At 40.1% G+C, this 52,832-nt stretch overlaps 1 protein-coding gene across 1 annotated transcript; it reads left to right on the top strand.

The window, feature by feature from the left end:
• The first annotated feature begins 1,396 nt into the window (after positions 1-1,396).
• Positions 1,397-38,148, top strand: DERL1 (derlin 1). The gene is made up of 8 exons (XM_020964957.2): positions 1,397-1,784; positions 18,374-18,485; positions 22,551-22,615; positions 23,792-23,818; positions 24,942-25,037; positions 26,121-26,173; positions 30,028-30,138; positions 36,001-38,148. Exons 1-8 carry the CDS (start codon positions 1,632-1,634, stop codon positions 36,140-36,142), a joined length of 759 nt encoding a protein of 252 aa, XP_020820616.1. The 5' UTR covers positions 1,397-1,631; the 3' UTR covers positions 36,143-38,148.
• Positions 38,149-52,832: the final 14,684 nt, after the last annotated feature.

Below are 52,832 nucleotides of genomic sequence, written 5' to 3'. Positions count from 1 at the left end.
TTCTTTTCTCTACATATCTTTTCTTTTCTCTCTGACTCTTCTTCCTGACCAGTGGCCGTCAAGTGAATGGATAGGGAAACCATTCCTGAGATCCTGTATTTTATATTATTTAGAGAGGCCTTAGATAATAATTGCTCACAATTATATAGTACTTTTAATGCTTGCAACTAGCTTTATACATAGACAAAGCTATATATTGTTACATATACATATATAGTAATATATGTTTACAACTAGCTTTATATTTAGTTATTTATAACTATGTATATGTACATATAGGTAAATTGTATAGTTTTACATGTTTGGAACTAGTTTCATATATAGAGCTACATAGTTATATGTACATATATTTATATATGTTTACAACTAGCTTTATATATAGTTACTTATAACTATATATATGAATTACAGTTTTAGATATAATGTTTTCAACTAGCTTTATATATATATATCTATATATATGTAGTTTTACATATATAATTATATATTGTTGTTCAGTCTACTCTTCATGATGCCACTTGGTATTTTCTTGGCAAAGATACTGGAGTAGTTTGTCATTTCCTTCTCCAGCTCATTTTATAGATGAAGAAATGAGGCAAACTGGGTTAAGTGACTTGCCCCAGGGTCACATAGCTAGTGTCTGAGGCTGGATTTGAAAGGTCTTCTTGACCGCAGGCCCAGACCTCTATCCACTGCACTACCTACCTGCCCTATAACTATACATATAGTTACACATATAGCTACATAGAGTTACATATGTATTTAAATACAAGTTATAATTATATATGTGTGTATGCATAATCTCATTTGATCCTCACAGAGGACACTGGGTGGTGTTATTACATCATCATTTACAGATGAGCAAACCGAGGCTGAGAGAGGTTAAGTGACTTGCCCAGGGTCACACATTTTGCAAGTGTCTGGTGAAGCATCTGAACTCAGGTCTCCCGGACTTTAAGAAGAACATTTTAACCAACACACCACTTAGCAGGACTGGAGACCATTTAGTCCAATTTCTTCTTTTTACAGACGAAGAAACTGAGGCACAGAAAGAGTAAATGTTTTTCTCGGGGTCACAATGCAAGGATCTGAAGTCTCAATCCGGATGTTTTCCCACCACAGCACATTTTCACAACCGACTCTAGGCCAGGTTAACCTTTCACAAGCCGTCCGTCCAGGAGATTGGGAGAAGGGGGAGGGGAGGAGAGAAGGGAGAGAAGCCGGCCCTGCCATTGGCTGACACATCTGCCGTTGTTGCTCCGGACAACCTCTGTTCCCCGCCCCTTCTCCCTCTCCACTCCACCCCCAGTCGCCCAGCAAGCCTTAAGGTTGCGCTTCTCCTTTAAGAGGTTGGACTTCCGGTCACGTTGCCCCTGGAGTTGAAAGGGGAAGTTTCCTTTCCGGAACACCCCGCCCGCCGCTCTCTAGAACCGAATTCGGCCACGCCACGTCTTGGGGGCTGCTCCCACTGGTCTCCGCCTCCTGTGCCTGTCTCCGCCGCCTGTCGCGGCTTCCCCCTCCACATCCTCGCGGAGCCGGAGCCGAAGCCGGGGCCGGCCGCGTATCACGGGGGCGGGCGGGAGGGCGGGGAATCGGCGACGCTGCTGGTTCAGCGAGCCGGAGCTGCGAAAATGTCGGATCTGGGGGACTGGTTTAGGAGTATCCCGGTCATCACGCGGTACTGGTTCGCCGGCGCCATCGTAGTGCCCTTCGTCGGCAAACTTGGCCTCATCAATGCAAGCTACTTCTTACTCTGGCCTGATGCTTTCCTGTACCACTTCCAGGTATCGGCCCACCACGGGGCTGGGGAAGGGAGAAGACGAGGGGGTGGGGAAGCGCGAACTACAAGTCCCAGGTAACTTTGCGGCGGTTGGCACCCAGGCGGCCTTGGGTCTGGGCGCACTTTGAATCACGGGTTTTGTAGTCCCATGTGTGCGAATGTAGGCTTCGGAGCATAGGGTGGGGTCAAGTCCAAGGGAATAGGGTGGAGAGGTCAAAGGCTGGTCTGATTTCGTATTTCTTGAGGATTTTCGTTCTTTATTTAACTCGTTTCATTTTCCTCTGTTCAGTAAAATAACGCCTAAGTAGTCAAAATGGATCAGAGTCTAGAGAGTTGGCGTGGTGTAAAGTCCTGGGATTTACTACAGGAACAACTGGGTTTGAATCTGGGGACCTTGGACAATCGTAATTAATGTTGGGCCTCAGTTTCATCATCAGTGAGATGAGGAGGTTGGATTGGATAGACCCTTACAGCTCTGAATCGTGTCTATGTGATGACTAATCAGATCTTCCAAACACAGAAGCAACTCTTTGCGGTCATCTGCCCAGTAGTCTAGGACGTTGCTGAATTGGATTATATTCACGGGATTCAGAGTAAGGCATTACTGAAGACTGGGTGATTTTATGAACTATGGTGATCTCCCCCTTCTTCCTTTCCTCCCTCTGTCCTTCCAGCCCCAGAGACACAAAAGAGGAAATTAAGAGATGGTGACAATTCCCAAGGGATTAGTTCCCGGATGCTTAAAGTGTCATAGTTGTCAGATGGAAGGAAGAGAGGAGGTGTGGGCTTATTTGGGAGCCTGTGTCCTCACTTGGGTGACTGTGTGGCTGGCACTTTTGTCATTTTACCTTTTCTTGTGAATGAAGTTTCTTTGGATTCGACTTAAGGTTCTACTGGAAGAAGTCTTTGATGAGTGCCACTAATTTTCAAAGGGGATATGATTACATCATGAAGGAAGCACAGACGAAGTCAGATTCTGATGTGGATATCAGCATTATTGAAGAAATTCACCTACTTTAAGGTGTTAAGGCATTTATATACTAATATGATAGCATTGTTCATGCTATTGGGGTTTTCTTGGCAGATACTGGAGCGGTTTGCTATTATTTCCTTCCCCAGCTTATTTTACAGATGAGGAAACTGAGTCAAACATGGTTAAGTGACTTGCCCAGCGTCACACAGCTAGAAAGGGTCTAAAGCTGAATTTGAACTCAGGAAAATGAGTCTTCCTGACTCCAGGTCAGGTACACTCTTATCTTCTGTGCCACCTAGCTGCCTAGTAGACTTTTTTATTCTATTGGGTCAAATTTACTCCTGGTCAAATCACATCCTCTGAAATAGCATAATGATAACTCACATGATGTGGCACATTGCTCACAATTGTTAGATTTCATACTACAAATGTTATCCCCATTTTCTACATGAGGAATGGGGCTCAGAGGTTAAGTAACTTGCTCATAGTCACACAGCTGGTTAGTGGCGGAACTGGGATTTGAACCTAAGGCCTCTTACTCTAGTGGTGTTGCACTCAAAAAGAAAAGGATCCCTGCCAGCAGCATGTCCACGCAAAAAACAACAGTTAACAATATCTATTTTGTAATATATTTGTATTTTGTTAAACATTTACCAATTACGTTTTATTCTGGTTCAGGTCACACTGGGGAGTTTTGCAGGTCATGAATTAGATATCCCTGAAATTATACCATGATACTTCTCAACAGTAAAAATCGAATATAACGTATACTGTATACAATTCAGTCTGTTTTCTCACTCTCAGTGTTATAAAGGCATTCCTATCATTTTACTTAGTGTTATCTTTGTCATTGTCAACAAATGACCAAATTTGTTTCTCTTCTGTTTTTTGCTTTATGAATCAACAAATAGTGAATAGCCACTATATATTTCTTCACAAAACCTATCTTGATCCCCTAGGGCCTAGGAAGCTGATGTACTGTCTCCCAAAACTATCTTGTATTTATTTTGTTTTGTGTATGTTTAACATATATACATGGGTATAGTAATGTTGCCTTCCCCATTGGAATATAAACAGGGAGTATTTCACATTTGTCTTTTTATCTCCAGATCATAGTACAGTGCCTGGCACTTATAAGTGCTTATTAGTCTGTTTATAGTTACTAAATGGCCCTTAGATTTGTAAGTTGTAGAGAGGGAGTTGAGAACTTAGGTCTTATGGACCTCTGGCTCTGCCGCTGTTTGCCTGCCCCCCGCCCCCCCAACTTAAACCTGATTGATTTGATGACCTAGTCTTCCTCATTTTTGTGCTTTTAGAGGAAAAAGTGGTAATATGGACTCTTAAGTAGGGAATGGGGTTGGGAATGAGGTGGAGAGGAGACTGGTGTATCAGATGTAAACACCTCTGATGGTTCCTTTGACTCATCTCTCCTCCCTGTAGTCTTCCTTATCAAATGTTTGGTTCAGAATTGAGTTAGCACAACCAAAGTTCATTTTTTATATAATCCAGTGTACACTACAGCATGCCAGTCACTTTCAGATGTATGACTCCTACTACACAGTACCCCACCTTGGTTCTTTTCTCCATTTACTGGTTGTGTCCTTCACTCAGAAATTCTTGAAGCATGGATCAATCCATACAGAATACATAGAAGGCCCTGGCGATTCCAGGTCTGTCTATATATTCTGACCCCTACTTAAAGAAAAGGTCAGTCAGGAAGTGGAGTGATCATTTATTATGGGCCTACTATATAGCAGACTGTGCTAAGCACTAGGTTTACAAAGAATGACAAAAAATGGTCCCTGTTCTCAAGAACCCCACAGTCTGACGACAGAGACAGCATGCAAACAACTATGCGCAGACTTGATATAGACAGGACAAATTGGGGTAATCTCAGAGGGAAGGCATTAGGATTAAGGAGGACTGGGAAAGGCTTCTTGTAGAAAGTGGGGCTTTAGCTGAGACTTCAAGGAAATCAGGGAAGCCAAGAGGTGGAGATGAGGAGGGAGGGTGTTCAAACCATGGAGAACAGCCAGTGAAGATGCTTGTAGAAGGTGATGGAGTGTAGTATTTGAGGAACAGCCAGAGGCCAGGGTCACTGGATCAGAGAGCACATGCAGGGGAGTAAGGTAAAGTAGGAGGGGGCCAGATTATGAAGAACTTTGAATGCCAAGGAGAAACTAGAGGAATGCTCCCTAGCTTATATGGTGGACCACCTGTAGAGAATATAATATGTATGTTTGTGTGTATAGAGAGATATATTCAGATTTTCAAATCCCATCAAGGCACAAAGCATGTCTTGAACAGACTGTTGAGAACAAAACTCAAATATGTGTATTTATACACACACACACACACACACACACACACACACACACACACACGACTTTAGAAAGATTTTATTGAGTCTACTCATTTGACAGATGAGGAAAACTTAGGCCCCAGAAAGTCGTCATGGCTCCTCAGTTAGTTGCAGTTTCCTGTCTGTCACTATGTCTACTTTATCATGTTTTGTATTCTTCTCCACCCTGTTACTGTTTTAGAGGTGGAAGACATCTCAAATATCCTCTAGGCAACTGGTGTAAGACTCAAATAGAAACAGAGACCAAGTACATAAGAATCTCTGCTGGCAGCATGTTGACTAGGAAAGCTACATATTACCATTATTTGTATTCTATTCTATTTGTATTTGTTCTGTTAAATTTTTGCTATTACATTAATCTGGTTGTAGCTACACTGAGGAGTGGTGTGGGCTGTGTGTTTGACAACTACCTCATTACCATTTGTAACTTAAAATCAGTTGCTTAGCTTTTTAATTATAGGTCTCTTCTCTGTAGCTTATTGGTTTGAAACAGTAGGTAAAAGTAAATTATTTTTACTTTTGTGCAGCATAAATGTGTTTGTCGCAGGTGCCAGAGTCTGGACCAATATCTCTCATTACTTTTTGTAACTTGCTCTGTGTTCTCAGGCTTGCAGTGTATGATGTCTGGAATTTCTTTTTTATCCTGCACTGTCCTCATGTTTATGGCTTTTCATTTCTCCCAGTCATCATTAACATGGCTCATAATGGTGATGAAATCCCATTTTCTTTCTGAAGACTTCACTGGAAGAAAAGTTAACAATCTCATTTGACTTTGTATGCCTCACTTTTTTCACAGGCATGCCCTGAAAACTTTGCTGTCAGCTTGGGCAAGGGGAGGATATAGAATTATTATTATTGCTGTTGATAAGCCTTTTTTTATTTAGCCCTTTAAGAATTACAAATGGAGAGTAAACAGAGTATATAGTCTTGTCTCTGACACAATACTAACTTTGTGGTCGTTGGCAAATCACTTCCCTTGCCTCTGACAGTTACTAGAATTGTGGGCACGGGCAAGTCAAACTTAACTTCTTTGATACTAGACTTTTCTCATCTCACCTCAGATGGGCCTTAAATGAAATAATGTGTCTCAAGTACTTTGAAGTGCATATGAATGTCAGTTGCTATTAAATGATAATACTACCATTTTACAGATGAAGAAACTGAGGCACAGAAAGATTAAGTTGCTCATCAGGGATCACACTTCCGGTAAATTAGAACTGGAAAATTTATTTTGGCTGGAGCTAGACAAATGCCCTTTCTTCTGTTCCATAATTGTTAACATAATATGGGGTAGTAATAAAAAAATACATGTAAATTTGTCCCTAGATTGAACTTGTAGCAAATTTACCTATCATTTCCTAAAATGTTCTGGAACTTTTTGCTTTCCACCTGTTTTCTCAACCTACAGAAATAGAAACTGAAATTACAGTTTTGACCTTAGCAGAAAAAATGATTCAGCTTCTAGGTTTAGCCTGTGATAAAGTAGCAATTTCAGATTTTCGTTTTCATTATTGCCTCTTTAACTCTGATTATTTTAACAAGGATTTTCTAATTGCTCTATTTTTCAAAATTAGCTTTCATATTTTACATTCCTAAGAATAAAGTAACATAATTTCTCATGAACTTCAGAATCTTGTTTGTGGGGAAGATTTTCCTGCGAAGTTGATTCTAATTAGCTAAGATGTTACAAACTGTTTTATTTTATTTTATTTTCTAATATGCTTTCATTTATTTTGCTAAATATTTCCCAATCACATTAAAAAATTTTTAACAATCATTTAAAAAAATTTTGAATTCCAAATTTTCTTCCTTCCTCCCTCCCACCCGAGCCCCCTCTCTGAGAAGGCAAGCAATTTGATATTGATTGTACGTGTGAAATCATGCAAAACATTTCTGTGTTATCCATGGTTACAAACTAGTTTAACTTCCTATTGTGAGGTTACTTATAAAAAAATTGTTTTTATTTTGAGTTTATGAAAAATGAACACTTCCATATTCAAAGTAGAATGTAAAAAAGGAATCATTGTGAAACTATGAATCTATTATGTACAACTTGCTTTGAAAAAAAGTATATAATACATTCAACATATTACTTTCAAAGCAGTCCAGCTCGCCTCTGTTTCCTTCTGAATTTCCTTCTGTTCTCTTCTTTGCCTTTTAAAAAATACTTCAGTGAACATGGGGTTACTTTCAAAGTGTGTTGAATCTGGCCTTGAATTACTTCTGACTGTCATTGAAGATTTGTATTAAGGAATCAGAACTTCTGGTTTCTAAAGCTTTAGGTTAATAAAATAGTGAACAACGGCATTTGCTATTTGAAAATGTGTGTATTTCTTCCATGATCTCAGCTCTTATTAGTGCTGATTGTCTTATTTCATTCCTTTGTATGATACCTAGCAAATTATGTAGCTGGTGTTTAGTAAAGGTATTTTGTTGATAATCTCCATGACAAATTAATTTTCTCTTTTCATACTTATACTTACTACATTCACACCATAATTAAATACAGTTCTAGTGGTAGTTGTTGTTGAAATGGTTTTGAGTGGTGCTTTCTTGTTTTTTGTTTTCTTTTGAAAAAAATACTTCACACAAAAGTGGGAGAGAATTGATCTTCAAATTAGTTTTTTTCATATGTCCTGAAATAAGTCTAACCACTCAATCCAAGGCTGTAGGGAGACCCAGTGTCCTTGGTTGTTTTTCAGGGTTTTAGTTCTGATTTTCTTCTATCATGAAATTCTTTCCCTTGGTGATTTAATTTATTCCCTTGGCTTCAACTCTCACTTCTCTACAGATGACTATCATGTCAGTCGTCAGTCAGTAAATATTTAGTAAGTGCCTACTCTGTGGCAAGGCCGGTGCTAAGTGCTGAGGATACAAAAGGAGGTAAAAGACAGTTCCTGCCCTCAAGGAGCTCACAGTCTGATAGGGGAGACAACAAGCAAATATGTACAAACCAGCTATATACAAGATAAATAAGACATTGGAATGAAGAGGGGTTGGGAAAAGCGTCTTGTAGAAGATGGCATTTTAGTTGGAATTTCAAGGAAGCCAGAGAGTCAGTAGGCAGAGACGAGTGGGTGGAGTATTCTGGACATGGGGGACAGCTGTAGAAAATGCTTCCAACCTAGAGATGGAATGTCTTGTTCCTGGGACAGCCAGGGGTGCAGTATCACTGGATCAAAAGGTATGTGGTAGGACCAAAGGTGTAAGAAGGCTGGAAAGGTAGAAGGAAGCTAGGTTATGGAGGACTTCATTTTGTATTTGATCACAGAGGTGATAGGGAACCTCTAGAGTTGATGAAGTATGTGATCTAATCTGCACTTTTGGAAAATCACTTTGGTGGCTAAATGGAGGATGGCTTGGAATGGGAAGAGGCTTCAGGCCCATAGACCTACCAGCCCGCTGAGATGTATTGGAGAAATGTTGTCAAGGTGAAATTGAGGCTGTGACAACAAATTGGATATAGGGGTGTGTGTGGGGGAGAGAGAGAGAGACACACACACACACACACACACACACACACACACACACACACAGATAATACTTAGGTTGCCAGTCTGAGGGAATAAGAGGATGGTATTGTCCTTTATAGTAATAGGGAAGGTAGCAACTTTAGGGGGAAAGATAATAAGTTCAGTTTTGGATATGTTGAGTTGAACATGTCTACTTGACATCTTCAAGATGTCTGAGATGCCTGAAAGGCAATTGGAAATGAGAGTTTGGAGGTCAGCAGAAAGATTGGAGCGGGAAAGGTGGATTTGAGAATTGTCAGCATAGAGATGGAAATTAAATCCATGGGTGCTGATGAGATCACAAATGAAGTGCTATAAAGGGAGAAGAGGACCCAAGAGAGAGTCCTGAGGAATACCTACAATTAGAGGGGATGATGTGGATGAATCAGCTAAACCCCTCAGCCATCCATTCTGCCTCCCACAATATATTTTCTGTACTGTACTTTTCCCATCATCTCTGATCTGAATCTTAACATCTCTATTTACTTTTTTTCTTTTTGGCTAGGCAGTGGGGTTAAGTGACTTGCCCAGGGTCACACAGCTAGTAGGTGTCAAGTGTCTGAGGCCAGATTTGAACTCAGGTCCTCCTGACTCCAAGGCTGGTGCTCTTTCCACTGTGCCACCTAACTGTCCCCTTACCATCTCTATTTATATGAATATCACTATCATTCTTCTTGTGATTCAAGGACCTTGGAATTATCTTTGACTCTACTATCTGTTATTCCCACATCCAGTTATCCTGTCACCGAGATGATTAAAGTTATTTCCCAATAGGTCCCAACCTCTCCAGTCTTCCTTCTCCAGTCTACAGTGCACTCTTGTTGCCATACTTTCCAAAAGCAAGCTTTGAACATGTCTGTCACTGTCTCATTCAAAAACCTTCAGTTTCTCCACATTTCCCTATTGTTGTTCCAGACCCTGTTTGGGGTTTTCTTGGCAAAGATACTGGAGTGGTTTGCCATTTCCTTCTCCAGCTCGTTTTACAGATGAGGAAATTGAGGCAAACAGGGTTAAGTGCGTTGCCCTGCATTACACAGCTACACAGCTAGTAAATATCTGAAGCCTTATTTCCTACTATTCCCCTGCAAAAACTTTGTATTATTCCTCCATCCTTTCTCGTTTCCAGGGTTCCATTTATAGTCTTCTTGCTTTCTGTGATGCCTTTTTGCCATCTCTACTTCTCAAGTCATACTTATTCTTAAGACTTTGCTTAAATGCCAGTTTCATCATGAAATCTTACTTGATCCTTCTAACAAGTTGCTATCACGCCTTCTTTCAAAATGCCATGAAAGAGTGCCTGGCACATAGGAAGCACTGAATTAATGCTTGTTGACTGACACTTTGTATTGCTTATGAAGCTCACCTGTTTTTATTTTTCTGCCCTTTATTATACTCATTTGTGTAGACAGGCAATGTTGCGTGGATTTGGAATCAGAGGAGCTGAGTTTAAATCCCTGCTGTGTGTATGACTCTGCTCCACCTTGTGGCTGTAAGCAGGTCACACCATTGCAGAATGTGAATTGGAAGGGACCCAAGAGACCTTCTAGGCCACACGTTCTTAACATAAGGGCTCCACGGGTAAATTTCAGAGCAGTCTGGAAAGTTGAATGGGGAAAAACAGTTACATTTAAATTTTCACTAGCCTTTGGTTTCTTTTGTAAGTCTATTATATTTTATGTATTTTTGAAACATAAATTGTAAACGTGCATTTGTTAAATGCCTCCTATGTGCCCAGCACTGAGCTAAGTGCTTTACAAATGTTAGCTCCTGTTATCTTCAAAACCTCCCTGGGAGGTAGGTGCTATTATTATCCTTATTTTGAAGGTAGAGAGAACTGAGGCAGATTGAGGTTAAATTACTTGCATAGGATCACACAGCTAATCTGTCTTAGGCTGGATTGGAACTTAGGTCTTCCTGACTCCATATCCACCATGCCATCCTAGCCGCCTCCTGTTTTGTTTTGGGGTTGGTTTTTTTTTTCCTTTTTTGGCAGTTGGGGTTAAGCGACTTGCCCAGGGTCACACAGCTAGTAAGTGTCAAATGTTTGGATTGAGCTTGGATTTGAACTCAGATTCTCCTGAGTTCAGGGCCGGTGCTCTATCCACTGTGCCACCTAGCTGCCCCACTGTCTTCTTTTTTTGAAAACATCATTCTGAGGAGTACCTTTGGCTTCTTTTTTTTTTGTTGTTCCCCTTTGGCTTCTCCAGATTGCTAAAGGGGTCCAGAACTCGAATTCTCATCTGTAAAATGAAAGGGCTGGGCTAGATGATCTTTAAGGCCCTTATGCACTTGTTAGTTGTACCTTGGGCAAATGACGTTATTTGCAAAATGGGGATAAATGCAAACCCTCACAGGTTTGTAATGAGGGAAGAACTTTTCAAATTGAAGCTTTGTAACAATGCATTCTAAATGAATGTGACCTTAGTATTTAAAGATCATGCTATAAAAAATAGAAGATAAGCAGTTCACATAAGTCTGGGCTGTGGTAGAATCTATGTGCATGTCAGCAGTAATTGCTGTGATTAAGACAATTAGAAAATACAGGCAAGGGTTATAAATTTGCCTCAGTTTTCTTTAGCTGTAAAATGGGGATAATATATAGCTTCTACCTTCCAGGATTCTTGAGAAGAACAGTTGAGATATTTGCAAAGCACCTAGCACAGTGTCTGGCACGTAGTAGGCATGATATAATGTTATAATTATTAATATTATTAATTCTCAAGATGATTTGGGTGTTCCGGTGCTAATTGTCAGCATTCTGTGAGTTGTATTTGCTGTATGCAACTTCAGGATTGACAATTAGTAAGAAAACTGTCTTTCCTAACTTTTTGTAAGTAGTGAGCCTTCCTGTTTTACAGTTACCTTTCCTTGATTTCACACATTCCCTCTGCTCACCTTCCCTGGCAGCCCCTCACATTGAGCAGTTACTTAGTGATTATTTCTGTTAGTGACCTAGCTCAGTTGACAGCCCTTCTCTTAACTCGAGGGTTCAAAGTGTTGTGCTGATACTGCTTTGTTTTTCTTCTACAGAACCCTAACTTCTGAAGTGTTTCAAGAAGTTCTGAATGAAAGAAAAAAAAAGATGAAAGTTCTCAGTTAGTCAAGGCTACTAGAAAATACTTTTTCAACATCACTGTCACTTCCCCAGCCGTAGAACCTCTTCTAGTGACAATGATGTACAGTTAAGCAACACGGATTGACACATTGGACACCTTGTTGCGTACCTCAAGTCCTCCATCCCTCTGCTGGGAGGGGGGAGATTTACTTTTCTGAAGTCGTGATTGGTCATTGTAATGATCAGAGTTCTGGGTTTTTTCCTTTTATAGAAATTATCTTTTTTTATTGTGAACTTCACAAACATGAACAGTTCACTATATAAAGAACAGAATAGAGGATTGTACATGAAAGTGAACTTGTGTTATGTGTAGTTAGGTTAAAAAAAGTTAAATTTGACACAGTAACAAAACTACCCTGCTTCTCTGTAGGACCTTCTGAACATCCTTCTGCTCTTTCTTGGATCATTTAAAAAATGTGTCATTAATAAGCTTTTTTCCCTTTTTACTCATGATCTTCAGTATTATTTTCCTTTATGTTATTGTGGTCATTGTGTAAATTGTTCTCCGGGCTCTGCTTGTTTTGTTCTCTATCAGTTAATACAGGTTTTCTCGAGTTGCACCCAAATCTTCGCATTCATTTTTCTTGTGGCATGATTACATTCGTAGTTGACAGTTTGTTCAGCTCTTGCTCATCAGTGCACAGCCACATTTTTTTCTCATTCTTTGTTATTGCAGAAAGTGATGTTATGAGTATTTTTGTATCTCTGTGCTCTGACCACATTGGGATATTTGCCTAGAGAGTGGTACTGATGGATCAAAGGGTATGCATGTATAGGCCAGTGACTTTTCTAGAATGGCTGCATTCGTTGATAGCTTGGCTAAGAATTCATTCAGGTATTTCTCTTCCCACAGCCCCTCCAACACTGACCAGTTTTGTTCCGTTGTCTTGTTCATTCTGCTTGGTGTAAGGTGAAATGTTGAGGGGATTCTCAGTCAGGTGCATGTTGTACTAGATGGTCCCTAAGGACCTTTTCAACCCCAGGATTCTGTGACATGTGACTCTTATTGTACTCTCCTGCCATTTAAAACAAAACTCCATATGGCCCACACAGAAGATGAATAATTATATTTTGTGTTTGTATAAGCTTTCTTTTTTTTCATGTCATATTTCATTATGGCTTTACAGTGATGTGGTAAGGAATTATTATCCCCAGTTGATAAATAAGAAAAGTGAAGCATAAGTTACGTGTCTAAGGTTATTAGGTGGCTCATAATTGTGGGATTTTTTTTGGGCAGCTTGGTGGTGGAGTGGATATGGTGCTGGGCCTGGAGTCAGGAAGACTCCCTGAGTTCATATGTAGTCTCAGATACTAACTAGCTGTGTGACCCTGGGCAAGTCACTTAACCCTATTTACCTCAGTTTCCTTATCCATAAAATGAGCTGGAGAAGGAAATGGCAAAGCACTCCAGTATCTTTGCCAAGAAAACCCCAGATGGAGTGATGAAGAGTTGAACATAACTGAAAAACAACTAAACAACAAAGTAATAGGATTTTAGAGGTATGGATTATATTCTTCCTCTTAGTGTTGCTTCTGTCTAGTTGATTTGGTTCCAAACTAATGTACACTGATGGGCATTTGTAGTCTGCCGGTGTGTGCAGGTAGTACTCCCTTCCCTCAGAATTCTGCAGATAAAATGAAAACTTCAGCCACAGTGTTTATTTGAGCAGGTGATCACATATAAAAGAAGCTGTCAGATTGGAAAGGAAGAGGAGAGTTAGCTGTACTTTCAGTAGTAATATCACACTTTTATAGCATCCTGTCTTTCCACTCAGCGTTTGTGATAGTTTAATCCTTTCACATGAAGAGTTAAAATGTGGTTAAAGTCACTTTTTGTTGTCATTGTTAAATCATTTCAGTTGTGTCTGATACTTTGTGATCTCATTTGGGGTTTTCTTGGCAAATTTACTGGAGTTGCTTGCCATTTCCTTCTCCAGCTCATTTTATAGATGAAGAAACTGAGGCAAATACGCTTAAGTGACTTGCCCACAGTCACATGGCTAGCAAGTGTCAGAGGCTGGATTTGAACTTAGGACATGCGTCTTCCTGACTTCAGGACCAACATTCTATCCACCTTACCACCTAGCTGCCTTGAAGTCACTTAAGTGCCAATAAAAGCCAACTTCTTGTAAGAGTAAAGGGGTTTTGTTTTTTATTGTCAATAGCTGTGAGTTTTAAAGAGCAGGTGTGCACTCTGTTGCTAAAAATAGTACTGTGGTATCTATTACATTTATAAAACTTGAGTCAGAAGGAATTATGATAGTTTCTTGGACGAATAAAGCATTTATTAAATGCTTACTATGTTCAAAGCACTGGGAATTGAAATAGAAAAGTAAGACAAGAAGCTTATGTCAAGGAGCTCCCATTCCAATGGAATGGAGGGTTTTGGCTGCAAGGAGCAGGGGTGGGTAATGCCTCCTCTTAATGTCATTTCCACTCGTTTCTTTTCCAGTTTATTAGGATTTAGTCTAACATAAATGGCAGTGTAGGGGAAAGAACATTGGACTAGGAAGGCATTTGGACTCTGGATGTTAAGTACTGAGCCTTGGGTCCCTTATCTGTCAAGTGACTGGGTTGGACTGGAAAGCCAGTCTTGCCTTTAAAATTCTGTTTCAGTTCAGTTAAGAAAAGGAAATGTTGTAGAGCTGTAAGGATAGCTTCAACCAACATGGTGTAAGCTAGTGTTGTGAGATTCCCCAAGGAATTGCAACCTAAGGTCAGACTTCTACCTGTTGACTCTGTTTTCCAATGTGAGCAGCAACCCAGAAAATGACATGGAAGAGAAACAGTAGGACTCCTGTTCTGAGGTATTGTCTGTGGACTGTTTTGAATGGTAAAAAAAACAAAACAGAACTGGGAATGTAAAACAAATCTGTTGTTGTCCTTCTAGTTTCTTATCACTCAATAAACTCCGGTAGATCCCTGTTGCCTCCAGTATCAAATATCAGATCTGCAGTTTGACTTTTAAAACTCTTCACAACCTGTCTTTCCAGTTCCTTAGTCCTTAATCTTCTTTATTGTTGTTCTTTTAACTTTCTTTATCAATGCCTGGAAGATCCTGGTGTTGGGTGATTTCCTCAAGCTAAGTAATGATACAGCATACCAAAAGAGGCAATAACAATGAATCTCCTGCCTAGATGTGGCCCAGTCACAGTGGAACTGTGTCTGGAGTGCCCTCCCTCCTCGCCTCCATCTCTTAGAGTGCCTGGATTCCTTCGGGATCTTAGTTCCTTCTGCTTGAGACTTTTTTGGGGCTCCTCTCAGACCCCTCTGTTTCTCTGAAAGCGTTTCATCTGTACCTGTATGTGTGGATGAGCTCCAAAAGCCTAGAAACTCCTTGAAGATATTTCGTTTTTTCCTTTGCATTCCTAGCACCTCCGCACAGTACCTGGAATATAGTAGGTACTTAATAATTGCTTATTGCTACATTACACTCTCAAAGAGGCAGACATAGTCTTGATTATTAGGCCGGTTTTCCTTACAGGTAGAGCTCTAACACAGCAGAATGGGCTACGCCAGGAGGTAGTGAGTTCCTTCTCATTGGAGGGTCTTCAGACAAAGACTACTTGTTGTATATGTTGTAGAGGGAATTCTTGCTGAGGTACAGTTAACTATTTTTTACTGAGGTCCCTTCTAACTTTTAGACTCGGTGATTCTATAGTCAGGTATTATAGCCTAGAGAGAGAGGATATTGTTGGGAACCCTCCACCAGGTATGTACCTACCAATTTAGAGAGGGCCAGAAGGGGCATCAGCTGATAGAAAGGTACTTAGTATTTTCCATCCCCCCCCCCATTATGTGGAAGCAAAATTGGGAATGCCTCTCTGTGCTGATTGGTCCTCCAGTTTCCCAAGACTAATTGGTATTGAAAGATGCCAACTAAGTTGGTTACTGTTGTTTATCCACTTTAGCAGAGGCAACCAAGGTGGTTTGTGAGGGACCTTGAAGCTGAATCTGGCTTTTATACTACGATAGATATTTAGTTGACAGGTAGCACAGAATGGTGGATAAGGTATTTTGCCTTTTACCTGAAGTTAAGAAGACATAGGTTAGAGTTCTGCTTTGAACATTTACTACTCGGTGTTTACTGATGGACCGTTTTACAGATGAGGAAAAGTGAGGCTCCAAGAGGTTGTGACTTTGGGGAAGTCACTCTTGGAGCCTCACTTTTCCTTATCTGTAAAATGGTCCATTAGTAAACATTGATTAAGAGCTTACTCTCTGCCAGACACTATGCTAAGTGCTAGGGATACAGAAAGGCAAAAGATAGCCCCTGCCCTCAAGGAGCTTACATTCTAACGGGGCAGACAACATACAAACAAATATGTGCAAAGCAAGCTATATCCAAGACAAATAGGAAATAATTAACAGAAGGAAGAGACTGGAATTAGAAGGGGTTAGGGAAGGCTTCCCATAGAAGATGGGATTTTAGTTGAGACTTAAAGGAAGCCAGGGAGGTTGGTAGCCAGAGTGGAGGAGGCAGAGTGTTGTGAAGGCAGGGAGAATGGCCAGAGAGTGTTTGGAGCCAAAAGATGGAATGTCTTGTTAGTGAAACAGCGGAAGCCCATGTCACTGGGTCAAGGAGTATGTGTTGTTGGGGAGTAAGGTGTAATAAGACTAGAAAGGTTATGAAGGGCTTTGGATGTCAAATAGAGTATTTTGTATTTGCTGTTAGAGGCAGTAAGAAGCCACTGGAGTTTATTGATTAGGGGAAGTGACATGATCAGACCAACATTTTAGAAAAATCGCTTCAGTGGCTGAACAGAGGATGGATTGCAGTGGAGACAGATATGAGGCAGGCAGATCCACCAGCAGGCTATTGAAATAATCAAGACATGAGGTGATGACAGCCTGTACTGCCGTGGTGGCAGTGTCACAGGAGAGAAGAGGGCATATTTGAGAGATGTTGCTAAGGTGAAATTGACACTCTTTGGCAACAGCTTGGATATGTGGGGGGCCGGTGAGAGATAGTGGGCTATCTGGGATGACTCCTAGGTTGTGATCCTGAGGTCCTAGGAGAATTGATGTTGCCCTCTACAATAATAGGGAAGGTAGGACAGGGGGAGGTTTTAGGGGAAAGAGAATGAGTTCTGTTTTTGACATATTGAGTTAAAGATATCTATTGTATGTACATTTTGAGATGTCTGAAAGGCAGTTGGAGATGAGAGATTGGAGATCAGCAGAGAGATTGGGGCAGGTTATATAGATCAGCTACTCATCAGCATAGAGATTATAATTAAATCCCTGGGAATTGATGAGCTCACCATATGAAGTAGAACAGAGGGAGAAGAGAAGAGGGCCCAGGACAGAGCCCTGAGGGACATCTACAGTTAGAGGGTATGATCTGGAGGAGGATCCAGCAAAGGAGACAGAGAAGGAGTGGGCAGATCGGTAGGAGGAGATCCAGGACAGAATGGTGTCCTCAGAACCTCAAAGAAGAAAGTATCAGAGAGGAAGAGTGATCAGCAGTGTCAAAGGCTTCAGAGAAGTCAAGGAGAATGTGGATTGAGATGTGGGAACTAAGAGTTCATTAGTCATTTTGGAGAGAGCAGTTTCTATGGAATGATAAAGTTGGAAACCAGATTGTAAGGGTTAAGAAGAGAGCGAGAAGAAAGAAAGTGGAGGCACCTGTTCTGGGTGGCCTTTTCCAGAATAGTTCCTACCTCGAATGGTTGTTGAGATGATATAGATAAAGTGCTTTATAAACCTTAAAGTACTATATAATAAATATGAATTCTGGGTAGCCTACAACTAGGCACTGGAATCAATGCTGTGTTTTACCTTTGAGTGTTTCTCTGCCTTCTTTGCTCTCCCAGTGGGTTCTGAGTTGAGAAGTGGAGCAGCTGGGGGCAGTTCGATGATGTGGGAGATACAGTGCTAGTTTTGGAGTCCAGAACATCTAAGTTCAAGTCCTGTCTCAGATACTTGGCAGCTGTGCAATCCTGGGCAAGTCACCTAACCTCTCTTAGTCCTCAGTTTCCTTATTTGTAAATGTGGGTTATAATAGTATTCTATCTTACAGGGTTGCTGTGAGGATCAAATGAGATAATATTTGTAAAGTGCTTTGCAAACCTGAAAGCTCTATATAAATGCTTGTTGTTGTTTTGTTCTTCTTAATATACTGGAGAAAGGCTTTCCAGAACTAGCGGGAGTTCTTCCTACTCCCAAATGGTTTGGAGGTTGGATCCCAGGAAAAACCAGGATGTTGGCAAGATAGGACTTACAGGACTAACATTTATATAGCACTTTAAAGTTTGTAAACGCACTTTAAATATGTTATTCTCACTTGATCCTCATCACAGCCTTGTGAGGTGGGTCCTATTATTATCGCCATTTTGCAGATAACGAAACTGAGACTGAAAGGCTAAGTGACTTTCCCAGAGTCACACAGCTAGTATGTTTATGAATTAGAATTTGAACTCAGGTCTTTCTGACAAGAAGTCCAGTGGCCTAGCCACTGTGCCACATAGCTGACTTGAGTAGTGATTTCTTTCAACTCTTGAGATATCATTGCTTATTATATGCTTATTGCCATTAAGGGGGAGTGCTTTGCCAGGGTCTAATTTTGGCTTTGTTTCAGAATGAGCTAAACTTATTAATGTTTATGAATCTTTTGTTTTGATTTGGACAGATATGGAGGCCAATCACTGCAACATTTTTTTTCCCAGTTGGCCCAGGAACCGGATTTCTCTACTTGGTGAATTTATATTTCTTATACCAGTATTCTACAAGACTAGAAACAGGTATGTTTTTCTTTACAATGATTTCCATGTGGGTGTGGGCTTTCAGTGTGGCCTTTGCATAATACATCTGTCCAAATGCTTTCTTATTTGATGGGATATTGAAGGCAGTTGGGAGAAGAGAAACCTAAAGTATGCCTGATATCAGAGAAAAACCCCATGTTTAAATGTTGACTTTTCATTTGTAATTGGGTAGGTTCACTTTACTTTTATACTTTTTTTGGTTGGGGGTGAGGTGAAGCATCTTGGGTAATTAAGGCCAGATACAGTCTTAAGTGGAAGGAAATCATTTGCAGAGAAACTTCAGAAGCTCAGTTTAGCTGCATACTTGGGCTATAATCCTATGATAGGTTTCCAGATTTATGGTTTGGATTATAGGTACATTGGAACAACCTTCAGCTAAAATTTTCTGTTCACTAAATTGTGATTTATTCCCTGCAGTACTCTTGTGTGCTCTTGTGAATTGCTGCTTATATTAAGAGATGGTAAATCAATACTGCTGTGATAAAAATGTGAAAATAATTTGACTGTTAAGTCCAAATGGTTTTGAAAAGGTTGACTGACTTAACAGTCATTATATTCTTAAAATAAGCTGACTGGCTATTAGTCCAGGACATAGATTGAAGGTCCTCAACTGCCCGTGATTCTAATAAAGAACTTAATACCACTGAAAAATGGGAGTTACATATTTGTTGTTTGGGAAATATGAAGCTTATTTACTATTTTAAACTGGAAAGAAAAAGTATGTTGCAATTTTCTTAAGCTGGTATTTTCAATAAAGAGCTATTACAAAAATGTGTATAGAGAATACAAGCATCTTATTCTGTATATGTGTATATTCTTTCATAGATTTTACTTTTTGAAAAGAGCTTCCAACTCATCCAGATTCCTATTTTACATATGAGGAAACCTCAGAGAGAGGCTAGGTAACTTGCCCAAGGTTGCACAGCTCTTTGATGGCAGAAGGTCTCCTGAATGTCAGTGTTGAGCTAGGGACTGCAGTCACATGGCATCCCAACCCTCTGGCATATACTTTCTGAGCATATTGCTTCCCTTACTGAAATAGTCTTTTTGAATGACTTGTGAGGGCTTTTCCAACTCTAAATCTGTGCTCTGGATATCAATACTCAAATATCATCTAGGTAGATTATCAGTGGCTAGTTTTTAAGTCCAGGCTGGCTTTTCCCTGGTGTGTGTGGTTTTTTGAACCCACCTCTGCTTAGCCAGCCAGTATTTCCTCAGGAAATGCAAACTGATTTTTAATATTAATTGAAACTATACATAATTAGATAGATATATGGAAAAAATATGCATTTCAAGGCCAAATGTGTTGAATGTCTGGTTGGGTTTTTTTTGCAGTTGTAACTCGTGCATTTGCATGGATAATTGAAAGCTGACTCTCCACAAATGTCACTGAGCAAATGTGAACTCCCACCAAGTCACATAAGAAGTTTGATGTAGAAGAGTTTAGAGATCATTTTGTTTAGTCTCTTCATGTTTGAAATGAAGAAATTTGGAATTCAGAAAATTTAAGTGGCTTATTGAAGGCCGCACAGCTTTTTTAGGACAGTCAGGACTCGAACTCACGGTTTCTGTTTTTCAGCTCAGTGCTCTATCCATGATACTATTTAGACTCAGTAAATTGGACTTAATACAATTTTTATCAGCCCCAGGTGTTGCTGCCTGAATATTTACCAGCCTGACCAAATTTTTAAGGTACTCAGTATGTGTGGGTGCTTGCTTATTTATGAGGCTTCTGATTTGAATGGGAAATTGTAATTTGAGGCCTGTTAATTTGCAAGTTTTAATTCACTCAAGTAACTAAAATGTCAGTTTATTCAGTTTGTGTGATTACAATGTCTTAAGTACTCAGATTCTGAAGTTGTCTTTGAAAAAGTTGTAACACTGAAAGCCATCTTGAAGGCATAAAGCCTTCATTCAGAAATGGCATTGGAATTTCAGGCAGATTTATTACTGTGAGACTTTAACATTGATCTCTTCTCAGTGTTGTGCTCAGAATACCCCATGCTGCAGTGTGGCAGAGAAACAAAGGAACTTGGAGGAGACTGATGCTTTTAGTTGATGCACTTCCTCCTAGACTGACCTGTGTTCTCCTGAGACTGTAGATTTCCTTCTGGTTTTCTTTTCAGCCTCCTTAAAGATGCCCTGTCACTAAGAATACTCTAGTTTGATTCTTGATTTACTAGCTGTGTGACCCTGGGGAAGTTATTTAACTACTCTGAGCCTCAGTTCCTCACCTGTGGAGTGGTTAGTAATAGCAGCACCTGCCGTTGTAGGGGTGTTATAAAAATCAAATGTGATAACGTATAGAGAAAGCTTGCAAACCTTAAATGCTGTATAAATGCCATTACTATTACTACTGTAACTAATAAAATTTAATTCAACTTACATAAGGGCATACTGTATGTTTGGCCCTGTGCTAGCCAGTGTTACTTTTGTATAACTGGCTGATGGAGACAAGTTAACTTTTCCAGTAGGCACACCTCCCTGTGGAGGGAAAGGCAAGGAGGGGCTAGTGCTGCCTCTGTATCTGTTCTGTCGGGCCTTGATCACCATCATTAATGTGGGGGCAGGAGTTATACATAAACCCGGGCCTGGAAATCAGAGGGTCTTAGAACTTGTCGTGTTTCTGACATTAATTTGCTATGTGACTTTGGGCAAGTCTCTTCTTTTCTTTGATTCTTGATTCTTCTATGAAATGGGGATGATCCCTTCTCTCCCTATATCAGAGAGATTTTCTAGAACTCAATATATTTTCAAAATGCAAAGTACCATAGACATGACTATAGATATTTGAAAAAATGATTGACATCTGGAGCATAATATTTCCTTATTACATGTTTTCACTAAGTTGGTTCCTTTCATTAGGGAATACTTTGCAAATAACAGACTTTGCATATTATTACATGGATTTTGAAGGATCAGTGAATGATTTTCTGGAGCTGGAGGTTCTAGGGTACTAAACTCAGATTTTTTAAGAAATATTTTGCTGTTTATCCTCAGACTGGTTCTTTCTCCCGCCATCTTACTCTGCTCGATGTGTTATCTCCCCTTCTCCTCCTCTGTAGTACTTTCAGGAATATAATCCTCCTGTAAAAGGAAGACCATCTTGACTTTATGATCATATGTTGCCCTAGTTAGAATGCAGCGACTGTGGCCTGTGCCACGCTGCTTTTAGTGTGCAGCCACTAGCTTTTTGTTGCACCCTTGCATGCTGTCTGCTATAGGCAGAGGGCCTGGAGTCAAGCCCTGACTGTCATTTACCAGCTCTGTGATTGTGGCTGGTCATGGAACTTCTCTGATTCTCAGTTCTCTAATCTATCAAATGTACACAATGTTTCTGTTTACCACACAGGCTTGTCATGAGGAGCAAATGAGACATTGTACATGAAAATGCTTTGTAAACTATAGGTATTATGGAAATGTAATTATGAATAAACATACATCGTAGAATTTTAGAGAAACCTGGGACCTTACAGTCATTAATCAAACTCCTTAAAATAGCAGATGAGGTTAGGTGCAGAGTAGTCAAGTGACTTGCCTGAGGTCACATGCAAATAAATGGTAAAGCTTTGACAAGTACCCAGACCTCCTGGGCTTTGTCCAGGGCATCTTCTGTGATGCTGCCTGCTGGCTGGCTGCTGCTTGCCCTTACCTCTCATCCCTACAGTTCCCCCTTGGAGACACTTAGAGTGTGATTATCCTTAGAGACCTTTGGAGTTGATCCTAGGGCAGTACATCAAAAACATATTGGAATTCCGATGGGGAACCAGAGCTGACTTCACTCGAGTGACTTTAGTTTGGGGGCTTATATAGCTGTGTCATTTAAAATGTCAGAAAAGTTTGTTTTCAGTTAAACCTTTATCATTTTATTCAGCAGGTTCTGCCCTCTGTGTCCCCCTCCTCCCCTCATGAAATTGACTGTTTTTCAGCATTATTTTTTTGTTCCCTCATTTATTCTGGAAATGTGCTATTTTGTTTATTTCATTTTTTGCCACAGGACATATCTTGATCAGGAAATCTGACCTTGCTTATTTTTGTTTTCAGGGGCTTTTGATGGAAGGCCAGCGGACTATATGTTCATGCTCCTTTTTAACTGGGTTTGCATCGTTGTATCCTTCTGCTCATCATTACTTTCCGTGTGAATGAGCCCCTCCTTTTCGTGTTTTGAAAATCCAAACAGGATTTCATCAAACTCTGCACATTGTTGGTCTCTTTGCTTGCTAGCTGGTCTAGCCTCTTCTTAAAACCCTAGGGTTAAGAAGAGCTGTGATGCTTTTTCTCACTATTTCCTTTGTGAGACTTTTCACATTTTTGTGTGGGTTTTATTCCTCTTTTTGCCTCCTGTTCTTTGTGTTCTCATGTGTGACAGCTCATTGACTACAGAAAGAAGAGATGAAGTACCTTAAGGGAGCTTGTGAAAGCTGGTTATCCTGGAAATTTAGTCTGAAATCGGCACCCTTTTGTCACTACATTGGCTTCAGGTACTCAGTGGTAATTAAGCCCCCCTTTCCAATAAAGAGCCTATCTCCATAAAAGGACAGCATGGAGTCCAATTTGCTCTTTGCATCAACAGAATTGTCAGCAGGCCGGGCCCTCCATCTTCTGAGTCCTTATGACAGACGGTGAGAGCAGCAGAAGGAAGGAACTCAGTGGTTCAGATCCTCAGCAGAGTTGGTGAGGCTGGCGGCAAGAAAAATTGCCTGTGGGCTTTTAAACTTCCATTTTCAGCTTGGAAGAGAGCCAGTAAATAGGGCCCTGTTGGGTATTTTTCTCCCTTCTTTTTGGGAAGTTGTTTTCTGACTGTAGCCACACTTTGAAGTCCAGTAATGAGCACAGCCCCAAAGAGCATTGACGGTCCCTATCCCAGAGGGATGAGCACTTGCCTTCTCTGCCTGAGAGAGAAATGCAGAAACTCCTAGAGAGCAAAGGCTAGGCAGTTTTGAACATAAAAGCAATTAATTTCTACTGTTGCTTGTTTCTTGACATCTGTTTTAATATGTGAAGAGTCACCACAGACCGTGGCAGCAGATAGTATGTGCTTGGACATTTTAAGCAAACTCAACTATGGAAAATATTTTTCAGTTCTTAATTTTGCCTTCTTGCTTCAGAGGAATGTCTTAGACTAGATAAACCCCCACCATAAAACCTCCAACCCAGATTCTGTGAAGGAAAACCTTTATATTGAAAAAACATCACCACCAACCACCATCAAAAACCAATAACCAAATCAAATTTGATTTTACACATTATTTCCTGTTGAATTTTCTTTAACTATACAAACTAAGATCACTGGTTTAATAATGGACATGCAGGTAAGTACCTCCATTAAAAATACATATGGATTTGCAAAGATTTTTAATATATTTAACTGCTTTATCAGAAGAATTGCTTGTGTGTTGCATGTATATGCTTATGGTGTTTTAAAATATTACTGTTTTATTCAGAATAAGCTTTTTTGCATGAGAAAATTGGTGATATTTTGAACCAATGCTTTGGGGACTTATTTGCCTGACTTTTGCATTGTTTGTCTTTCACTCTCAAGATAATGGGTGTGATGCTTCTTAAATTCCTTTGAAATGGGGGGAAAAAGGAATAGAATTTTGGAGAAAGTATTTGTCCTTCTTGCTAGCAAAATCATCAGGATGCATTTTCTTCTTTATCTTAACGCATTACTTGTGTGTTTATTAGCATTTCCCAGCTGTGGAGTTTCAGGGCACCCTGCCTCCCTTCCTCTTTTGCTATCACTCCCCATGAGTTCTTGTCTGATGAAATATACATTGGACTGATTTATGTGTATTGCCTAATCCATCTGAGAGTGGTTAGGTTGTGTTGCATCTGACCTTTTCTTGCCTGGTGGAATTGATCCATTCATTTCAAGATTTCAGTTTTTTCCCCCCAAAGTAGTAGTAGTTATACTGTGCTTTTAGTTGCTAATCCTTTCATTTTTCCCTTTTGGTCAGGCATGTGGTTATTTGATTATCTCCAATTTATCCTGTATATATCTTGCTTGTACATAGTTTCCCTGTCTCCCTCATTAGACTGGGAACTCCTTTTGAGCAGGGGCTGGTTATTTTTTCCTTTCTTTGTATTCCCAGCACTTAGCACAGTGCCCTGACACGTAGTAGGTGCATAATAAATACTTAATTGGTTGAATGATGACTGGGTGCTTATTTGTAAACTTAAAAAAATAAGATTATGACTTGCTAAACCCCACTAGATTTGGATCATGTTCTTTTTTTCCCTCCCATTCCAGTTTAGGGGTATATGTTCCCTCATTTTCCTTTTTACATCCACCAAAAATAGCACCACATTTGAGGTGCTTGGATATCTCATCAGATTAAGTTCTAGCCAGATAGACATTAGAAAAAGAACTAGCCGGATTTCTTTGTGAGTCTCTCTGTTCACTTGGTCTTACGTATCTAATTTCTTTTGCAGTTGCTGATGATTCCTTTGATCATGTCGGTACTCTATGTCTGGGCCCAGCTGAACAGAGAAATGATTGTATCATTTTGGTTTGGAACACGATTTAAGGTACATTCCCCAAAGTAGGAATTCATCCTCCTTCACCCTTCTGGAGGGAGGGCTCAGCCTTTTTTTCAGCTCCGAGATCCAGTTTCTGGCTCCTCCAGAAGAGGTCAGTGCAGAGCAATGTACTACAGGCAGCTCCAGGGACTGAGTTTTTATTTATTTAGTATGCTTAAAAAGACTAACCTTGTCTGAACTCCTATGCTATTTTAATATGGGTAACACCTGTTGGAGCAAAAGGTGGTGGGCGCCTTACCTCACAAAAAGGTCAGTTTGTCTGAAGGCAGGCAAGGTTTCTCTTGTTGAAGTCAAGTAGGAGGAAATGCTTCATTATTTAAAATCCTATTTTTGAGCTTTTCCCCTCTGCTGTTCTCATTTCATGTGAGTACAGTTGTGTGAGTTTCAGACCTACCCATGGAGTGAATGACTAGAATGGGCATCCTTTTGTTTCTCCTCAGCTGTGTGATAGGAACATTCAGGCTCCCTTGTTTTCTGTAATTGAAGAAACTGAGGGCCAGAGTGGCTAGATGCCTTGCCTGAGTTTGGATAGCTAGTGCGTGGTAGAAATGGTTTTTAGGCCAGTGAACAATGTCTCCATTGAAGAGTACAAAGCGTACTGTAAACAACACCTACGAGCCAAGAGATGAAGGGGGCCAGACAGGGTGGGCCAGTAAAATGTCAGAAACTGGGGCTCTGATCCCAGCTCCTCTGGGACAGGATGAGTCACTTCACCATTCTGATGTACAAGTCTCAATAATGCCTTTCCCTGGCCGCTGCCTCACAGACGGCTTATGTAACGAACAAAGGAAAGGCGCTTTTTGGATTTTCTTCCATTCCCTTTCTCCCCAGTTAGAAATAACACCAATAACAAACCACAATCATAAAGTTTAAAAGTCTACATGTATGCATGACCTGTCTCAAGATCATGCACATATATGATCTTGCCCACATATAGTCTTAGTTTCTCTTATGTGAAGAATGTGGAAGTGATTGTTGGGCTCGCAGAGGACTTTGTAGAGTTCCATTCCTACTTATCATGACTTAACGAGGTGCTAGCCTAATATCATCTGTTTGTGTATTTCTTCCTAGGCCTGTTACTTGCCTTGGGTCATACTGGTATTCAACTACATTATTGGAGGATCGTAAGTATTATTATATTTTGTTTGTTTCTTTGGGAACTTAATAATCTTTTCTCTCTTTTACTCTCCCTTGAATCTTTATATATGTTAAAATAGCGCTAGCTTGGAATGTTTTGCTATTCCCATTAACAATAACTACGTTGCACTAAGGTAACATACTTCTGTTTCTTACTATTGCAGCTTATTGAATACCAGAGTGCTAAGGATATAGGTTAGGAAATGATTACTCTTTTGCTTATTCATTATTTTTGGATAGCACATTTTAGTCATGGTTGGAAGTGTCTTTGACCTTTTTCTGTATGCAATGTTTCTTCATGTACTCATTTTTCAGATTGAGTTGGTGAATGTCTAAAATTGCATATGGGTTGACTGTCCCTCAGGGATTTAATCTTTAAATATTCTAACTAAAATGATTCATTTTATCCTCAATAATCTTAAAATACTTATGAAACTCTTATGTAGAGATCATTCTACCAGTCACAGAAGTGCAAGTTTTTTTCTAGGTGGAATTTGTCATCTGAAGTGGTAACAGTTTTTAAAGTACTGTCAGAGATTGCCGGTGAGGCCAAATTTCAGAGTCCTTCCATTTGAATGTACTTTCATTGTTTTCCTGTGTGATACTCTGGATCTATACCAGACATTATTTAGGTGTGGAATGGTGAGTCAGACTTAGGAAGACATTTGATCTAATGGGAGTAAAAATGTTGTTCGGTTAAAATTTAATAAAGAATATGAGTAGGTAGAAATAAGCTAAGTGGAAATAGTGTTCATCATTTCAGTAAGCATTTATTAAGCTCTTACTACATGCCAGGCACTGGTGATAAAAAGACAAAAAGGAAATAATGCCTGCTCTCAAGAAGCTTTACTTTCCAAGAGCTTTTTATTTCTATCAAGTGTCATCTGGTTTTGAATGATTCCAGTAGGCAAGATGTCAGTTCTGTCACCTAATACATCGTTAGGGTTGTCTCTACTGAATGCTAGTGAACAAAGAAAGTTAATCATGGAAACAGTATATGCACAGGGAGCCTGGGAAAGGAAACTGCTCTTCCAATACAAATTGATAAAACAGGAGAGAAGAACTTTATTTGACCAACAGCTATCTAGGGTTAGTTGTAGTTATTGACTGACTGCTGACAATAAGTAAGATCACCTTTAAAATAAAGGCTTCTGGGTCTGGCTGCTAGGAGAGAGCAGAGAGCTGGTGACCTCTATACTATTAAATACATAGAAATTTTTAAATGTAGGGTTACAGAAGAACTGGAAAGGGAAAATATTTAGTATAGTGGTGCCCAGTGGAGGTCAAACATCCCTTTGTAAGTGTAGTCATGGTGCCTTAATCATCCATCAAATTAATGTTTTAGGGAATAAACTGCCAGAAGGACTTCCCACTAAACTGTCCTATCTTTCCTACTACCCTTTTCTTTTTTGGCAGAGTTGGGTTTGTAATGGTAGTTGGAAGCCATCTAGAATGAATTCTCTCTCTTCCCTAGTTCCGTACTTCATATCCCCTTAACATCATCTCCTATTTACTCCATCTTTTCTCTGGTCTCTGAAGAGGTAGACTTTCTTCTTGCCAAGTCTTAACCTCTCTTTTTGAGTCCTTCATCCCATCCCCTCCTTTGGGTGTTGAGAAGTAAAACCAAACTTTCATTTGATATGGCCGTCTCCTCAAGCTAGCATTCTATACCTCATCTTCTCTTCAGACTTCTAGATAAAGCAGTTTGCATTTAAGTTCCTTTACATTCTCATCTCCCATTCACTTTTCAGCCCCTTACAATCAGGCTTTCAGGCTTCTTGACTAAAGCCAGCTCCAAATCTGTGATGCTATGAAAATGATCTCTTCCAGGTTCCCAAGGGCATCCCAGTCTATAAATCCAATGTCCTTCGCTCAGTACTCACCCTTGATATCTTCATTATCTAGCACTGTTGACTACCACCCCTCTTCCTAGATATTCTCTTTCCCCTGGGTTTTCATGACATTGCTCTTCCTTAGTTCTCCCCCTTCCTACCTGTCTGATCAGTTCTTCTTAGTCTCCTCATCATCCCTTCCTGGGCTTTGTTCTGGGCCCTCCTGTCTTCTTTCTCTATATTCTCTTTATTGAAGATCCAGCTCCCATGGAAATCATTTATCAGCTCAGTGCAGATGGTTCCAAAATTTTATTTCTCCTGAATTTCCAGTCCTGTATTACAAATTGTCTGCTAGACATTTCAACCCAGATAGTCCAAAGGAAGTCTCAAATGCTGCATGTACAAAATGGAACTCATCTTTGCCCCTAAGATCATCCCTTTTCCTTAGTGTCCTGTTTCTGTTGAATGTATTAGTCATTCTTCTTGTCATCTAGGTTAACAACCTAGGAATCATCTTAAGTTTTTCCTTCTTCACCTTCTCCGTTTCCTGTTTTGCATGATTCCATATGTATAATCAATATGAAATTGCTTGCCTTCTCAAGAATGGGGGAGGGGCAGGAAGGAGGGAGAGAATTTGGAATGGCATTTTTAAAAATGATTGTTAAAAATTTTTTAATGTAATTGGGAAATATTTAAAATAAATAAAAATATTTTAAAAAAGAAAAGAAACAACTTAAATTTAAAAAATTATCCTTTCAAGCCAAACATAAAAAAAAGACATTCCCCATTTCCATTCTTGATTCCAGCTGTACAACATCTCTCATCCAACTCCTTCTATCTACCCATTATCCTTATTTTAGGCTTTTGTAGTGTCTTGTCTAGACTTTTGAAATAATCTCCTAATTGACCGTCACCCTCTCCTCCCTGCTTCCAGTCTCTTTTTCTTCCAAGTCATCCTCTGCATAGTGGCCAAATTGATAAGTCTAAAGCTCATATGTGAACATGTCACTGCCTTGCTCCACAATCTTCAGTGACTCCCTCTTGCTTTTAGGATAAGATATAGAGTCTTTGTTTGGCATTTATAAACCTTCACAGTTTGACTCCAATTTGTATTTCTAGGCTGATTTCACATTACTTTTTTCTCTTTCCCTTCCCCTCTTCCTCCTACCCTGCCCCACCATGGTCTAGTCAAATGGGCCGACTTTTGATGTTGCTGTTATGCAAACATTCCATCTCATCTTTGTGCCTTGGCACAGGCTGCCCAGTGCCTGGAATTCTATGCCTCCTCAATCCTTTTCAAGCCTTTGCTCAGGTGATACTTTCTACACAAAGCCATTCTTACCTGTTTCCCTGCCCCCAGAATACCGCCCCCCCCATTACCCCTTATTTACTTTTTATGTATTTTGTACTTTCTCATCTGTGTACATGCTTTTTCTCTTAATAGAGTGTAAGCTTCTTGAAGTCAGGGTCTATTTCGTACCCTTTGACCAGCAAAGTATTTGGCACAGAGTATGAACTGAAGTGAATGGTTAGGACTAATGGCCTTGGAAGAATTTCAAATAACAGGCCTCAGCAGGGCTAAATTTTCCCTTCCCATCATTGAAATTCCTTGGAGCAGAGGCTCATAGAAGTTTTAGATAATCCCTGGGGTTTGATCACTTCATGAGCCACAGTGTAGGACATTATTGCTGACACCTCAGGAGAGCATAGTTGATAGGGCTCAGGAAGACCTGCATTCAGATCTTGTCTCCGATGCGGAACTATCTCTGTGATCCTGGGCAGGTCACAGTGTTTCCTAGCCTCAATTTCCTTTTCTATAGAATGGGAGTAATAATAACACAACCTCACAGGGTTGTTGTGAGGATCAAGTGAGGTAACATCTGAAAGTCCTTTTTAAACCTTCAGGAATTATGTGAATATTAGCTGTCTTATTGTCGTCCTCGTCATCACTGTAAAGCCTTTCATTGTTTGCAAAATTCCTGTAGAATAATGTGACTTTTATTTTTCAGGGTTATCAATGAGCTGATAGGAAATCTTGTTGGACATCTATATTACTTCTTAATGTTCAAATACCCAATGGATTTGGGAGGAAGAACTTTTCTGTCTACACCTCAGTGTCTGTGAGTGGTTTTCTTTTTTTCCATTTTAATTGTTACCGCCTATCTTTCACCAGTCCTGCCAGTTCTATAGGATAGGAATTAACATCACATTGGGAGAAGAAATCTGAGGCACAGACAGTAAATGACTTGAGAAGGGATCACAGGGTTAATGGGAAGCCAAGTGTGATTAAGGACAGGTCTCTCAATTCCTAAGCTACTCCTCTGATCCTTCCATAGGTCTGTAAATGGCTAGCTAGACCATTGGCCCATGAAACACCATTCCCACAGTAGTTGGGAAAAATACCCCCTGCCCAACAATGTGACTGAATTTAGGGGCAGCTTTCCTAGATAGAGGGTTGGCATCATCTCTGTTTTACTCCATATTTACCATGGAGTCTTAGACATCCACAACTGGAAAGCAGTTGTCTAGCCCTGTCCCCTCAGTTTACAAATAAGGAAACTGCAGCTAAAAGAGTTTGAGCAATTTGCCCAAGGTCGCAGGGTTAATGGGTTACAGAAATGGTTTGCTTGATGCTCATTCCAACATTATGTCCACTCTCTTTGTAGAATACCTGCCATTTGGAGTAACACTTACTACTTGGAAATCAGGGTGGGTTGCTATTAACATGTAAATTTCTTCAAGCCACCAGCTTCTAACTTGGCTTTTTACCCCCATTCCTGAGCACTTGAGGTGGTGATTGGCCCAGCAAAGTAAATTATGTTAGGCCTAAAAAAGACACCTTCTCTTAAGTAGATGTAGAGAGTATCCAGAAGCACATCCCTAACACCTGTTGTGAATCCTTGAATGTGAATATTGTCAGGTAATTCTGGTGGTCAGGCCAGGGGAGGAGGCAGTGCTACTGTGGGCCAGGCTGAATCCAGGAACAGCCCTAAAGGAATACTAAATCTGATAAGCAGTAGCTCCCTTTAGGCATGGAGGGGAGAAGTAGAGAGGTCAGAACCCCGAAGGTAAGAATCCAGGTTAAAGCAAATGCTAGAGAGTGCGTAAAAAGGATTATTTAATGCTTTTAACCTATGCCAAAAAAACCCTTACTAACTTGAGCTCCTTAGCTATATGTCATTTATATGCCCCAATTCTTGAATCTTTAGCATTAACAAATAATAACAAAATCAGTTAGTATGAGGAGGTTTCTGAAAGGTCCAGCCAGGCTATGGTAGGATGTCGAGGTCCCCACAGGGATGGAAATGTGCTGATGGCATCGTTGTGGCCGTCTGCCTGCTCTAAAATCCTGATAGTTGGTCCACAAGCATTTATTAAGGGTCTGTGCGCCAGGAGCCATGCTAAGCCTTGGGAATACATATTTGTGGCCTCTTTCTATACAGCTATTTTCTTAGAGTTTGGGAAAGCCCCAGTTCATGCTCAAGGGAAGAGGGTGGCTGCATTTGGAGTTGGAGGACCTTGGTTTAAATCATGGCTCTGATAGTTAATGTACCTATATAACCTTGGGCAAATCACTTCACTTCTGAGCCTCAGTTTCCTCATTTGTAAAATTAAGGGCATCGGATTGAAGGAGACTCTTAAGTTCTGTTCCAGCTCTTGGTCTTCGGTCCTGTGCGCTGTTAGGTGATTCTTGTTGACTAGAAAGGAGACAAAAAGAAGATATCCTCATAAATTCAGGCATAAGAATGGGGAAGGAGTCAGAGGACTTTAGTTCTGGTCTTGACTCTGCTCTTCACTGGCAAGTCCATTAACCTCTCTGTGCCTAAATTCCCTGGTTTGTAAAATGAGGGGGTTGGGCTCCGTGGTTCAGAAGGTGTTAGCCAATGATTTTCTGTGAGCATCCGATGAAAGAAGCAAAAGCATGTTAAGAATGGGTCAGCCACAGAGCCATCTGGATGCCCAAGCCTGGCTGGCAGGCATGTCTGATCTCACGTCTGAAACACAAAAATGTTTTGAAATCCTAACAACTCGTGTCTAGATTGTGCTTTTTACTTTTTAAACTGTTTTCTCACCCTGTCAATTTGGCTGATTTGCTGTCCTGATTCCTGTAACTGACAGTTTAGGAAAAGCCTTGGTGTGTTTGTGTATGGGGGGTTGTGGTCAGGAGAAGGGTATAGAGGTTGGGGACTGGAGGCACAGAAGGGGCTTAGTTCTCTTGTGAACTCTGTTGCTTCTAGTCTCTGAACACAAATGGCAAACCTGCTTTATAGATGATCATAGGGAGCACCAGCTGAATAACAGATTTTCATCTCTGGGTCACATCTCTCTGGTTGCACAAGATAATTGTATTAATGAAATCAGCTGCAGTTTGGTTGGCCTCCTTTGGAGGAAGCAGATAGCTTCTTCTCTCTCCCTGCCTGCTCCCTCCCAGCCTCCATAGATCCTGGGTCATTGAATGCAGCAGTCTGTGTTAGCTTTGTGATTTGTAGTGCACAGAGGTAGATAGTTCTGTGATTTCTAACGGCACCAGAGCTCCTGCTTTCTACTGGAGCTTCTCGGCTGGTGGAAGCCTTTCTGCTAAATTTTGTAAGATGATCAGATTACAAAATGTAACTTAAAATGTGTTAGTTGCAAAAGCAATAACTGCTTCAAAATTACCATAAATTTTTGTTGATTATGTATAATTGGATGTCTTTTTATACTAATTACTTGTATTTAATTTCCCTGTAATATGTTTGAGCAGTAGAAACAGCTTCAGTATAGTCTTACAGTAGTAAAGCAAAATTGCCCTTAGTGTGGTATCTTTTTTTTTGTATGAATATTATTATGTTAGAACCAGTCATCATACTGTTGAATAAGAGACTTTGAAAATGTACTTTAATTTAATATTCAACATTTATTTGTTTAAAGCGGGGGAAATGTCAGTGTTAGAATGTTAAGATGTGGCAGTGTTTTTGGCATTCTATTTTAAAATGGAATCCCAGAGGGGTAATGTTAGATGTGCTCCTGTAGTTACTTTTCTCTGGTGAAGAGCAATTCATTGTGCTTCTCAAGAAAGAAAACAATGCAATGAGAGATGATATTCATGTCAGGGGAAATACAATCATAGGTTTCATTTATAAGACTGAGAATGGTTATCACCAGAATCAGGGGAGTTAGAAGAGGTTTCAGAGGCTATCTAGTCCAGCCATTCGTCTTTAGGACATTTCTGAGTGGTGAAAACCTCAAGTGAAGGGGCAGCTACATACCTCCCTGGGCCACTTTTGGACAGTTTCAATTGTTAGGAAGTTCTTCCTGTCTCATGCATTGCTCCTGGTTCTGCCCTCTGGGGCTACATATGACAAGGCTACATGAGAGCCACATGAAGACAGTTATCGTGACCTCTCCCTGCACCAAGTCTTATCTTTTCCAGGCTGAACATCCCCAATTGGTATTCTCTAGCTTGTCAACGTATTTCTTAAATGTGGTGCTCAAAACTGACTATGGTGTTCTAGATATAGGCTGACCAATACATGAAGTAGTTAGTTGTATCTGTCCTATCACTTCCCCCATTGTGGAAGCTGTGCCTCTTTCTCAGTGCTTCCTGAGATCACCTTAGCTTTTTTGGCTGGCATATTGCAGTATTGACTTATTTTGAAATTGCAGCTCACTAAAACCCCCAGGTACTCTTCAGAGAAACTACTCTTTAGCCATATCTCCCTGTTCCTTGCTTGTGAAGTTGGTTGGGTTTTTTGAGCCTTAGAATATGTTTATCACTGTTGACTTTTTTCATCTTAGACTTGGAAATCTTGGTTTGTGGAGATCTCTGTTTTTGACAGCCATTCATGTCCTTCTTCCTTTTGTGTCACCTGCAGGTTTGATAAGGATACCATCTGAGTGATAGGAATGTTGAATAATAGCATGGGGTCCACCATCAGTCCCATGTGTACTCTGCTTGAGACTTTAGCAAGTCAACATCACCCCTTTAATGACTATTCTTTGGGTTCAGTTCTGTAGCCTGAATCCACCATGCAGTCATTTAACTCCCCCATTTCTTCAGACTATCCATAAGAAGAGCATGATTTATCAGCCAATACATACATGTACTATTTTGGTACTTTTCAACCATCGTGCTGGGTTTAAATAGGAATTATTTATTGAGTGCTGATTAAGTGTCCATGCTAGATAAAGAAAAGTAGGGGTGAAGGTCTTCAAGGAACCTGGCCTTTTTTTGTTGGGGAGACAGAACACATATGGAGCCACAGGAGAACAACATAAGATCAGCAGGTAATAAAAGAGCCAGATTGTGTGGTGCCAGAAAACAATAACTGGAATAGGAGTTCAGAGAGAAGGAAATGCTCAGTGTGGGCTAGAGTAATTGGTAAAAGCTTTGTGGTGGAGGGATTGGCTTTAGCGCTAGGCCTCCAAGGATGGGGAGGATTTGGCAGTGTGTAAAGGAGAGGGCTCCTGGGGACTGTACGGTTTGCTGTAGCACAGGTGAGTTAGATTCCGCTCAGGATATGGCTCTCTACATTTAATAGCTTTTTTATTAAGTAATGTCCCTGTAGCTTGAAGCTGCTTCATCTCTGTGCTTTTTTTCCCCTTGCTCCAAACCTTGAAAATATATTTTGAATGTAATAGCACAAATCTAAGCACACTTACGCTGCTGTTTTCTCACTATCCCAGACTGGAAAAGGTAAGAAATGACTTTCTAGTACAGCAACTTCTCAGCTGGGAGGTGGCAGACCTATTCTGAAATTGATGCTCAGGGATGATTTTTTTAAGGAAGTTTATTAGTTAATTTATTTGTAGTTTTCAACAATCACTTCCATAAGCTTTTGAGTTTTAAATTTTCTCCCCCTCCCTCCCCATCTCCCTCCTCAAGATGGCTTGTGATCTGATATAGGTTATACATATACATTCCTATTAAACATATTTTCACGTTAGTCATGTTGTAAAGAAGAATTAGAACCAATAGGAGGAACCACATGAAAGAGGAAAGAAAACAAAACAGGAGAAACAAAAGCAAATAGTATGCTTCGATCTGCATGCAAACTCCACAGTTCTTTCTCTGGATTGGATAGTGTTTTGCATCCTGAGACCTTTGGAGATATCTTAGAGCCTTGCATTGCTGAGAAGAGCCAAGTCTAATAAACTTAGTCATTGTACAACGTGGTTCTGCTCGCTTCACTCAGCATCAGTCCATACAAGTCTTTCCAAATTTTTCTGAAGTCCTCCTGCTCATCATTTCTTCTAGCACAATGGTGTTCCATTACATTCATACACCACAGCTTGTTCAGCCATTCCCCAGTTGATGGGCATCCCCTTAATTTCCAATTCTTTGTCACCACAAAAAGAGCTGTTATAAATATTTTTGTACATGTGTTTACTTTTCCCATTTTTATGATCTCTTTGGGATATAGACCTAGAAGTGCTATTGCTGGGTTAAAGGTCAGGGATGATTTAAACCTTGTCATTTACTCTGTTGGTTTCTATTTTATTTTGTATTCACAGTAAACAGTTAGTGCCTAAAAGTGTAGAGTACTGTGTTAGGTGGAGAGGCCTGGAGATGTGGGCTCAGGATGTTGGGCAGATGCATGGGAACTCCACTCAGTAGACATTAGGAAGTGTTGGCAGAGTTTTGTGCATCTCTAAAATAGAAGGACTAAAGACAATAATATGAAGGGAGATAAAAAAATTAGGATTCTTTTTGTCTGGATGCAACAACCATGGTGATATAAATGAAGTTTATTAAAAACCCTTCCCTAAGTCTGACAGTAATATACTTCCTAGTACTTAATTGGGAAAGAGGCTGCTGTGGAAATATTTGTGAGGAAAATGCTGTGTAAGTATGAGTTGTTATTTTTATATTCTGCAACTGAGGAATGCTTACCCAGTAAGAATTTATCTTTTAGAGGTGTGAAGTTAAGGCTTCAGTTACGTGGAAATTTATCTTTTTTTCCTTCCTCCCTCCTCTTCTCCCTGTTGCTTCCCTGTTCCAGGTACCGGTGGCTTCCTAGTAGGAGAGGAAACATCTCTGGATTTGGTGTTCCACCTGCGAGCATGCGGCGAGCTGCAGAACATCAGCTCGGTGGAGGTGGTCGGCACAACTGGGGCCAGGGCTTCCGACTAGGAGATCAGTGAAAAGCTCACTCGAGTTCAGCAAACAGTGATCCTGGTGTGGGTTGTGCTTAAGACTTGTGTTTTATCTAATGCTGGTGAATCTGGCCCTGCAGAATGTCATTTTTTCAGTACAAGACAAATTGTTAAAAGTCCTGAAGAGAAATGTTAAATTTCCCTCCAAATTAGTGATCACGCTGTACTCTTACTATTCTGAAGAAAGAAACATCAACTCTGCATCTTTCAAAACCAGCTGCTGTTTTTGTGTCTTCTCTTCCCCCTTCCCCTTTTCTGAACAGGGGGTACTCTGGTCCAAGTTTGAATAGCTCTGTAGATTTTTGTTTCTGTGGCAATGTAACCAAAACTTTGTCAAGACACTGATTCTAAGGAAAATCCTCCCACCCCCAACCCCCACTCCTCTCCCCACCCTACCAAAAGTGCCATCACCCTTTGAAATTTAGAGAAAGTCGTTCATTTAGTGATGCTGCCTTTATGGTGAGCTCTCTTACCTTACAATACTGACTCTTGGGGTTGGCTTGAGTGCCAGGAGCTATTGTGGAAGGACAGTTTTCCTTGCCTGTGGTGGCAGAAAGGAATAGAGGCCATCAGAACTTGAGAGAGAAGATGGGGAGAAGATTGGCTGAGAGTGGAAGAAGAGATAAGGACAGAAGCTGGCTTTGGCCCTGCCTCTTAGCATGTTGGGTGTTGGAAGAGGCCCAGCACTGACCCCTCTGCAGGTATTCCTGCAGAGCTGCAGCCAGACCTAACCTGTGACCATTTGCCACACTTCTCTAGATATTTTTATGTTTCATTTGACATTTTATTGAGTCATTGAGCCATGCAGATTTGTATTAGGATTAACAACCTTGTCCATCGTGGATTATGAATGGGAGTGTTGCTTGCCAGATTCCCCCTTTTTAAGGAACAAAACAAAATAAAACATGTGAATTGATCCCAAACTGCATTGTACATTGAAAAGTAAATATTTTAAAGGTGAACATAAGAAGGTCCCAAATGGATTGCACACACATTTTGGATTATTGGGTATATTTAAATTTTTTTCTGTTTTTGTCATTCTGAGACGTGAGTGTATAAATTCTGTGAACCAAAATAATTTGGACATTTTTTTCTTAAGTGGGTTATTTTTTTTCCCTGTCAGAGCAAGGTTTGCCACCAAATAAAGCTTTTGAAGCCTACAGTGTTTTACACAGCTAAATGTTTCTTATTTCAGCATATGTTTTTAGTCTCAAGTCAGCTGACTTTGCTGTGATGTCCTTATAGTAGTTCCACAGGATGAACTAGCGTTGAAACCTTTCTGATCCTCAGCCTCATTGAAAGAGGCACCGTTCTGGGCCCTAGTGTTGCATTTTGTCTTTCCGTGCACAGGCATATAAGGAGTTCAGGGATGTTATGTGTGTTGTTATTTGGGGCTTTGTTGGTGGAAAAATAGTTCCTTATTTTCGGTACTAAATTTGCATCTGCTTTCTTAACACCTGCCTCTCCCCTCCATTTTTATTTATATTTTTAAAAAAGTTAGGCAGAGAGCATCTGAAACTTATTGTCATGTTCTGCTGTTGGCCATAAATAAAGTTTACTTATACAGTTTTAGAAGCCATTATTCCTGTTTTGTTTTGTCTGTACTACCCCTGGTCTTGGGCATCTCTGGAGTAGTCTTTGGTACTGGTTCGATAGTTTCTTTTTTACATTGGAGCCTAATGGTGAGCTAAGTGCTGGCTGTTTAAAGATCAACTGCAGTGGTTTCTAAAACTTCACAAGTGATCTGCACTGTGCTCATCATAACATTCTCTCTCTGAAACACTTCTAAGAAGATATAGTTGATTGATCTTTTCAGGATCCCTTATGCTTGAGACTGGAGTGATCTTAACTAACAGTGCTCCTTACACGTGTTCAACTCACTAAAGCTTTACTCTGATGACAGTGGAATCTCTGTGCTTTTGTATAGCGAATGTTTCTTTGTGTAATCAAATTTTGTTGGCATAAAGATGATAAATTAAATTTTACAACTTGAAGGTCGTCTGTATGTCATTGTAAGTTTCCTTACCATTTTCTGGGATGGTGCTTGTGAGACTGAAGTCATGGGTTTGAGCCCCTGGGGCTTTTTACCTCATACTCTGTGCGCCCTGTTGCTGCAGACTGTACTCCTAGCCTTAGCCATTTGCAAAGGGGTCCAGTAAGGGCTTATGGGTAACTCATTGCCACCCATTACCATAAGTGGATACCAACTCCAAGCACTTTACTGACAGGGAAGCAACAGCCTTACTTTTGTTGATGAATGGCTGCCTTTGACAGCACATGCTCAGTAGTATATCCAAAACAGTTATGTGGCAATGTCTAAAGCTTAATAAATGTTGACTGACTGACTAGAGCAGCTGTCTTCCTATGCCTGTCTTGGTTTTTGAGGACAGTGAAGACTTGTACTTGGAATATAGTGGCTTTATCACAAAGCAGCGCTTACTGTCATCAGGTTACATAATTTATATGGTAGTGGTTCTTGGGCATGTTTAGTTTGTGGACTAGTGACGGAGCAAGTGTCCTCCCTCCCCCATCCCCCTTACAACCTTTTCTGTTTGCTTTGACAAAACAAGCTTAACAGAGCCACCAGAATTCATGGACGAATGAAGCTCTTTTCAGCATGAACCTCAGAACACGTCTACTGCATAAATGTTGTACTTACTTGAAGACTGTTGAGCTCCAGTGTATGTGAGGCATTGTATGAGACATGCTTCCTTCTAGCGAGGTACTTATGGCTATATAGAGGATTAAGAAGAGCACACAAATAATCATAAAACAAGGCAGCAGGAATAAGGCGTAGGTGTGGATGTGTTTTATTTCAGAAGAGACTAAAATCACTTGTAATCCAGGGAATCAGGAAAGTGTCAGGGAGGAGAGGGGCTGTTAGAACTAGGTATTTCAAGATAAATAGCTTTCTTGATAGGCAGAGATCGCAAGCAGGTTGGAGTGTCTGTGGCATGTGACACTTACATGCATGCATTTCAGAAATGCAAACATAGACATAAATCAACCTTTGAGTTCCCTACCATAGACCCCAGGATACAGGAGAGCATATTGTCTAAATCAGGAGTGGGGAACACACTTAGTTCTCTAGGTCCTCAAGTGCAGCCCTTTGACTGAATCCAAACTTCACAGAACAAATCCCCTTAAAAGGTTTTGTAAAAGAATTTGGCCTTCCTAACCAACCACACAGAGGGGAAATCCTTTTAACAGTTTTTACAAAGAAGTAAACAGATCCAGAGATGGAAAGTGATGTCCAAGCTTAAACAGCTAGTGACTTGCAAAGCTGGGGCTGAACCCAGGGTACCTGTTTATCTCTGTTCCTGGTCTCATGGTGCTCTTTGCAAATAATGCCCAGGAGTTAGCATCAAATGCCATCGCTCATTGGTACTGTTAAAGATAGGCTGATAGAGCAAGTAGTCGTGGCCTAGGAGTTCCTAATCGCATTCAACGGTGACAGGCAACTAGCTTTGCCAAACGATGCTGAAATTTAGAGCACATTGATTCTCTTTCCTCCTCACCATGGGGCAGTGTCTTCCCTTTCCCCTCCACCCCTGAAATCCCCGTATTCTCCCAGGATCCAAAATGACTATTTTTGGCTCTGCAGCTTTAGTATTGTTTGCTTCCTTTACAATTGAAGTTTCATGCGCATTTTGCCCCAATGTCCTCTTTTGTGTGAATCTGGCTTTTTCAGAGGAGTTAAGTGTGGTTTACGCTTGACTGCTTTTTTAAACTTGATCTGATTCCACATGAAGGGACAGACTTGCAGAGAACAGCCTCAGTCCAAGGAGGCTATTAACATTGGGAGTCTTGGCTTTCTTAACTTGTCATTTTAAAATACAACATTGCACTATTTATTTAAAAAAAAGTATCTGCTGCCATTAACTTTGGTACCAGATCCCCGCTTGTTCCCAAAGAATCAAGGGTCAGCCAACTGTTAGTAACTGTTGAATTTTTCAGCAGGCATTTTGAAATTACCATTAAAGCAGAGAGACGTTTGCTGAGAGCTTACGTTTTTAGTATCAAAATAAGAATATATCTTTTTGGTGTAGGGTTTTATAGCATCTATGGAAAGCATATTGGACAATGATTTGAGGCGTGGGTTCTAGTTTTAGTTCTATTAGCATCTGTGTGACCATGGGCAAATTGCTTAACCTCACTGAAACTCATCTGTAAAATGAAGGAATTGGACTATATGATCTTGGCATAGCAGAGACAGTACTGGACTTGGGATCTCATTCTAAATTTCCCTGCTGCCCTTAGCCCTGGGCAAGTCACTTAAGCTTTCTGGGCCTGAATAAATGTAAAATGAGGAAATAGGATTCAGTGGCCTCTAAGGTCCCTTTTGGCTATGATCCTCTGATCTTGAGTTTCCTTCCTGCTGTAACGTGTGATTCTATGTTGAGCATCTCTAAAGATAAAACAGGTCTCTGCCATCTATGAATTTACCATAAAAAATGTAGTATTTACTAGAACAGTTGTGTGTGTGAGTATGTGTGTGTGTGTGTGTGTGTGTGTGTGTGTGTACGTACTATCAACTGCTCCCTAAGGTGAATTGCTGAAATCACTTATACCAATGAGAATTTGGGATAAATCAGTGTAGGAAGGCTTCCTGGATGTACGTTTGACACAGGCTTTGAAAGAAAAAAAAAGGTAGGAACGTGGTTTGCTGACAAATAATACTTTATGATTTACAAAGTACCTTATATACCTTATAATACTTTATGATTTACAAAGTGCCTTATATACCTTATTTGATTTTCACAGAAACTCTGTCAAGTATCTGTCCCCCCATTTTATAATCAGTTAAATATTTCTTAATCACCTATGTGTCAGGTACTGAAAGAGTCCCTGCCTTCGAGGAACCTACATTCTAATGGCAGATACCATATTTTTGCCTTTCTTTGTATCCCTAATGTTAACAAAGTACTTGTGACGCAGTAGGTGCTTAATGTATGCTTGTTGACTGACAACTCATTGATATATATAAAGCAGATATACAGAAATTTGAAGGAGGTAGTACCAACAGCTTGGTAGACCAAGAAAAGCCTTATGCGCAAGGCGATGCTTGAGTGGAGTCTTGAAGGAGGCCAGGAATTACAAAGCCACAGAAATGTAGCATCATGTGTGAGGAACAGCAAGATGGTCATTATGTCTAGGGCATAGGAGGGGAGTGATGTCAGCTAATATAAGACCAACTTGTAAAGAGCTTTTTCTTTTTTAAGAAAAAAATTTAATAATTATATTTTTTTCCTCAATTACATGAAAAGGCAATTATTAACATTCATTTTTTTAAAATGTGTGTTCCAAATTCTCTCCTTTCCTCCCCTCCTCCTGCCAAGATGGTAAGCAGTTTGATATAGTTTATACATTGTATAATCATATAAAACATTTCCATATTAGCCTTGTTGTGACAGAAGACACAGACCAAAAGAAAAAAATAAAGTGAAAAATAGAATGCTTCGATCTGCATTCAGACTCCATCAGTTCTTTCTCTGGAGGTAGATAGCATTTTCCACCATGTGTCCTTTGGGAGCTGTGGTAGATCATTGAATTGCTGAGAATAGCTAAGTCGTTCACAATTGATGATTGTACAATTTGCCATTACTGTCTCCAATATTCTCCTGGTTCTGCTCAAGCCATTTTGCATCAATTCATGTCTATACTTCTGTTCCTTCTCTAAGTGATTTTCATCATATTAAAGACAATGACTTTCCCCTTATTCCTCTGCTTCAATGAATAACTTCACTTAGTATATGCAGCTGGTGTTTCTAGTGACCATCCCTACCTGTGCTTCAGGGTATTTATCTTCCATAATAAATCCTGGACCCTCTCCTTTCCTGCATTTTCTTGGCGATCTCCTCCAATGGGTTGTTATATCTATGCAGATAAGTACTGTATACATTTAACCATGTCTCTCTCCTGAGCTACCTGCTTGCCAATACCTGGATGTATTAGCAACTCAGAACTCAATATGTTTAAAATGTAATCATCTCTCCTAAACCTACCTCTCTTCCTTCTTTCTATTAATAGCACCACTATTCTAGTAACTTGGGTTTCCAACCTATGGATCATTCTGGATTCTTTCTTTAATTCCCCATATCCAAATCAGTTGCTGAGTCTTATCAATTTCTACTTCTACGTTTCTCATGTTCAACTTCTCCTTTCCATTTAACATGGCCCCTCCTCTAATTCAGGTTCTCATCACTTAGTGTCTGAACTACAAGAGCCCCATTGGACTCCCTTGTTAGGTCTCTACCTTTTCCAATGCATCCTCCACACAGCTTCCAGGATAATATTGTTAAGGCACAAATCTGATTTACTCTCATTTTCAAAGATCTTTGGTAGTTCCCCATTGCTTCCAGTATAGAAATGTAAACTCCTCATCTGGCATTTAAAGCCTTCCACAATCTGCCTTTAACTTAATTTTATGGATTTGTTTGGAAATTCTCCCCTGTTTCCACACTCTACATTACAGGCATTGTGTCCTCTTACCATTCCTTGAACTCAAGCTTTCATGTGTCATTTCTTTGTGCAGTCTGTCCACCATGCCTAGGATTCACTCCCTTCTTACCTCTGCATCATAGAATGGCTTTCTAGTCTATTCAATTTCCTCCTCCTCCTTTAAGCTTTTCCTGGTTTCCCTTCTCCCCTTCCATTGGGAGTGCCCTCTTTCTCCTCAAATTGCCCTGTGTGATTAGTTACCTGTGTACACAATACCCTCCCAGTGTAATGTAAACTCAAGGATGGGTACAGTTTTATCTTTGTCTTGGCACTCCCATTGCCTAGCACAGTGCCTGACATACAGTGGAAAATTAGTGTTCGAGTTGAGTTGTTAATGTTGAATATATACTCCAAAGCAGTAGGGTGTTTGTAGTGTATGATCTGCCTGTTCTTAGTAGCCCATGCTGAACCCTTTTCCTGTCATGGTGATTTCCTCAGAAACCAACTCTACTGGGTTGTCTTTCTGGATAATTATTTTTTTTCCAAGGCACATGGATGGTCCTTGCTCATGGGTCCGATGTTCTTACCATAGGAAATACTTAGAAAAGGAGAGACATTGTGCAAGGTTATGTACTATTCTGCGTTTCCCAACAGGCAAGACAGCTGGGAAAGAATCTGCTTGAAGTAAAGAACATCCATAACTGGTTGGCATTGTCAGTCAAGCAATACACATTTATTAAGTCCCTGCTGTGTATGTGTCAGGCCTTGCACTAAGCTTTGGGGATACAAAGAAAGGCAAAAGATAGACCCTGCTGTCATGGAGTTCATAGTCTAATGGGGAACACCATGTGCAAACAAGTATATACAAACACACTATCTACGGGATAAGTTGGAGGTGACTTAGAGAGGGAAGGCACTAGAATTAAGGGGGGAATCAGAAAAAGCTTCCTGTAGAAGGCAGAATTTTAGCTGAGACTTGAAGGAAGCCAGGAGGCAGAAATAAGGAAGGAGAAAGGTACTTTTGTGTCCATTCAACTGAATAAACATTCTGCTCTGTGTAGATCAATTTGCTAGATACTAGGCAAGATACAAAGCTTAGCTGATTTAGTTCACTGCGGTTCAATAATTAAGCATTTACTGATCACCTACTATCTCTTTTCTCTTCTTCCCTGATTTATGCATTATTTCATTCTCCATGGTAGCTTTCTAAACTTTCTCGTTTCACCTAAAGCTTCCCACGGTAACCCATTCCCTTACCCTCTGAACTGTGGACCTTGTCTTACATTTCACCATAAACATGGAGGGGAGTATAATAGAATACGTATTAGGGGAGAGTAAAAGTATTGGTATGCAACAGTGAGATCCCAGATGAGATTAGATAAATTTGCAGTGAACCTATTCAGCATAGTTGTATGACTTTCTATTTCAGAGTTCAATATCATGTCTATAGAAGCAAAAAAGGTAGATGGTGGGAGTATTCTAGTTGAGCAAGGTATGTGCGAAAGGTCAAGGGGACAAGGGATTTAAGGGTAGAGGACAATGTAAAGTTGATCTGGATAACTAGAAGGTTAAGATTTTTTTGGGGGGGCAATTGGGGTTAAGTGACTTGCGCAGGGTCACACAGCTAGTAAGTGTCAAATGTTTGGTCTTAGGCCAGATTTGAACTCAGGTCCTCCTGATTTCAGGGCCGGTGCTCTATCCACTGTGCTGCCCCTAGAGGGTTAAGATTTTAAAGGGAATAGAGTGAGGCCAGAGCACGGGTAATGGACTGGGAAAGTAGGGAAGGGTAGAGTGACTGGAGGTTGTGGAGATGATGGAGAACAGGTTTGGTGAAGGGAGGTACAAAGGGGAGATAGAGAAGAGGCTATGGTCAGATAGAACAACATTGGGATTAAATGTTGTGGAGGTGGAACACATATTGGTGATAAGATCAAGGCTATGAGCATCCTTAGTGTGGCTACCATGGAGTGAAGATATGGACCTGGGTGTTGAGGTTGTCAATGAACTGGGAAGCAAGAGTTCTTGAGAGGACATCAACATATAAATGGAAGTTAAGATTGGGGAAGAGAGAGCAGCTGTGAGCCATGTGCTGAACTTTTTGAGAAAGGAAGAATGATTTGGAAACTAGAGATTATAGCCACCAGGATCAGTATAGGATGAAATTGTCTTTGTAGTCTCTCAGGATCCTTATCCCAACACACACTGATGAGTCAGATGGCCCAGAATAAGGCTAAAGGAATCCTTGAAGGGTGATTTTTCTTTAGTGCCAGCAGCTTGAGCTGATTATTCCATTGTGTTCTGTCCAATATTAACTGCCAGTGATTGGTGCCCCCATTTAATTTAACCAATTACTGTCAATTAACTCTTGTAAAGTGATATTTGCTGAGAAGATTTAGCAGCTATAGAAGTATAACATTTCCTTCCAATACCTGGGGGCACATTTTTCTCAATACCACCTTGGTCCCCAGGGAGAATAGGGCTCAAACTTATTCCTTTTAATTTTAAATTAAAAAATTTTCAGTTCCAAATTCTTTCCCTCCCTGCACCCTTCCCTCACCCATTAAAAAAGGCAAGAAATATAATACCCATTATAACTATGAAGTAAAACATTCTGTATTAGCCATGGTCCCCCCCCCCCTTGCCTCAGTCAATCAAAATAAAGAAAAAAAGTTTCGTTCTGTATTTTGTGTTCATCCATTCTCTATCTGGAGGTACATAGCATTTTCTATTTTAAGTCTTTTAAAGTTGTGGTGATCTAAGTCTTTTGTAGTTGTTTCTCTTTACAATATTGGTGTTAACTATGGTCACTGTTTTCCTGGGTCTACTCACTACCAGCTCATAAAAATCTTCAATCAGACTATGAAAATATTATTTATAGAGCTAGAAAAAATAATAACAAAATTCATCTGGAAGAACAAAAGGTCAAGAATATCAAGGGAATTAATGAAAACAAATGTGAAGGAAGGTGGCCTAGCGATACCAGCTTTCAAACTGTGTTCTAAAGCAGTAATCATCAAAACTATCTGGTACTGGCTAAGAAAAATAATGTCGGAGCAATGGAATAGATTAGGTACATAAGACACAGTAGTAAGTGATCATAATAATCTAACGTTTGAAAATCCAAAGACTTTAGCTTTTGGGACAAGAACTCACTATTTGACAAAAACTGCTGGGAAAACAGGGGAAAAGTTTGGCAGAAACTAGGTATAGACCAACAGCTTACACCATATACCAATATATCATATACCAAGATCAAAATGGGTACATAATTTAGATATAAAGGTGATACCATAAGCAAATTAGGAGAGCAAGGAATAGTCTACCTATCAGATCTATGGAGAAGGGAAGAATTTATGACCAGACAAAAGATAGCATTACTAGATGTAAAATGAGTAATTTTGATTATATTAAATTAAAAAGGTTTTGCGCAAACAAAACCAATGCAACCAATATTAGAAGGAAAACAGAAAGCTGGGAAACAATTTTACAGCAAATATCTCTGATAAAGACATCATTTCTCAAATTATGTATAGAGAACTGAGTCAAAGTTATAAGAATATAAGCCATTCCCAATTGATAAATGGTCAAAAGATATGAACAGGCAGTTTTCAGATGAAGAAATCAAAGCTATCTCTAGTCACATGAAAAAAAATGCTCTAAATCACTATCAATTAGAGAAATGCAAATTAACACAACTGAGTACCATCTTACTCCTATCAAATTGGCTAATATGACAGAAAAGAAAAATTTGGAGAGGATGTGAGAAAATTGAGACGCTAATGTACTGTTGGTGGAATTGTAAAGTGATCCAACCATTCTTGAGAGCAATTTGGAACTATGCCCCAAAGGCTATAAAACTGTGCACACTTTTTTTTTTTTGGCTAGGCAATGGGGTTAAGTGACTTGCCCAAGGTCACACAGCTAGTAAGTGTCAAGTGTTTGGTCTGAGGCCACATTTGAACTCAGGTCCTCTTGACTTCAGGGCTGGTGCTCTATCCACTGCACCACCTAGCTGCCCCCTGTGCATACTTTTTGACCCAGAAATAGCACTATTAGATCTAGTATCCCAAAGTGATTTTTTTTTAAAAAGGGAAAAGGACCTATATGTACAAAAATATTTATAGCAGTTCTTTTTTAGAAATTGATTGGATGCCCATATTTGGGGAATGGCTGAACAAGTTATAGTATATGATTGTGATGTGATATTATTTTGCCATAAGAAATGACAAGCAGGATGCTCTCAGAAAAACCTGGAAAGATTTACATGAACTGGTACAAAGTTAAGTGAGCAGAACTAGAACTTTGTATATCATAACAGCAATGTTGTATGATGACTAACTGTGAATGACTTAGCTATTCTCAGCGACAAAATGATCCACCACCACTCCCAACTGACTCATGATAAAAAATTCTATCCAAAGAAAGAAATGATGGAGTTCTAATGCAGTTTGGAGCATACTCTTTTTCTCTCTGTGTGTGCATGTGTATTTTTCTTTTGGTCTGTGTCCTCTTTCACAATATGACTAATATGGAAATATGTTTTGCATGATTGCACATGTATAACTCATATAAAATTGCTTACCATTTCAGGAAGGGGGGAGGTGAGGGAAAGAGGAAGAGAGAAAATTTGGAGCTTAATTTTTAAAAAAATTACTGTTAAAATTGTCTTCACAGGTAATTGGGAAAAATAAAATATTATTAAAATAAATAACTATATAAGAATATCAAAAGTCTTATCAGGTTTTTCAGAAACTATCGCTTCATTATTTCTTACAGCACAATAATATTCCATCACATTCATATACTACAATTTATTCAGTCATTCCCTAATTGATGGGCATCCCCTCAGTTTCCAATCTACTACAAAAAGACCTGTTCTCAATATTTTTGTATGTTTAGGTTCTTTTCCTTTTTCTTTGCTCTCCTTAGGGTATAAACCTAGTAGTCGTATTGCTGGGTCAAAGGGTAGGTATAGTTTTATAACTTTTTGTACATAGTTCCATATTGTTCTCCAAAAGGTTAAGCTTGTTCACAACTCCACCAACATTGGTGCATTAATGCATGTCTTTTCCTAAACTCCTTCAGCATTTATCATTTTCCTTTTCTGTCATCTTAGCCAATCTGATAGGTATGAGGTGATACTTCAGAGTTGTTTTAATGTTCATTTCTCTATTAGGGATTTAGAACATTTTTTTCATATGACTATTGATTGCTTTGATTTCTTTCTCTGAAAACTGCCTGTTCAGTCTTTTGACCATGTATCAATTGGAGTATGTTTTTTTTAAAATAAATTTAGCTCAGTTCTCCATATATTTGAGAAATGAGACCTTTATCAGGGAAATTTGATGTAAATTTCCCCCTCCCCCCAGTTTCTTGTGTTTCTTCTCATTTTGTCTGCATTGGTTTAACTCTTATGAACCTCACTATCTCATTTGTTTATGAACTCTTTTCCTATCCAGAGAGCTGACAGTTAATTTTTTCCATGCTCCCCTGATGTGCTTACCACAGCATCCTTTATGTCTAAATCAAATAGCCATTTTGAGCTTATCTGGTATATATATGTGATATGCTAGTCAATGCCTAGTTTCTGCCAGAATCCTTTCCAGTTTTCCCAGCAGTTTTATCAAATAGTAAATTCTTGCTGCAATAGCTAAGACCTTTGGGTTTCTCAAAACTGGGTTGCTGTGCTCATTTACTTCTATATATTGTGTCTCTCATCTAGAGAGTGGACTCAAAACAATTTCTACAAAATGTTTGCCCCACCAAGTTCACTTCCAAACGTAGCATAGCAGATGGACAGGTCCCTCCTTCTTATGGAAACCAGCATCTTGACTGCAGAGCCCTTCTATTGCTAGGCTATGTCCTGGTTGTTCCTTAGGGAGGAATCGTAATGTCTGGCCTGGACTCCAGCTTTCAGATCTCTGCTCTCCTTTGAAGCTTATGAGATCACTTTCTAGATTGATACCCCTTCACAGAAGAGTAGGAAATAGACGCAACAGAGACAGAAGCAGCAGCACATCGCAGTGGCCTTTCTTCCCACCAGAAGGCTTCCACAAGTCCTTGGCTCCTTACTTCAGTTCAGCTGAGCAAGAAAGACCTGATTTCTAGGTCATCAGCCAACCAAAAAGCTCCTTTTCTTTATGCTACAAGAAGGCAGGAAATAATACCTTTCCATGTCCAGCCATTTCCCAATGGGAAGGTATTCTCCAGTGACCTCAGTGAATGTGTAAATTGAATTAGCAGAACACATAGCACATATTCATAAGAATTGGGCTCTTTGGCCAATCCCCTATTACTATAATACAACCAGATAGTGTGAACCTCAAAGGAGAAGTCACTGAGTTATTGAGGTAAGGGAAGAGTCTGAAAGTGGTAGTAAGAAGCAAGAAGCCCAACAACTTCTTCTGTTGTCCCAGCATGGTGGGGATGGATGGCATGAATGAAGGAGGCACATCGAATACTAAAGATGGTGGCCAGGTATGATTCTCTGATGCTACCTATCCTTTCTCTCAACATTTTGAAATCCACTCTCCCAAAATAGATTGCACGCTCGACTATGCCTGAGTTTCCTTGCACTGTTTATCAGTGATCATTCACTTCCATGGTTCCCATGATTTTTGTTTCAGGAACCAGTTCCTTCTGGAAAGGCTGATTTAGCCTTGGTATCAGGAAAAGCATCCTAACAATTGGAGCTGTCCAAAAATGGAACGGGCTATTTTGGGAGATAGTCCTTACTGGGGTTTTAAAGAAGATTCTTCAGTACGGGTTGGACTTTGAAGACTTCCCCAACTCTGATATCCTAGGGGAAAGCTATTATTCACTCCAGGATCTGGGAGCCCTACAATGGAACTGGATATTAGCCATTCGTCAACTAGAATTTGTTAAGTGCCTACAATGGACTGCACGTAGGGATATAAAGGAAGGCAAAACCAAAGGGTATTCAGAGCCTAATGGAGGAAGCAATAGATAACCAACTATGTCCAAACAATATAGATACAGGATAAATTGGAGCTGACCAATGGAGGGAAGGAAGTAGAATTGAGGGGTATCACAAAAGGGTTCTTATAGAAGGAAGGATTTTAGCTGGGACTTGAAGGAAGCCAGGGAGAGCTGGAGGCAGAGAGATGATAACCTGAAAATTGTGCTACTGTGATAATTACAAACTTTATATTGTTTGATATTATAATGATAGGAATCCAATGTGGAATCACGTAGGCTAAGTGATCCTAATACCCATAGAAATACATAGGCAAAACAGACAGCTGTATTTTTCCACTGTTAACTCTGTGTCAAATGGGTAACACTTGCAGCTTGACTTACTGTAGAGGTCTTGAGTTATTCTCCTCCTGCCTTAGTTAACATTAAACCCTCCCATCAGTTTGTGGTCCTGATAAAGGAACTCCCCCTACCCTGAGCTTCACTCAAGCCAAGTATCACTAAGGGACCCTGAGAACTCTTCCACCATGTTTGAGGCTCACAGGAATGCACCCTCCTACCCCTGGCACTGATTACCTGTTCTTAACCGAGCCCATTTTTAGGGCATATAATTTTGCCACATGAACTCCAATTTTGAGCATGCTCCCTTCCCAGAATGTCTCCTTTGCCAACTCAGACTGGGTTGAGTTTCTTGCATGTGGTGACAAACCTCTGTTTATATTGCCATAATGCATTTTGTCTACCTGCTTGCTAAGTTGCATGGCAATAAAGCTCCAGATCATTTCATTTCCCGAGTACTAATTTTTTAGAATTTTTTAGAAATCCCAGGTATTTGCTTTAACCAGAGCTGAGAGGCCAAATAAAGCAATCACCAATGGGGTGGCACATAATATTACATCTACCTTTTCAGACAATGACCATGTTGTGTGACCAACAAATTATGAAACCAGATTAGAAGAGATATGGTAGCAGCAGAGAAATATCTATATCCAAAGCATATAGAAATGTAAAATATAAATGTAGTAATATGATAAATATAAAACACCCAGAGCCTTTCCAAATAGATAAGTGGTAAAATAATATGAACAAGTAGTTTTCAAAAGAATTGCAAACTGTAGATGATCATGTGAAAACTTGTTTCAAATACAGGGAAATCAAACAGAAATGCAAATTAAAACTTCGGAAGCTGAAGCTGAAATTTCACCTTACCCCTATGCAAATTGGCAGAGATGTAAAAGGGTAAGAATAGTTAATACTGTAGGGGTTATAGGAAGACAGGCACACAGATGTTCTGTTGGTAGAGCTGTGAATTGGTTCTGGGTTTCAGTTTGAAATTATGTAAGAAGGGTATCTAAACTGACTTTGATCTAGCAATCTTGGTACTTGGTGCATATGCCAAGGAAGTCAAAGATAGCAACAAAGGCCCAATAGTTGACAAAATACTCATAGCAGCATTCTTTGTGGAGCAAAGAATTAGAAACAGAGTGGGTGCCTAGATTGGGGAATGGCTGAAAAAAGAAGTCAAAACCTATGGCCTATGACTGTAATGGAATATTGTTGTGCAGTAAGAAGTGACACATGTGAAGAATTCAGGGAGATGTGGGAAGATTTGCACATACTGTCATAGAAGGAAATTAAGAGAACAATAATACATACAATGAAAACAACTATGTAAATGAACAGATCACTAAAAGGAAGTTGGAGTATCTGGCATGGAGAAACCAGTGAAGGTTCTAGAGAAGAGACAATGAAACTTATCTACTCCCTTATGTTAGAGAGGTGGGGAACTACTAGCAGAGAATGTTGTTTACGTAGTCATTTGTGGTCATTGTCTCAGATATTTTTGTTAAATTGTTTTTCTTTATCAGGAGGAAAGGTGCTAGGTAGGATGTGATGGTGATGTAAAGACATCAATAAAATCTATTTTTAAAAGACAAATGCAGAAGCCTCCTTCCTTCTTTCTGTCCCTCCCTCCTTCTCTCATTTCCTCCTTGCTCCTCTCCTACTTCACTTCTTCCTTCTTTCTGTATAGCACAGACTTGTCTTGCCCAAAGAGTCATTGCCATGGAAACTTGGTGACCCAGGTGAGCTGGCAGACTGCTCTGAGCTCCTGAAGTTTCTGTCATCTTGGTCTTGGTCTTCAGTAGACTTCTGGGAAGAATGCAGCAGGGTGGGTGCTGCAGGGAGACACTGAACAGAGATGATGGAGGGCTGGGGAGAGACTACAGGACTCCATTGAGTGTTGCTTGAGCACAGAGAACAGTAATGATGGCTAGGAACAGAGAACAGTGGAGGTGATGGGATATGTTGCTAAGGAATGAGTCTGGACCCAATTTGCTTTGAGCCAGGAAAAACAAGATAGTAAGCTCTAGGTCCTACAGCTGGTGAGGACTATCAGTCCAGCTAGAAGCTCGTTTTTTCCTCTCATTTGTTAATAAATCCCTTCTGCTTTTCTCCCTATAGAGTTTTCACGTTTGTGTATTCTAGATTGTCATAAAAACTTGATGGTCATCATTCCTAAGACTGCTTGGTTATTAAACATTCACACATGCTCCTATGCGCATACACACACACACACACACACACACACACACACACACACACACACATCACAGGATCCCATTTCTTAAAGGGGTAAGAGGGTTTTCCCTTCCAAGTAAGCTGTGGGGTAGGGGCCAGTATTGAAGAAAGAGAGAATGTCTCTTGTTTTTATAATCTTCCAGAACTCCTTTCAGTCCCAATTCAAACCCCAGACTTATTTTATTTTCCTTTAGTGTGAATCTGAGCCAAGAAAACACATGCATACATGCGCGTGCTCGCGCGCGCGCGCACACACACACACACACACACACACACACACACACACACACACAGAGCCATATATGAAAGACACATTATGGAGTACAGCAGGCTTCCTGTATGACTGTTTGCTCAACCGCTTATCGCGATGGGGGAATGACAATTCACAAACGCACTGTTGCTTGGAATTAGAGTGCTTCAATCACTCATGCCCAGCTTTAGTGAGGCCTAGCTTGCAAGATGTCAGTGCCTACGGTGACAAGGCTCTTGGACTCATTCAGCACTCCCTCTGGTGGTTAGAGTTCTATGATCAGAATATGGTCTTCCTCGAAGAGAGAATGTAGGGGGATTCAAGGAATACCTTTCTAGTGAGAGACAGACAGACAGAGAGAGACAAACAGAGAGACAGAGATAGAGAAAGACAGAGAAACAGAGTCAGAGAGAGCAAATGAGAGAGAGACAGAGACAGAGAGCGAGCGAGAGAGAGAGAGAGAGAGAGAGA

This window comes from Phascolarctos cinereus, unplaced genomic scaffold (assembly GCF_003287225.1).
Source record: "Phascolarctos cinereus isolate Bilbo 61053 unplaced genomic scaffold, phaCin_HiC Scaffold_4;HRSCAF=312, whole genome shotgun sequence".
NCBI classification, from domain to species: domain Eukaryota; kingdom Metazoa; phylum Chordata; class Mammalia; order Diprotodontia; family Phascolarctidae; genus Phascolarctos; species Phascolarctos cinereus.
Note: the sequence above shows the minus strand (reverse complement) of the source record. Positions and strands in the feature narration are given on the sequence as shown.

What these genes read in the sequence shown, in the direction of transcription:
- DERL1 (XM_020964957.2), top strand. Translation starts at nt 1,632, where the DNA reads ATGTCGGATCTGGGGGACTGGTTTAGGAGTATCCCGGTCATCACGCGG. An exon ending in CTTTCCTGTACCACTTCCAG is followed by an intron (nt 1,785 to 18,373) that starts GTATCGGCCCAC and finishes TGATTTGGACAG; the next exon opens with ATATGGAGGCCAATCACTGC. An exon ending in TTCTACAAGACTAGAAACAG is followed by an intron (nt 18,486 to 22,550) that starts GTATGTTTTTCT and finishes TTTTGTTTTCAG; the next exon opens with GGGCTTTTGATGGAAGGCCA.